Source organism: Myotis nattereri (genome assembly GCF_964212035.1).
Source record: "Myotis nattereri genome assembly, chromosome: 5".
NCBI classification, from domain to species: domain Eukaryota; kingdom Metazoa; phylum Chordata; class Mammalia; order Chiroptera; family Vespertilionidae; genus Myotis; species Myotis nattereri.
The window spans coordinates 33451907-33523995 of NC_138080.1; positions in this window are offsets into that span (position 1 = coordinate 33451907).

Sequence of the window (72089 nt, forward strand, 5' to 3'; positions counted from 1 at the left end):
GTAATATGTATTCCCCTTTATATTTTCCTTCAATACAATTAATTAAGGACATACCACCAGGCCATTTAAATACTTTAGTTGTATATGTGTAGAGAGCTTATTGGTCAAGTTATCATAGTTGCAGGAAGATCTATTTAAAGACTCAGAGACAAATGAAGAAAAGAAATTCTCATTCTTTATAATAATTTTTAGTTTTTTTAAAGGCCAAGTCTCACCCATGGAAAAGAGTGTGATGACTAGAACAATTTTAAAGAGATATTTAATAGCTATTTATGTTGCATTTAATAAACCAGAAAAGGTGAAAATAGTTAAATATGATACCATGAATTTTAATTTTTAAGAAAATATTTTTATGGACTTCAGAGAGACAGGGAGAGGGAGAGGGAGAGAAACATCGATGGAGAGAGAGAATCATTGATTGGCTGCTTCCTGCACACCCCTTACCGGGGCTCGAGCCCATAACCCAGGAATGTGCCCTGACAGGGAACTGAACTGAGACCTCCATAGGTCGACGCTTAACCACTGAGCCATGCCATCCGGGCTGAATTTTAATTTTTAGTATCCTTGTTTACCATATATTACAATGTGATCATGTTTCATTAGCTTGATGGTGCTCATTTTTTCTTTCACATTTTAGTATGTCTGAATCTGAATATGGTGATCGCATGTGAAAAAAATCTTATTTTTTCTAAATGGTACATAGAATAATAATGCATGTAACAATCAATGGAATCTTAGTTGCAATAAAATATGATGTTATCTCTAGTCCATTCAGAAATAATTGCTGAAATAAATAATATGCATAAAAACGTATAGCCATGATGGAGTCACTGTGTCCTGATGTTTTAACTAATTATAAGATAAGATAAAACATATGTGAATGGCCAATGAGGAAAAAGAAGGGACATCTGTAATACTTTCAAAAATAAAAATAAATTTTAAAACGATAAAAGGTATTAATCAATAGGTTTTTAGAAGTTGTAAAATAAACAGCACATAACAGTGAATCATTAAACAAGAGAAAGAAATGAAGTGATTCTTACAATTGTCCCATTTTACCACCTAGAGAGAGTTTATAGGACAGAACAGAAAGGATGAACCCCAACAAAACCCCAGAAAGCTCCTCAGTTAAGGAGAAAGAGCTGAGAATTCAGGGTAAACAAACCAGCTAGAATGCACAAGCCAGATATTTGAAGAAGAGGAAAGAGCAGAATGAACAGCAGAGAGAGGAACACAGAAAGAGCATCAGAACTTTTTCCACTATTCTTCAGCTGAACAGTAATCAGAATACAGGTGGGAGGAAAATATCCAAAGTCTGGACAGTACTACTGGCAACGAGAAAGCAGAACACCCTCTGGTCCCACACAGAATGGAAAACTAAAATAAGAAAACAAAGACCTTGGTTATAAATCAGATAAAAGGCAGAGAACTCAGAAGAATATAATTCAGTAATGGGTCATAATATTCCTAGACTACAGGCTGCTCTAGTTTCAGATCTACTGTGATATCCTTCATGAGATGAAGCCCAACAATAGGTATTGCTCCCAAAATGACAGATGATAGAATAAGTAGACAAGAATGTTAAAATTATTATGACTGTGATTAATATATTCAAGAAGGTAGAGGGAAGCATGAGCATATTAAAAAAAACTCAGAATATACTCAAAAGATCCAAAAAGCACTTGTATGGATAAAATATGCAATGTTGGAGATGATAAATTGGATACTGCAGAAGAATATTCATGAAGCAGAACACATAGTGATATAAACTATTCAAAATAGAGAACATAAAGGGAAAGGGAAGAAAAAAAAACTGACCAAAGTCTCAGCAAGCAACTGAGTATGCCATTGATAAGATATTCTGATTTTCCAGGTTTTCTTGTATTCATTTGTATGTGTGTGTGTGTGTGTGTGTGTGTGTGTGTGTGTGTGTGTGTGTTGTCTTGAATATGACTCTATACAATTTTATTGCATACATAATTCACGTACTGTGCCCACCATAGTGGCAGTGAGGAACTACTCAATGAGCACAAAAGCCTCAGGTTTATTACCACAGCCACTTCACAGTGCCTCTCTCTCATCTGTAACCCAAGTAATCATTAACCTGTTCCCCATTTCTAGAATTGTGTCATTTCAAGTTGAATAAATGGAATCTTCCATTATATCACCTCTTGGTATTGGCTTTCTTTTCACTCAGTATAATTCTCTAGAGATTCATTCTAGTTGTTGCATATATCTACTCATTTTATTTTTTATAGCTATAGTTTGATTTTTATAATTTCTGACTAATATTCTTATGTCTTCTCTTATTGACATGCATTGGGTTATTTATAATTTTGTTCAATATTAAAATTTTATTAACAATTTAATATCTTGTCTATTGCACATTTGTACCGGTTTCTTTGTTTTTTGTGTGTTTTGTTTTGTTTTGTTTTTTAAATATATTTTATTGATTTTTTACAGAGAGGAAGGGAGAGGGATAGAGAGTTAGAAACATCAATGAGAGAGAAACATCGATCAGCTGCCTCCTGCACGCCCCCAACTCGGTATGTGCCCACAACCAAGGTACATGCCCTTGACCGGAATCGAACCTGGGACCGTTGAGTCCTCATGCTGACGCTCTGTCCACTGAGCAAAACAGGCTGCAGCCTAATTCATTTACTTTTAATCTATATGTGTCTTTATATTTAAAGTGGGTTTTGTGCCCAAACCGGTTAGTCTCAGTGGATAGAGCATCGGCCTGCGGACTGAAAGGTCCCAGGTTCGATTCCGGTCAAGGGCATGTACCTTGGTTGCGGGCATATCCCCAGTAGGAGATGTGCAGCAGGCAGCTGATCAATGTTTCTCTCTCATCGATGTTTCTAACTCTCTCTCTCCCTTCCTCTCTGTAAAAAATCAATACAATATATTTAAAAAAATAATAATAATAAAATAAAGTAGGTTTTGTTTTTGATTCACCCGCATAATCTGTATTTTAATTGGTGCATTTATGCCACTGACTTTCAGAGTGCTTACTGATAGAGTTACTACCTGATATCAGGTGGCTTCTGGGGCTTCTGGGGTGGGGCTGCCTTGCTGCCCGGGACTCCCCAATCGGGTCCCGGGCAGCAAGGCAGGGGCGAGCCTGCCCTGGATGACAGCGCTCTGGTGGCTCGTGCTGACCCGCCCTGCCTGCAGTATGCAAATTAGCCTCCATCTTTGTTGGCAGTTAATTTGCATATCACACTGATTAGCCAGTGGAAGGCGTAGCGAAGGTACTGTCAGTTACCATGTTTGTCTATTATTAGAGAGCATTATGAAAGGAAAGGGTTCCTCCTTTCACAAATGATTTTAAGATGAGAGAAGGGAAGCCCAGAGTCAGGGGTACCCATCCTCTAGTATCACATGAAACAAGTTCAAGCAAAAAAAATAAAAGTAGAAACCAAAAGAATGTCAACATCAACTACAACAAATAATGTTTGTAATCATATAGTATGTGCAAATATAGTGCCTAGTACATTACGTAGAAGATCTCATTAAATCCTCAACTATAACTCTATGAAGTAGGTATAATTATTTATCCCCATTTTTCAGATGAGGAAACTGAGGCTCAGGTTAAGTAAAATGCCCAAAGTAATTAAACTAGAACCCATTTGATAAGCTGGGAAAATTTATGTCCAGGGCCTTCTCTTTAGTTAAGTGCTTATTGCTACTATCTGGAAATGCAGATAAGAAGGTGCATTTAAGACAAACACATAGGAACGCCTAGATGTGCTGGGCCCTTTTTAAGGTTCTGAGATACAGAATTAACAAAACAAACAAGGTAATGTATCTCATGGAGCTCACATTTTGGTGGAGGTAGAAGATAAAAAATGTGATGATGAAGATAAGAACTATGAAGAAACTGGAGCAAGGTTAGAGGATGGGAAGGGGTTGGGGAGGGTGTTAGGTTTAACATTTAATAGAGTCATCCAGAGAGGTATTTTTGAGGTGTCATTTGAGCAGAGTAAGAAAACAAGTACAAAACTATGAAGCTGGGGTCAGGGTGGTGCTGGGGTGCTGAGGAAGGATGCTCTGTGTGCTCAAAGAACAGCAAGAACACTGATGTGGCTACAGGGGGAGGCAGAGGAAGGGAGGGAACTAAGTGAGTTCAGAACAGGGACGAATTTCTAAAGGACCTCTCAGGCCATTGCAAGGGCTTTGGATTTTATGAAATGGCAAAAAACCTTAGGAGAATTTTGAGCGAGTAGTGATGTGATCTGATTAGGTTCTAAATGGACTGTCTAGCTGCTGTGGGGAGAACAGACTAGCAAGGCAGGCAAGTAGAAGTGGTAGGAAGTGGATTAGGATTCTGGATATGTGAGTTGGCACTATTTCCTCATGGTTTAGATGTTGGGTGGGGAACAAAAGACAAGCCATAGAGGATTCCGAAGGAAGATCTACTGATAAGGATAAAAAGGGAAGTTACAAAGAATATTTTAAGGTAAAGGAAATTTTCCCATAAAATATTTGAATATATAATAAATTATGTATCACTAAAATTGAAGTAATAAAAATAATTATACATAAATTCAGTGAAATTATACAGCTAGAAAACAGTGTGGCAGCTCCTAAAAATTAAAAACAAAATTATCATATAACCAAGCAATTCCACCTCTACGTACATGCTCAAAAATAATTGGAAGCAGGGATGCAAACAGATATTTGCACACCCATACTCGTGGTTGCAGTATTATTCACAATACCAAAAGGTGAAAGCAACCCACGTGTCCACAGACAGATGAATGGATAAGCATAATGTGATCTATACATACAATGGAATATGATTAAGCCTTAAACAGGAAGGATATTCTGACATAGTTACAGCATGGGTGAACCTTGAGGACATGTTAAATGAAATGAGCCAGTTACAAAAAAGGCAAATACTGTATGAATCCACTTATATGAGGTACATAGAATAGTCAAAATCATAGAGACGGAAAGTAGGATGGTGGATGTCAGGGGCTTTGGAGAAGGGGAACTAGGAATTATTATTTAATGGATATCGAGTTTCAGTTCTGCAAGATGAAAAGAGTTATGGAGATAGATCATGGCAGTGACTGGACAATATGAATGTACTTAATGCTGTTGAACTGTACACATAAAGGTGGTTGTGGTGAGTATCACATCATCTGGACTTTACTACAATAAAAAATGTTTTAAGTAATCACCAAGCACCCCCACCCCCAAATAAGAAAGGAGCTGAGGGGCTGTAAATCTCTCTGGTAGAGCCATTGTTCTGAGGCACAGGGGTAAGTCTTCCACACCTGCTGTAAACAGTCCCAGAAAACTCCAGGGTATTCGGGGGCAGGAGGCTGAAACCAAGCTTAGAAGCCTTGACTGCTTTCTGCTTAGGTGTCTCAAAGAAAAACTATGACAAAGAATGCTAATACGTGGTGTGTTGTTCAGATATCTACTAGAAGAGCAAATGGGGGGTTCTGTTCCAATTTCATGAAGCAGAGATCATCAAACACACCTTTCATGCTATAAAACATCCCTTCTCATTGCAGGCTCCCCATGGGAGGTTACAAACTAGATGAGAGTTAATAGCTGAAGATTAAATAACAGGATAGCAGATTCTGGCATGTTTGGCCTACTTCTTGAGAATTGAACAATGGTTTATTTTTTACTCACCACTTTTAATAAACAGCCTAGTAGGTCAGTGTTAAACCCACTATAATGAGGATGGAGGTGAGGAGAGAAATAAAGGTGTGGGTATCTATTTCAAGGACCAGATGGAATGTGGACTCACCAAAGAGGATGAACATTCCAAAGCAAGCTGGCCAGACGTCAGCAAAGACCCCTAAGCATTCTGTAGTTCTCCTTCAGGCCCACAGGAGAAGAAATGGCCTCCCATTTTTATCATCACTGACTGGAGAAGACAACTCAAAAAGTGAGCCGGAGGGCTCCACACAGACATCCTACTTCCTGTGGGCCTAAAAGGGAAGCCCCGTATAAGGATGAATTTCCAACTCAAAATATCTAAGGTCTTGAGGTCTCTTAAGGGCACCACATCCACCTACAGATGGACAAACAGGTCCCAAAGGTAGCTGACTCCAGGTCAAACAGCCAACGTGTGTGAAAGAGCCAGTTTCTTAGCCCACCTGTGTGACTTTGAGCAAAGAAAAAGGAATATCAGTGTTTGAAATCAATGGGAATAAGGGACTGCAGTTCTCCTCAGGCACAAGGTCCCTGGGGACTTCTGAATAGCACTGTGCTTATGTGTAAAATGGAAATGATAGTTACCTGCCAGAGTTTCTTTTAAGAAAATAAGACATGCACAGTTATCTAGTGTGGTAATAGGTTATTGACTATACTAGACCATGGTCACCCAATTGAGGAACCTTTGCTAGTTCCAAGATGTCTGTAGGATAGAGTCCAAATAGTTGTCATCCAGATCTTATTTTAAATATCACTACTTTTCTAACCCAACTGTTCCCTCTCAAGTTGTTATCAATCCCTTGGCCTCTCTATCACATGTCCCTGCTTTCTTTTCTTGATAAAACATATGCCTGATTTTCTTATTTATTCACCTGCCCTGCTCATTGCTGTATTGGAAGTCCTTGAAATCACAGCTGATACATAATGTTGTCTTCTATAGTTGTTGACTAAATCGGCTTGAAATTAAAGACCTTCTACACAAGAACCTCTTGAGAATGAAATGATTCCCGAAGGACATTTGTGACACCCCCTTTTCTATATGAAATTATTTGAATATAGTCCTGACAGTGGATGGAGAGCTAGAGCAGACCTCTTAAGGCCCTTTCTACTTTTTAGAATTGTTTAACCTCTCCCAATGTTTATTTGCCATGGGAAAATCTGTCATTTTAAAAAAATAGACAATGAGCCAGCAACACCTTTCACTTCCCTGGAAAACCTTAAACTCATGTGCAATTGTACAATCTGGTCATGCAGTTGAAACTCAGTTTGTGAAAGGAAAGAAAGGAAAGGGCTTTTTATTCTCAAGAGCTAAGACTAAAATATGTAAAGAAAAAAATAACAATGCCAGCAGTAAGTACTGGCAGCTTCTCTAAAAGAAAAGTTCAGTTTTAAATTAAATCAGGCAATTTTTCAAACTAGAGTTAGACTTCAGGAAATGAGGGTTTGTGTTCAAGTGGGCACATTACAATTTCATAAAAATTGTCTCAGCTGTTTCTCTGCTGTGGACTTAGGAAGATATTGATGTGCTTAATGTTTCTGATTATGTTACTGGGCAAATCAAGGATCATGGAATAACTGGAGAAGCAGAGACTAAAAGGTTTTTGGAAAGAAATGAACCAGTGACCAGTGTAAGACTTGTGTCCTATTCTCACAGTCCGCGCCAGAAGTTTACACCAACCTCACTCCTATTCTACTCTGGATCCTTTAAGTCAGTGGTTCTCAACCTGTGGGTCGCGGCCCCTTTGGCGGTTGAATGACCCTTTGACAGGGGTCGTCTAAGACCATCCTGCATATCAGATATTTACATTACGATTCATAACAGTAGCAACATTACAGTTATGAAGTAGCAACGAAAATAATTTTATGGCTGGGTCACAACATGAGGAACTGTATTTAAAGGTTGAGAACCACTGCTTTAAGTGAAAGTCAACCAAAAGGAACGGAATATCATATTTCTATCTTTAGCAAGGATCGTTCTGTTGTCCAACGGGTGGTGTACAGGGAAGAAAACTCCCTGCTGCATAACAAACATCACAATGGGTGAAAGCAGCAGGGGGCCCTTTCTCTGAGAGCACAGGTCACTGTGCCTTCCAAGCCCAGATTATCCCAAGTCAAAAGCAAACAAAATGATTAACAAGATAACTTATGTTTCATCTCCCAGAAAGGAGGCTTCCTTATTTTAAATCCAGATGCCATTCCTTAACACCACCCAGCATAAAGGAAATCAGATCCTGTGCAATGAAAAGGTAGCTGGAAAGAAGCCCATAGTCAACCCTCTCTCTTTTCATAAAAAAGGAAACTGAAGCTCTAAGACAAAGGGGTTCACCAGAGCCAAGACAAGATCCCAGATTTCTGTGCTCCCAAGTAGAGTCCCAAACCACCCTGGTTGCCCAGCACTGTACTCATTTTAATGCTACAAGGCCCTCATCTGACTTCCAGTTTCTTGCATATGAGGAGTTGGAAGGCGTCACTCGGTGCTAACAAGTAAAAAGCTGGACAACATGAAATATTAACAGCTCGTCTTAGAGCCATCAGAGAAGTAAGGTCATAGGACAAACCACTGCCCCAAACTGAAGACATGAACAAGCAGATACCGAACATCAAACTTCCTGGGATAGAAACCCACAAGGAGAGACCTCTGCAGAAACAGTGCTGATCATAACAGGTGAATCACTGAAGGTTCATTGTAGATGAATCTGAGAGTTAAAGACTCCAGAGGGGGCCAGTCAGTTTTACCTTCAGAACCCTGCCAGGTTCTCACAGTGAAGGTGGGAGCAAAATCCTGTCATGTTTCCAGCTGGAAAGGGGTGGGAGAGGGGGCAGTGTTTAGGAAAAAAATAACCAATTTAAAATATGCCAGAGCATTCTGTTCTATCTAACAAGGACTGCCCAAGAGAAAAACTAATTTCCTGGAGCCTAAACTATTGAGATTTTATCAGAGCCCGAGTGACCTAAGGGAAGGAAAATGCACAACACAGACCCTCTGATCATCCTCCCACATAAGGGGGAAAATAATCTAAGAAGCACTGTGAAGATCAAAGATCAAGGACAGGTTCACTAAGAGATTGTGACCTACTCATAAGACTGTAGGACTCCCCTTACACCTTCCCACCTATACACTAAAGGCCTATTTATCACAGTTTCTTTTATTCAGAACATCATGTCTGACTATCAAGGGAAAATTGTCAAGGGACATTAAAATACAAAAACATAGTTTGAAGAGACCAAACAACAATCAGGACCAGAGTCAGATAGAGCAGGAATTCTGGAATTATAAGATGAGAAATATTTTTAAAACTATGATTTCTATGCTAAGAGCTCTAACAGAAAAATACATGAAAGAAAAAATGGGTAATGTAAGCAGAGAGAAGGAAATTTTAAGAAAATCAAAAAGAAATACTGGAGATCAAATATATTGTAACAGAAAAGTGGAGTTCCTTTTATGGGCTTATTACAAAACTGGATATGGCTCATGAAAAATCTTGAGTTTGAAGATATGTCCATGGAAACTTCCAAAACTGAAAAAAGCAAAGATTTAAAAAAGATTGAAAAAGAAAGGACAGAATATCCAAGAATTGTAAAACAACAACAAAAAGTGTTACATACATGGAACAGGGAATACCAAAAGGAAAAGAGAGAAATGAACAGAAATGATATATGAAGCAATAATGACTGAGAACTTGCCTCAGATTAATGTCAGACGTCAAACCACAAGTCCAGGAAGCTCTGAGACCACCAAGCATGGTAAATGTCCCCAAAACTATACCTATGTATACTGTATCATATTCAAACTAAAGAAAATCAAAGATAAAGAAACATTTGTGAAAGAAGCTGGGGGAGGGAAGGGAGGAACACCTTGCTTATAAAGGAAGAAAAATAAGAATTAAATGTGACACCCTCAAAAACCATTCAAACAAGAAGAGAATGGGGTGGAATATTTACTGCTGAGAAAAGAAAAAAAAACCCACCAAACTAGAATTCTGTATCCTACAGAATTATCCTTCAAAAAGTAAAGGAGAAATACATTCTTGAGCAAACAAAAACTGAATTTACTAGCAGTAGACCTTCCTTTAACATAAGAAATGTTAAAAGAAATTTTTTAGAGAAAAGGAAAATTATAAGACAAAGACTCAGATCTCCAGAAAGAAAGGAAGAACATTAGAGAAGGAATAAGTGAAGGTAAAACATTTCCTATTTTTCCCTGGCCAGGTGGCTCAGTAGGTTGGAGTGTCACCCTATACACACACACACACACACACACACACACACACACACACACACACACACAAAAGGTTGTGGGTTTGATTTTTGGTCAGGGCACATACCTAGGTTGTGGGTTCCATTCCCAGTTAGGCAGGCACAGGAGGCAACCAATCAATGTTTCTCTCTCACATTGATGTTTCTCTCTCTCCTTTCCTCTCTCTATAAAATCAATTTTTAAAAAAAATCCTTGGGTGAAGATTAAACACACACACTTCCTATGCTATTATGTCTCCCTCACGTTGGCAACTATTTCTCTAAACCAGCTTGGGAAAATCAAGTAGTAATGCCTTCTAAGAGATCTCCAGAACTGCAGAGTTCATAATTTTGTTCATAATTATTTACAATTACCGAGGTGACTATACATCCCAGAAAGTCCCAGTCCAACTTTACACTGTTGTCCTAGCAAAATCATTAATCACACGCCAGTGTGTCCTCATTTGGGACAATTCACTATATAGTCACCAGGTTGATCATTCACCTGTCCATCATTTTCTGAGCACCGACTCTGGACCTGGCTCTGTGATAATGACTGGAAATACAAAGATGAGTAAGATAGTTCCCAGCCCCCAAGGCCTCAGGGATGGAAGACCAGGGCAAGGAGGGAAGAGGAACCACTTAATGACAACAAAAGTGATGAAAGTCACACAGAGGTTTACACCAGGGGTGGGCAAACTTTCTGACTCGAGGGCCACAGTGGGTTCTTAAACTGGACTCAGAAGGAGGAGCTGCGGCCGTGTTTCCGATGTTGCCATGTTAACACTGCTGCTGGTGAAGGAATGGAGGGGAGAGCAAGGGCCGGACAGAACAGCCGAACGGGCCGGGTCCGGCCCGTTTGAAATGAATAAAACTAAAAAAAAAAAAAAAAAAAAAAAAAAAGACCGTACCCTTTTATGTAATGATGTTTACTTTGAATTTATATTAGTTCACACAAACACTCCATCCATGCTTTTGTTCCGGCCCTCCGGTCCAGTTTAAGAACCCATTGTGGCCCTCGAGTCAAAAAGTTTGCCCACCCCTGGTCTACACCATCAGCTGCTGGGATCACAGGGAAGGAGGGCAGATGAATCAGAGGACCACCAGGTTCCTCAGGGAAAAGGGCAAGCAGATCAGCTCATCAGTGATACCAGACAATGAATCAGCTCCACAGAGGCAGGTAGCTCTTTCCCTTTTAATACAATGTATTCATTTGTGTCTCTCCATGTCCAGGGAACTGATGTGGAAAGGATAAAAGTGGGGAGAATACATACAGTTTCCAACTCACATTGTTTCAGTGATTCTAAGAAAACCTGCCCTGCCTCGTGAATCACGTAATACGAAGAGATAAAGATGATTGCAAAGGAAAGATATTCCACAATTTAGTAGTTTTAAAACATAATCGGATCATGTTACTTCCTAGCTTAAAACCCTCCATGGGTTGAACACTGTTTTCAGAATAAACTTCACGCTCCTTCCCATGGTCCACAAGCTCTGCCCTTCGTCTGCAGCTACAACTCCTGCTGTTCTCACACTGGCTCACTCCGCTTTGGCAGCCTTGAAAAAGGCCAAGTTCTTTCCCACTTGAGCTCTCTCTTAAGCTTTGCGGCTCCCTCTACCGGGAGCACTGTTCCTTCAGTGTTATAAAAGTCTGACTAAATGAAGGGGAAGCCCACCTAAGAATGACACCAGCACAGAGGGAAGTGAGCAAAGCCAAGAGGTCAGCAGAGATGATTCCTGCTGAGGTCATAGAGCACCCAGACCATCAGCTGCATGAGAATGGAAGCCTCTGCCTGCTTCACCCACTGCTGTGCCCTGGTGTCTGGAGCCCGTCCAGCATGCTGGATGCTGGCCTTTTCCCTGCGGAACCACGTTGGTTACTGTTGGAGTTCCCTCATAAAGTCCCAGTACCACATCACTACATGCTTCTCAAACCAGAGGATGCACATGCCCAGTTCTGTGCAGAGGATGAAAAACAGAGTATCCAATACATCTTTCTAGAAATCAAGTTTATTACAAAACTTGAAAGAATCAAATACTTAAATAAGAACCCCCAAAAACATGGGAGCAAAGGAGAGCAGGGGAGGGAGGAGGGCCCAGGAAAAGCAGTCCAGTCTCTGAAGTTTCATTCCAGTGGGGGCCTAGGGGCGGGACTCACAGGGCGGCAGCTTCTCCTCTTGACCCCCAGGGGGCTCCAGGCAGTCCTCCAAGCTCAGAAGGCATTTTGGGTAAGATGCTCCTGAAGGTCATGGATGGAGATGCCGGATACTGTCCTGAGGTGAATCCCATGCAGACAACGCCTCCCAGTTTGCACACCTCCATGGTCCACTGGAACAAGCCCTCTCACCTTGCACACACAGCGTGTATTTCTGGCACAGCTCTGACCACAGCTGTTTGTATCTAGCCTCTGGCTCATGTCCCACGCCACATGGCCCGCCTCCCTGGAGCTCAGCATCTTTAAAGTTCAACATTGCAAATGAAGTGAGTGCTGCCTGATTGCCCCAGCATCTTTGGCCGTGGTCCTGCTTTGGCTGCCACTATTGCAAAAACATTATTTTGACTTCACTCTTGTTCTTTTGATACATGGCTTATCGGTGGGTGGCGTACAGCATAGGAATTGTAAGAAAAATCTGAAGAACCTTCTAACCACCACTTTAGCCAGCCTTGCCTGCGGCCAGAGGCAGAGGCTGGGGTGCCCCTAAAAGGCTACACATCTTGAAGGCTGTTTACATTAGTGGCTCCTTCTGAGGCTCCACCACCGCTACCAAGAGAGCGGTGGTGAACTATCCTCCCCTCAGATTCTGGCCGGTGAGCGGTGGTGAACTGACCTCCCCTCAGGTTGTGGTCGGTGAGCGTTGGTGAACAGGCTTCCCCTCGCATTTGCCCTTTGGGGCGAGGCTCAGCTCTTTGGGGCTAGGCTCAGCTCTTTGGGGTTAGCTTGGCTTTGGGGGGCTACGCTCGATTCTTCTGGTTAGGCTCAGCTCTCTTCAGAGCTATGGTTCACAGATAGAAATTACTGACCCAAGTCACCCTCATTTTACAGATTAACAAAATAAGGCCAAGAGAGGGAAAGACATCTACTCACATTCATTCTGAAACTTTAATGACAACACTCAGATCAATGGGAGTATAAAATAGATAATACACCTTCTAGTTAACTAAAGTGTCCGTTATTCTGTATCATCCTATTTCTTTTATCATTTTTACACAAGAGCTGTAAAATGCTTAAGAGCTAGATTAGAAAACAAAAAATAAAAAAGGATCTCAGTACAGAAATACATTTAATAAATGAAAGCAAACACCAAAGATTTCGGAGAACCAAGAGGACAAGACAAGCCTTAACCGAAAATGTTTGGAAATACCCAAGGAGCTACTGTGCCATATTCTCTCAGCTTCCAATGACCATCTACACTAATCTACACTAATAAAAGAGAAAAATGGTAATTGGCGTACGGCGATACCGTTTTCATTGGCTAATCAGGGCTATATGCAAATTAACTGCCAACTAAGATTGGCAGTTAACTGCCAACTAAGATTGGCAGTTAACTGCCAACAAGATGGTGGCTAATTTGCATATGTAGGCACAATGCAGGGAGGCGAAAGGGAAAGCAGGAAGAAGCCCCCTGCCACTGACAGTGATCGGAAACCCAGGGGGGAGCTAAGAGCTTTTGCCCTGCCCCCCAGCCATGATCGGAGAATCAGGCGCCTTTTCGGCCCTGGCCAGTGATAGCAGGAAGTAGGGGTGGAGCCAGCGATGGGAGCTGGGCACGGTCGAAGCTGGCAGTCCCAGGAGCTAGGGGTCCCTTGCCTGGGCCTAAAGCGAAGCCCACGATCGCGGCGCCCCCCGCTGCCACTGCAGGTCCCTGCTGCCCGGACCGGACGCCTAGGCCAGAGGCGTTAGGCCTGGGCAGGGGCGGAGCCTGCAACCGCGCGGAGCTGGGGGTCACCTGCCCAGGCCTGACACCTCTGCCGGAGGCCTCAGGCCTGGTCAAGGGGCCGATCCGGTGATTGGTGATCGGAGGGTGATGAGGGTCAACTCCTCTGGCCGAGGCATCAGGCCTGGGTGGGGGGCGGAGCCGGGGATTGGCGGGATATGATGGTCCCCTTGCCCAGGCCTGAAGCCTGGGTCAGAGGCGTCAGGCTTGGGCGGGGGGTGGAGCAAGCGATCAGAGAGAGATGGGGGTCCCCTGCCCAGGCATGATTCCTGGGCCAGAGGCCTCAGGCCTGGGCGGGGGCCAGAGCCAGTGATTGGGGGGAGATGGGGGTCCCCTGTCCAAGCCTGACACCTCTGGCGGAGGCGTCAGGCCTGGGCAAAGGGCCGATCAGGCGATCGGAGGGTGATGGGGGTCAACGCCTGAGGGCTCCCAGTATGTGAGAGGGGGCAGGCTGGGCTGAGGGACACTCCCCTCCCCCCCCCTCCCCCCCCCCCACACACACACAAACCCAAGCACGAATTTCATGCACCGGGCCCCTAGTATTTAATAAGCATATCAGCCAAGAAAGACCAGCATAGTTTTATGTTTTAAAAGAAAATCAAACTTCTGTACTTCAAAGTGCTAATTTAAATTGATCCATTTAAGCAGAGAATATTCAAGGAAAATCACTAATAAAAGTACTGGTTCCCTTACCCAAATTAATGTTAGACATAGGAGTTTATGGTATTTTGCTAGTGTTTTAAATCTCTATGAACAAATTACAATACTTGTTCCTTAAGTCTAAAGGTTTTTTAAGTTTTAGAGAAAACCCACTACGATATTAAATACTAATGAAATACCTTTATAATACAAAGTTTTTCAAATGTTAACAAGGTGCTATGGTTCTAAAACAGGCCACTTTCAAACAGTCTAATAACTGGATTCTCACAGTAACTACATAAACGTATTACAGTAAAGAGAACAGTTATATATATGAGCCCTACTGGAAGCTCAGGTATTTGTGCATATGAGATCACTGGACATGTATTTCCAAAGCCTCAACAATGTGCGCAGCCGAAGGACGGTCTTTAGGGTCTTCATTAGTGCACACAGAGAAGAGCTCGATTACTTTCTGGTATGTCTCATCCAGTTCTTCCATATAAAGAGGTGGCCTCGTTCCCAAAGCTGCATAGTATGCTTCATCATCGAAGTCACTTTCATCAAAAGTTTTATCTGCTCATGAGAAAGTTTGAAACAAATAAAATCACTTTAAATCATGGAAAAACTTATCGACTGCTCACTCACCCTTCTGAAACATCATCCAGTTTGCTTTTCATTATACCAGTCTCTTCCATTGTCCTCCCATGGTGTAGAATAGCTATTGTCATGCATTTGTTACATGGATTTAATCTATGATCATCAACCCTTAATATAATAGCTTTCTAATCTTCTCAGGCAAAGAGAGTTTTTAAGGTAACTTTTTGTTCCTCTGAATTTTCTCAATTTACCTCCCTGTTCTGAATTAATCTACATCTCATTTGTATGCAATTAAACCAAGATGATACCAAATTAGTCAACAATAATATAATCTATAACTCATGCAACTAAATCGAACACCTTGTTCTTTTTAAAATTAACTTAATAGAAAAATAAAATGTAACTTTACAAACTAATCTTATTTCAAACCAAAGAGATTGAGTTTTACATTAAAAATATGTAGTTATACCTTCATCATAATCACCATCATCTGCAAGAGTAATGTGTGGAATACACAGAGTCATCATTTCCCACAGAGTAAGGCCAAAGGCAAATATGTCTGCTCTGTCAGTAATAATACCATTCTCCTCCAAAGCTTCCTTGGGTTTCCAAGGCTCAGTGCCAACGTAACAGGCCTCAGGGTCAGTTACTGAAACAAGCAAAACACAGGTAGAACTGTCATAAGGGCCAGCACAAGAACTCACTGAGAAAGGCAAACAACGACCACCAAAATGGGCAAATGATTTGACAGGTGGTTTAAAGGTTATCAAGTCTAGCCAGTAAACATGAAAAAATACACTCAACCTCAATAATTAATACAAATTACTTTTTCCTTATCAGATGGATAAATATTAAAAAAGCTGGATAGTTGCCAAGGGTGTAGAGAATCAGCAATTCTTTTAGAAAGTGGTAAGAATATAAATAGACTGTGGATGTTAGTACAGACTCTAGAGCAGGGGTCCTCAAACTACGGCCCGCCAGGTGTTTTTGCCGCCGCTGCCTGTCCTGCTTAGCAGCCGACTCGTCCCAGGCCCACAGTGCACATGTGTGGAATGTCTGAGGGACAGTGAACTGGCCCCGTTTAAAAAGTTTGAGGACCTCTGCTCTAGAGCAAGATTGTCTTGCCTGGGTTCAAAGACATTTACAAGCTCTGTAACCTTAAACATTTACTCTGTGCCTGTTTCTTCATTTTTCAAACTATGCTATTATTAGGCTGAGAGAAATACCATTTCTATGCTTCTATGATTGCTAAATCAGGGAAAAGGGAGAGTCGAATCACATATTGGCTTTTGCTCAGGAAATGACTCAACTTCATAAAGGTTAAATAATGAAAAAGTGTTCCTTTGTGTAGCTTTGACCCTAACAAATTGCTTCTAATTTGTTATTACAGTCTCACTGTTTTCTAAATATTTTACAACTAGAATTTGATTTCTTCATTCAGCCTAGAATCAATTATAAGTATTTTAAATTTAAAAATTTGTTTGTGTTTTTTTCTTTATTGTTTCCAACTATGTTACTAATATCTAGATGTATTTCACTAAGGACAATGAATATCAAACATTAGGCTACTTCTACTTTTTGTAAACCAAGGGTTTTTTTTATATCCTAACCCATATATATATAATCAATTTTCTAATGCATAGACTGACCTTATCTACTCAGTCTTTTAATTTTTTTTACATCTTAGTTTTATCTACTTCATGTATTAAGGATTGAGAAAATTACGTTAGAAAATCTTATTTTTATTCTTTTTAAAAAATTCTCCTTTTCTAAAGTTTCATATCTGTAGTAGTTAGACTGAGGGTTCATGACTTTATTTTGACTTTTTCCTTCAATTCAACTTATAGACCTTAACTTTAGCTGGAAATTAAGGTGTGTGTGTGTGTGTGTGTGTGTGTGTGTGTGTGTGTGTGTGTATTCTAAATAGCATTCATATAAAGAGAAAAATTTAAATGTTATTAAATATGTTAAAAGCAGAAGCTTTTTCTTTGAAGCTGTCTCTTGGTTCTCACTAAGAATAAAACTTAAATTCCCTAAGAGAATGAACAGTATCTATATATGTAAAAGGCTGTGTTCGTCCATCCGACTGGTAACTATGATGCACACTGACCAACACAGGGCAGACACAACACAGGAGCTATCATGATGTGCAAACAGAAAACCGACAAACCAACACTAGGCTTCCCCCAAGTGGAACACAGGCCCCACCATCTTGGAGCAATACCCCACCAAGTCGCAGCCAACACTGCCAAGACCCCATGGCGCAAAGTGCGGCCCACAGCTTAGCCCAGCCCAGCAATGGTTGCTGTGGGCGCCAGGTAATGATGTCACATAGCAACGCCCGGCTTCCTCTCCCTAGAGACTAGCAACCTTGGAGTTTCTTCAGCCCAGGAACCTGACTGGCTTTATAGCCAGGTGCAAACATTTTACAGTTTAACCAAATGTTTGTGAAGCATTTTCCCATGCCACATCTCATTTCATCCTTACAGAAGTCCTAGAGTTGGTAGATAGGAGACTCAGTAGAATCCTATTTTCTTTTCATTAGCAAGACGCGAATAGAGATATTAAAATATTTCTTCTAATTAACTTTCAATGTGCACGAATCTGTGCACGGGGACACTAGTTTACAATAAAGTGAGAAGAATGAGTGGGGTGGGATGGGGCAAAAAGTGGAATACTGGCGTTTGCTAGCACCTCTCTCCTACTTCCACTCTAGTTTCTTCTTCTATCAGTTTCCCAAACCTTGTCAATGTATTGACGCTAAATGAATTCCTTTATAAAATCTTATTAAAATTTTATTTTCACCCTGGTTGGTGTGGATCAGTGGTTAGAGCATCAGCCCAGGCACCAAAGGGTCACAGGTTCAACTCCTGGCCCAGGGCACATACCTGGGTTGCAGGTTCAGTCCTGGGCCCCAGTCAGGGCATGTGTGGGAGGCAACCAATCAATGTGTGTCTCTTGCATCATGTTTCTCTCTCTCTTCCCCCCAACCCTCTCTCCTTCCCATCCACTCTCTAAAAATCAACAGGAGGAATATCCTCGGGTGAGGATTAACAACAACAATTAAAATATTTTTAAAATTTTTCATTTTCTATTCCCAGATCTTCTACCATTTTTTTAAAATCCCAATCTAGGTTAGAAATAGTTCCTAAAGTTATCTTCAGTTATAATATATATTAATAAGAAAACAATAATTTATACTGTGTATGTGGCAAGAGACGGGACTGGTGGCTGAGTGAAAAATACAGGAAGGATAATTTTTATTGTACACTTTATGAATAGTTTTTTATTTTTGAAGAATGTAAAGTTATTTATTTAAACGTGTAAAAATTAGAAATTTTAAAACTATATTAAAGAAATTTTACAAATTAGAATACTACTCACCTGTCATATTTTCATCCAATGGTAGAGAGACTCCTACATCACAGATTTTAATTGTTTCAAAATCACCTTTAATTACAACATTTGAAGACTTTATGTCTCCATGAAGCAACTTCTTATCTTGGTGCAGATCCTAAAATAGTGGAAAATTTAACATATATGAACAAAAATACAAACTAAATACACATAAATAACCTTCAAACAAATATAATTTGAACTCCCTTCATAAACTATAGGATTATACCATCATTTCAAATTATTTGAAGCTAGAGAAGGAAATATCTCATGTTATCTTGGTCTGTCAAACATACCAGAAACCTAAGAGATATGTTGGAAATCTTGTCGATAAGCTTTTTATTTACAAACCCTTTTTAATACTTTTATATCAAAAGATGCTACAGCAGAAGCCCCAGCCAGGTGGCTAAGTTAGTTGGAGCGTTGTCCCGTACACAAAAAAGTTGTAGGTTTGATTCCTGTTGGGGCATGTACCTAGGTTTGGGTTCAATCCCCAGTCAGGGCATGTGTAGGAGGCAACTGATCGATGTTTCCCTCTCTCTCTCTCTCTCCCTCCCGTTTCCTCTCTCTTTAAACATCAGTAAGCCCCGCCAGTGTGGCTCAGTTGGTTGAGCATCTTCCCATGCATCCAGTGGTTCTGCTCCCGGTCTTGGTGTGCCGGAAGCAGCCAATCAATGATTCTCTTTCACTGATGTTTCTCTCTCTCTCTCTCCCTCTCTTCTCTCACCAACTGATGACTCTCTCACAGATGTTTCTCTCTCACTCGCTCCTACCCTCTCTTTCACTCTCCCATTGCCCCTCTCCTCTCACTCTTGCTCTCGCTCCCTCCATCCCTCCCCTACAAAGGGCTACAAGAAGAGGAAGCAGAAATATAATCTAAGAGTATTTTTTGTTTTACACATTAATCCTTTCTTAGAATTGACAACTAACAACATCCATCCATAATAAAAAATGTCTTACAAACCTGTTATTTGTTCATTCATCAGCATTTGAGCATCTACTCTATGACTGGGTTTGAAAGCGATGCAGACAAAAATCTTGGAATATAACTTGAAATACTCACTGTGCTTCATTTAAATGTTGCCCATCATAAAGACAATATGCTCAAATACGTAATTTATTAATTCCATTATATATATTTAAAGTCATTTATTAAATAATCAAATTGTTGATTTAGTTTATCCTATCCACTTAAAATTTTTTTTTCTATACGCTTATTAAAAATATATACTTAGCCTGACTGGCAGGGTTCGGTAGTTGAGTGTAGACCTATGAAACAGAAGGTCTCTGTTTGATTCCTGGTTGGGGCACATGTCCAGGTTGGGGGGGGCTTGATCCCCAGTGGGGCGCAGGCAGGAAGCAGCCAATCAATGATTCTCTCTATTCACTGATGTTTCTCTCCCTCTCCCTTCCTCTCTGAAATCAATAAAAATATATTTAAAAATAAAAAATAAGTATCTTTAGAAATATTGCCTTTCTCCAATTTCACACTTCATATATCAATTTTATTTAAACTCTAATGTACAATTTTGACATCAGTATCATTACCTAATCTGCATTTGAGTCATCCAACAGTTTTCTGGGGCCATCACTACTTCTGTTTAAGTTATTTAGGATATGGAATTATTTTTATTTCTAACACTGTGTCCATCCAAAGGCACAATCATTTATTTGCATAAAATTGAGAGCTATTTTCACTTGACTTATAGATCAGCAGTCGCGAACTGGTGGTCCACTGACCACCGGTGGTCCACTGACCACTGGTGGTCCGTGAGGTCTGAAAGGTTGGCGACTGCTGCTATAGATGACTATTCATGATGCCAAAACCTCTATCCCAAATCTTTTTTTTTAAATATATTTTTATTGATTTCAGAGAGGAAGGGAAAGGGAGAGAGAGATTGAAACATCCATGATGAGAGAACCACTGATCGGCTGCTTCCTGCATTCCTCCCACTGAGGACTGAGCCCACAACCCAGGCATGTGCCCTTGATCAGAATTGAACCCGAGACCCTTCAAGTCTGCAGGGTGACGCTCTATCCACTGAGCCAAACCAGCTAGGGCCACAAAACAATCGTTAAGAAGCTTGTTTACATCAACAGGGGGTTAGGCTACACCCCCAGTAATCATAAATTTGTGTTAAATTTAATCCTTTCATAACTAAATCTAACATGTGATCTCTGTAAGCAAAACTGCCTAACTTGGGTTATTTCGTTATTTCGGACTATGTGAAGGTCTTTCAAAATAAGGAAATAGTACACTCTGTAACATAAAATATTCCATAAGGCAGCGGGTCACCAACTGGTGGTCTGTGAGGTCCGAAAGGTTGGCAACCGCTGCCATAAGGAAACTTTCACTTAACACATTGTATGCGGGAAACGTATTTATACATTTTACGTTGACTGGTAGTAGAGCGCGGGACACGTATTAATACGTTTTTTATAGACTAGCGGTAGAATGCGGGTAACATATAAATACGTTTATTTTTATACTTTTTTATTGCTCTAAAGGGATGCTAACATGCAGATATACGAATTCCAAAGGACAAAATTTGGGTCTCTAACACATACAATGGTGAATTATGTATGTACTTCCAGGTATAATGGTAATCTATTCAACTGCAAAAATGGCCCATGCCACCTGTTAGCGCACAATAAAAACTACCCGCAAACAATGTGTTAAGGCAGTGGTTCTCAACCTTCCGGCCCTTTAAATACAGTTCTTCATGTTGTGACCCAACCATAAAATTATTTTCGTTGCTACTTCATAACTGTAATGTTGCTACTGTTATAAATCATAATGTAAATATCTGATATGCAGGATGGTCTTAGGCGACCCCTGTGAAAGGGTCGTTCGACTGCCAAAGTGGTCGCGACCCACAGGTTGAGAACCGCTGACTCAAGGCAACCCCTTCTTTTGCGGGGTTGGAGAAGAATCCTACCATGTGATTAGGTATGTAATGTACTTGGTTTTGCTTTGGTGTTTTTTTCTGTTTTTTTTTTTAAATATATTTTATTGTTTTTTTTTTTATTGTTTAAAGTATTACAAATAGTAGTACATATGTCTCCTTTTTTTCCCCATTGAGAATTAGAAACATCGATGAGAAAGAAACATCAATCAACTGCCTCCTGCACACTCCCTACTGGGTATGTGCCCGCAACCAAGGTACATGCCTTTGACTGGAATCGAACCTGGGACCCTTGAGTCCACAGGCCCATGCTCTATCCACTGAGCCAAACCAGTTAGGGTGGTTTTGCTTTGTTTTTAATATGTTTTTATTTCTTAGAGAGGGAGAAAGGGAAAAGAAGATAGAAATACCCATGAGTGAGAACATCGATTGGCTGCCTCCTGCACGGCCCTCACCGGGGATCAAGCCCAAAACTTGGGCACATCCCCTGAACAGGAATTGAATGGGCAACCTCTTGGTGCATGGGTCGACGCTCAATCACTGAGGCACACCGGCTACCAGGGGTGGGCAAACTTTTTGACTCGAGGGCCACAATGGGTTCTTAAACTGGACCGGAGGGCCAGAACAAAAGCATGGATGGAGTGTTTGTGTGAACTAATATAAATTCAAAGTAAACATCATTACATAAAAGGGTATGGTCTTTTTTTTTAGTTTTATTCATTTCAAACGGGCCGGATCCGGCCCGCGGGTCGTAGTTTGCCCACGGCTGGGCTAGACTGTACTTAGTTGTCTAATGTTCCACAAAAGTCACGTAAAATATAATGGTACAGTTACCTTTAACCCTCTTGCCATGTTCAAAGCAACTTTTAAAATTGTGGCTGCTGGAAAAGGATCGTGGCTGTCTTTATTTCGTTCTTCGATTAAGTCATTTAGAGACTTTTCACCCCCGTATTCCATAGCAAGACATAGACTACCATCATTGGCTTCAGTGAAAGCACGATAACCTTAAAGAAACATAACATTTTCTACTAGAATAGGGAAGACAACAGTACTTACGTTTTTCATAGTACTGTGACTGAAAATGGACCTTGATTAACACTGACAAATATATAATGAAACAGCTATCTATCTATGTATATATAAAAGCCTAAGCAATCGTTATGACGGAACAACCTGAATGACTGGTCAACCAGTCACTATGACGTGCACTGACCACCGGGGGCAGATGCTCAATTCAGGAGCTGCCCCCTGGTGGTCAGTGCACTCTCACAGCCAACCTCCTGCAGCCCCTACCCCCTGGCCAGCTGGCCCTGCCATCGGCCCCCCAATTATGCACAAATTCCTGCACTGGGCCTCTAGTTTATATATAAAAAAGCCTAAGCAACTGGCTGGTAGCTATAATGCACACTGACCACCAGGGGGCAGACGCTCAGCGCAGGAGCGGAAACCACAGGCATGGAAACATGGAACAAACTGATGAATCATGGGGGGTGGGGGGGGTGGCAGGAAGAGATTAACCAAAGATCTTATATGCATATTAGCAGCCCGGTGCACGGATTCGTGCACTGGTGGGGTCCCTCGGCCTGGCCTGTGGGGATCAGGCAGAAACCAGCTCTCCAAGATGCCCCGAGGGGTCCCAAATTGCAAGAGGGCACAGGCCAGGTTGAGGGACCACACCAGTGCACAAATCTGTGCACCGGGCCTCTAGTTATTTATAAAATTAATTCAGTCATCTAATTTAAAATGCCTTCAGTTTTTACAAATAGTATCACAAATTAAAATTTTAAAATATCTTATGCATTCCTTAATATAACGGTTCGAGCCCTACTTATATCTAAATGAAGATCACTCTATATTCCTGAATTCTCCATAGTACCAGCATCATGACTATTCTTTTAAAATATGTTTTTTAATATTTGTATTGACTTCAGAGAGGAAGGGAGACAGAGAGATAGAAACATCAATGATGAGAGAGAATCATTGATGGGCTTCCTCCTGCATGCCCCCTACTGGGGATCGAGCCTGAAACCCAGGCATGTGCCCCTGACCGGAATTGAACCCAGGGCCCTTTAGTCCACAGGCTGACGCTCTATCCACTGAGCCAAGGCAGCTAGGGCACGACTAATATTCCCATGATTTTTTAAATTATTATTTTTTAAAATTTATCTTTACTGTTGAAATTATTAGATGTCCCCACTGACTCTCTCCACCCTGATTCTGCCTCCTCCCCAGGCCTTGTCTATCCATGGGCTATGCATATACGCTTATAAGTTTATTGGTTAATCTCTTCCCCCCACCTCCTGCCTTCCCTCTGAAACAAGTCAGTCTGTTGCATGCTTTAATGTCTCTGGGTCTTTTTTGTTCATAGTTTATTTTGTTCATTAGATTCCATATATAAGTGATCCCACGATGTTTTAAATATATACTTAAGCATCTAAAAATGTACACTAACTTTTATTTTAGAATGTTTACCTTAATTTGATTCTTACCAAACTCTACCACCATCCTCTTCATTTTTATTACTGAAAATGGTTAAGAAATTATATAAACTGTTTCTGATAAACAGAATAATATACAAGATCCTGCTACCAAATAAAATTTAAACTTACCTATAATACTTGGATGATGAAGGTTTTTCAAAATCTTAGCTTCATCAGTTAATCTCTTTTGATACATACTTTGATAATCACCATTACATTTAGAATTAATCTTTTTCACAGCCCAAGGAGAATGAGACAAGCCTCTTGGAGATCTTTAAAAAATAATCATAAAATGTATAAATAATAATAAACATAATACATTTATTTCCAAATGACTAACAAGAACTTCCAATTTTTGAAAAGGACTTGATAATTTGTTGTTTTATTTTAAATTTACAAAATTTTATACTATCAACACCTCTTCTACATTTCCTTTTCAATCTGGAAGATAAATAGCTGATATATCTTGATTACAAGAGTAGTCTGATATCTATTGCTGGAAAGGAGGGATAAAAAGAGAAAACTAGAAGAAAAAAGATGGACTGTCATAAACTTTAAACTTCAAGATTACTATTTTTAAATTTTTCTAACCAAGCATGTTGCACTACCAACTACTTATCAAACATTTAACCATATGTACCACAGAGAAGTTCTAAAATGCTAAATAATAAACACTAATCTCTAAGAAACAATTTAAATAAGAGACATACAAGAAACATTTGGCCCATATGTAATCGTCCATATAGCAGCAGACTGTTCTTCTCCAACAAATATTATGCCTCTCCACTAACCAATCCATCTCTACCTTCACTGAATACTTAAAGGCATGAGCTTAAGGCAGTAATAATAAAGATATAAATGAGAGAGAAAATGTAAACTGTGTTGTTTATCTGGCTTAATATTTAAAGTGCAAATGTTTTGAGACCTAAATAAATAAACAGGTAAAACAAAATCAGAGAAATATTTACCTGACAAGGTAGCCATTTATTTATGAGTACAGCAAATTATGGAAGTAAAGTATATACAGCATATAGGCACAAAGGTTAGTAAAATAGCCTCAAAAGTTAAAGTTTATCTGTAAGAACACAACAACAGATTGAACTGAGAATCCATTTAGCTTTGTACTACCCTCATAAGCATACCTCTATGACTGCAGGACTTTTTCTTCTTTAAATCAAAAAACATGTACTCAAAGGATCACTAGATTTCTTATTTCATATACATCTATCATTCATATGTTTGTCTACACTATTCTTATACCTCCAGTTTTAGATAACAAGAGCATTTGGGGATAATCTCTTTCATATCATCATCTTATGAAAAATATATTTTTTAAGTTTCAAGTTTTAACTCTTGAATGTTTAGAATTCAGTGACCAAGTCCATCCTTTACCTTTCCCATAAAATATCCTGATCTATATAATGATAAAAACTATAAAATCTGAATAAAATACTTAATCAAGCTAAAAGTTAGTTTACTGAAAAGGCTAATAAAACAGATTGCACAAGGAAAAAAATAAAAGGAGGCACAAATAATATTGCAATAAAAAGTGAGGACATAACTACAGAAACAGCAGAGGTTAAAAAATAAAAGTGAATAAAACTTTTAGTGGGCTGAAGTGGATCAAGGGGGTAGAAGGGGGACATATGTAATACTTTCAACAAATAAAGATTAAAAAATAATAAAACTTTTAAACAATAAATTTAAAAGACAAAATGGTCAAATTCTAAGGAAAAAAAATCTAAGAAAATTGATGAAAGAAGAAATTTAATCAGGATTTTAAGATCTTCCCACAAGAAATACAAAGCCTAGATAACTTTCCAGGTGAGTTTACTAAACTTTCAAGAGACCTAGCATTCAATTTTTTCCAAGGAATAGAAAGAAAAAGAGTTAAGAGCCTAGTATAAACTTAATTACAAAAATTAAACAGAGCCTGGCTGACGTGGCTCAGTGGTTGAGTGTTGACCTATGAACCAGGAGGTCACAGTTTAATTCCTGGTCAGGGCACATGCCCAGGTTGCGGGCTCGAACCCCAGTGGATGCAGGAGCCAGCTAATGATTCTGTCTCATCATTGATGCTTCTATGTCTCTCTCCCTCTCCCTTCCTCTCTGAAATAAATAAAAAATATATAAGAAAAAAATTAAACAGAAACAGCAATAAAATGAAAACCACAGGTCAGTATCAATTATATCACAGATGCAAAAATTCTAAACAAATAGCAAACTAAATCTATCAGTATATATTTAAAAAATAATACATCAAAACTATGTTGGGTTTATTCTGGGGATGCAAACTTCATTTAACATTAAAAATATTCTTTAGCCGAAACCGGTTTGGCTCAGTGGATAGAGCGTCAGCCTGCGGACTGAGAGGTCCCAGGTTCGATTCCGGTCAGGGGCGTGTACCTTGGTTGTGGGCACATCCCCAATAGGAGATGTGCAGAAGGCGGCTGATTGATGTTTCTAACTCTCTATCTCTCTCCCTTCCTCTCTGTAAAAAATCAATAAAATATATTTAAAAAAATATATATATATATATACTTTAGACCAGCAGTTCTCAACCTGTGGGTCGCGACCCCTTTGGAGGTCGAACGACCCTTTCACAGGGGTCGCCTAAGACAATCCTGCATATCAGATATTTACATTATGATAACAGTAGCAACATTACATTTATGAAGTAGCAACGACAATAATTTATGGTTGGGTCACATCATGAGGAACTGTATTTAAAGAGCCAGAAGGTTGAGAACCACTGCTTTAGGCCACTGATACCTTGAACATACATATACAATTTTGATCCCGCTGAAGCCTCAGTCATGTAAAACAAATGGATAGTTTAAGACATATACCCACCAACAAGGATGGAGATAACAAAGCAGACACAACAAACTTTTGGAAGCTAGAGAGCAGATGGAAATAAATGACAACAGGCCCCATGAACTTCTTGAACTTATTCATAAGCAGGTAGATTCCTAGATACCCTTCCTGATACTGTATCTCTAGGCAGTTGCCCATTCCCTGTCTCCTCAGCTTCTCAAGACTGAAAACTAGTTCTGAAAGGGGCTAAAGCAGAGGGTCTTTAGTTTGAGGTTTATTGGTAAAGTTGAATGCCTGTGAACATACAGGAACACAGTAATTCATGACCATATGCATACTAAATGCTCAATGAGTTTTCATACATGCTATCACCATCAAGATCAATATATAGAACATTTCTAGCACTCCCAAAAGACTTAGGATGCCATTTTAAAAAGGAAAACTTTCAGATAATTAGTTAAAAACAAAATAGACAAAAATGAAAAACTCGATAGAAGTATCAGAAGATGAGGTTGGGAAAATCTCTCGGAAAATAGAACAAAGAGAAAATAGGAAAATCAGGGAAAAAACAGAGATCAGTCCAGTAAGTAGAACATCCACATAAAGCATAGGAAGACAGGGGTGAAAAATGTCAGTAAAGAATTTTAAACATAACTTCTTAAAAGTTTAAGAACAGGAATTTTCAGAATCCCACACCTATGCATGTCACTGTGAAATTTCAGAACACTGGTGACAAATAAATATACAAAGTTCAGAACACTGGAAGGAATCCTATCTAATAAAAGAGTAATATACAAATTAACCATCACACCCTCACTCCCTCAGTCCATCACAAAGATGGCAGTGACCACGGAATTGGAGTGAGCAGAAGGCTTAGGTTTCCCCCTGGCGATGGAGGAAGCCAAGCTTCCTGCCTGCCCTGGCCGGCCCTGAGCTCCGCTCAAGGCTACAAAGTTTCAATTATAGAAGATAAATAAATCCCAGATACCTGCTTCCAGCCTGGGGCCACTCAGGTTGTGGTTAGCTGTCCTCCCCTCAGGTTGTGGTCGGTGAGCGTCGGTGAACAGCCTTCCCCTTGCGTTTGCCCAAGTGGGCTGTGGTTAGCTGTCCTCCACTCAGGTTGTGGTCGGTGAGCGTTGGTGAACAGGCTTCCCCTCGCGTTTGCCCAAGTGAGCTGTGGTGTACTGTCCGGTCATGGTCTCACTCAGTTAACTTTCTTCTCTTCACTTGTGGCCCATTGAATCTCTTATTCTCTTCGCGTGTCTGGGTGAAGTGTGGCCACCGACACTCCGTGCATGAATGTTAAATTGGCACCACACGTGTAATTTTAACGCGTGGTTTTTTAGGGTCTCCCGTACAGCAGAAGCATCTTTTCAAAAATCTTAAAATCCTCCTTGCCATCCCCTTTCCGCGCTGGCTATGGTCAGGTGAAGAAGCTCGGGTCTCCTCACCAGATGACCTAGCGTGGCCTTTGTTGGTGGTGGTCTCCTCTGTGCCTCCACTACAGCCTCCAGGGCTGCCACTGCTCTGGGTGGCAGGGAGCATGTTACTCTCACCTTGGAGTTCTGGGTTCAGTTTCTGTTTCCTTAACTCCCCCCTGGTGTCTGGCTGGGAAGTGCTCTCCAGTTGTTCGCTGGCATGCTGGCTGGTGGTCCGCAAGTTTGTGCTGCCAGCCTGCCTGGTGATCTGCCAGTGAGCACTGCCAGCCTGGCTGATGTTCTCCATGTGCACACTGCCAGCCTGGCTGGTGTTCTGCAAGTGCCCACTGCCAGGCTGGCTGATGTTCTTCAGGTGTGCACTGCCAGGCTGGCTGATGTTTTGCAAGTGCTCACTGCGTGGCCGGATGATCGTCTTCACCTCCACTCTAATTGGAGGTGTGGCAGTACTCCAGTCCAGCCCCCCCGGTGGTGTGGTGGTGGGCACACTCAACTCTGGGCTCGGTGGTGGATTCCGAGGGTGTCCGCCCTTCGCCTCTGACCCGTACCCCGGTGGTGTGGTGGTGGGCACACTCAACTCTGGGCTCGGTGGTGGATTCCGAGGGTGTCCGCCCTTCGCCTCTGACCCGTAAGTCCCCTCGGTTGTACAAACTGTTCTGTTGGAGTATGAGGGGGACCTGGCACTTACTTTTATTGTCCGGATGCCGGTGGTAAGTTGCAGGTTTAGTATCCGGTAGGTCCCCATCACACTATCATATTTCCTCTCCAGCAGGGATGACTCTATCTCCTTTGGCTCATACCCCAGTGTTGTCATGATGTCAGTGACATGGGGGTCTATGTCAGTCCACGGTGGTTCTGTGTATGGGGTCAGTGTCTCTGCCTCCCCGATGTTTACCCAGACATCTTGCATAATTACTCCCAGGTTCGGTCTTCGGCCGGGGTCGATGTCGATCATCGTCTTTAATAGTGTGTGGCACGGTATAGATAGAAAAGACGGAATAGAAAAGGCCCCACTCAAGATGTGCTCCCTGAGTTCTTCTATGGTTTCTCCCACAAACGGACGTACTCCGGTCACCATCTTATAGAGCACGACCCCCATGCTCCAGACGTCCACCTTCGGGCCTTCATATGGTTCAAGACGGAACAATTCTGGGGCCTTATAGTTGGGAGTGCCACAGAAGGTGGTGAGTTTTTCGTCTGTGAACACAGCACTCAGTCCGAAGTCAGCCAGTTTTATATTCAACCCGATGTCCAGCAGGATGTTTTCCGGTTTTATGTCCCGGTGGGCGATATGTTTTTGGTGACAGTACTGGACGGCCGACAGCAGCTGCCGGAATGGGGCTCGTGCTGCCGTCTCCGATAAAGGACCCCACTTCTTCAGATAATTGTATAAGGTACCTCCCCAGGCATATTCCATAAACATGTATACCTGGTGGTTGGTGTTGACCACCTCAAATAATCTGATGATGTTTGGGTGGTTGAGTTCTTTCAAAAAATAAATTTCTTTGGCCACGTCTGCGGGATCTTTACAGCTGACTATTTTCACCGCCACCTTCATGCTGGTTAGGAGGTGCCGGGCCAGTCGCACCTCACCAAAGGAGCCCCTTCCAATGCTGCTGAGGATGGCATAGTTGCCACACTGGAAGTCCACTTGGGACGAGGCGTCCTCAAAAAAATCACACATAGTGATTAAAAAATTTCCACTGAAGGGGATCAGTGGTAGGAGGGGAGGAGGAGGAGGAGGAAGAGGACGAGGAGGAGGAGGAAGAGGAGAAGGAGAAGGAGAAGGAGAAGGAAGAGGTAAAAAGCAACAATCAATCCGCCAATCCACTACTACAAACCAATCTAACCAACCACTACTACACCCACAGCTTCCTGGGCTCAGCCAGCACCTTATATAGGATTGGTTTGCAAGGGATCACAATGGCGCCTTTTGAGGTCAGAGCAAGAAATGGACCAATCAGGGTTGGGGATGGACCACAGTGGTTTTCTCTCTTTTTGGTCCCATGATCCTTATACTCTGGGGAAAAATAAAATGACCACAAAAGAGCTTTTTTTTAATGTGGAATATTAAAGATTGATGTATACTTTTTTAGACATGAAAATATGAAGGGAAGGAAGGAAGGAAGGGAGGAAGGGAGGGAGGGAGGGAGGGAGGGAGGGGGGGAGGGAGGGAGGAAAGAAGGGAGGGAAAGTCTGACTTATTCTCATGCTCCAGGTCTCAGTTCAAATATCACCTGCTTAGTGAGCTTCCCTGGTCCATCCATTCCTATCTGCCTCACCCAGCCCATCACGTTTGTCATCTTCATAGCACTGACCACAGTGTGGCTGATTCTTGTTTACTGTCTGTCCTTCCCATGAAGGGAGGAGCATGACTGAAGTGTTCCCTGTGTCTAGCACATGAGTGGCAGGCAACACAGTAAGTTTCTAATCAATATTTGTTCACTGGATTAATAACGAGTTTGGGGAATAAAAAAATATATGGCCAAGTATTTATTTAATCAAAGTGATTCCTAAAACATCTTAAAAAACCATCATGTTCTGTCCTCACTGTGAGGTTAGGTGGCTCAGGAGGCGGCGAAAGAAATAGAGTCCAGTGAATCAGAAAAGAAAGGAAAGGAAAAGGTTTATTCTGCGTCCCCGGGAGACCCAAGTACCCCAAGGACAGGGCACGTGGATTCACGCCAACAGGGAGGGGGGCACTTTTTTTATACTGCGGTTGGGTGAGGGGCGGGGACATGAGCTGAGGAATTCTCTGCTGCAGGGAATGGGCGGAATATTCAGGACAAAGTTCTTATCTGTGTGGGGGTATGTGGATTAAGGGAAAGAAGCCTGTATCTGTGTCTGGCACCTTGATCTGTGAGAAATTCCAGGGGAAGTCCATTATCTTGTCACATGTCTGCATGCATCAGAACCTGGGCTCTCTCCAACCTAACATCCCGACCTAACATCCTGGCCTTCTGGTGATAAAGGATGGCGACTCGTTCTGGCTGCTTCCAGCTGGCCAAGGGCGAAGAAGGGGGCGTTTAAAGGCCAGGCTTAGGCAGAGGCAGGTCGGAGGGGAGCCGAGTGTAGGGATGGAGCAGGAGCTGATTCACAGTCACTCGTGACATCTCCGAGATCCGGGAGTGGATGAACTTGAGGAGGCAGGGGGCTAGGAGAAAAAAAGACAGAGATGAGAATCAGGGGCCCTATCATGGGTAGGACCCAGGTGGCTAAGGGGTTTGGAAGCAGCCGGAAGGAGAGTTGTCCTGGAAGTGTCCTGCATGTAGTTCTTCAGTCAGCTTAGTCAGGGTCTGTACGTTTTGTTTTGCTCCACTACTCGACTCGATGTAGTAACAGCATTCTTCCCGAAGGAATATACAGGTTCCTCCTTTTTCTGCAGTCAGAAGGTCTGAGGCGAGCTGCTTCTGCAGGGCTACTTGGGCTACTGATGTCACTTGTCACTGTAGGGAGGCTAAAAAGAGGCGGTAGTAGACTCCAGGGCTAACTGGAGCTTGTCATTAAAGTACTGAGCAGTGACCAGACTGTTCCCGAGGGCCCCCCAGTTAGGCCTACTGAGGCAGCAATACTCACCCCTAACATGGCAGGGAGGAAGGCAGCCCGGCGGGTCCAGGGATGGGATGGAGGGAGCAACCAGTGAGCTCCGGCTCTCCATACAAGGTTAGTTGGGGAACTACTGTGACCACAAAGCAAGGCCCGGGGTCAGAGGAGTTCATGCAGTTCCTTAAGGTGCCGTTGCACCAAAAGAAGGTACCTGGGCTGGCCTTGGTGAGACTGGCTGCGATGTGGTATGATAGTCTCTCCCGTGGCAACCCCATAGGTGTTGACATCTTGATTACATCTGGCTGGGTTCCGCTGCCGGGTGACTTGTTTGCCGTTCTGGTGGTGGGTTTCACGGACCTTGAACCTCCACACATAAGCCGGTGCGGGTGGGTGTAGGTTGCACACGGCAGGGAGGAGAAGGAAGGAGGAGGGGAGGGCGGTTAAGGCAGACCTTAGTGGGGCCCAACACCTCACATTTATAGATGTCATGCTGCTCCGGGGTCCTCTTGAGTCTGGAGAGGCGGTGCCAGGACAGGTCGTCAAGCTGGGGTTGCCAAGCAGCTTGGCCGCAGTGGGGGCTGTGAGGATTACAGTGTGAAGTCCCGTCCACCTAGACTCCAAGGCTTGTGGTTGTAGGTTCTTAAGGAGGACCGAGTCACCAGTGTGAAGGGCTGGACTTGGGAGTCCTGGTCGGTCGGCTCTGGCTTGGGCAGAAACCTGTTCTCGTGTTCTCGGAGCAATTGCCTGGTTAAAGACAGATATGGGAGATACGTACCCAGGGGAGGGGGATCAGTAAGAAGACGGTGGTTGAGCAAGAAGAGTCAAAAGGGCTCAAGAAAGTGGGGCTCCTTGGTGTAGCCGGAGTTTGGTCAGGGCCATGGGCAGGAGGTCCGGCCAGGAGCTGCGAATTTCTAGAGAGAGTTTAGTTAGATGGTTCAATAGGTTGGAATTGAGTGGCTATGATGAGGGTTCGAGCCAGTGACAGAAATCCAGCAGGATGTAGAGGAGGAGGGACTGATGCCAGAGAGTAGATGGAAAGTTGTGTTGATGAGGGTGGGCATAGGAGTAGGTCCAGGGTTCGTAAATAGAGAGTGACACTAGAGGATTTCCCATCCAGACAGTAGAATTGATGACTCCCTCATCATTCCGTGTCTGTTTCACCTGAAAATATGAAAAACCTGAGCAAAACTGGAGGGTCCCTTGCCAGGTAAGAGCCTGTGAGGAATGATGGGTCATCCGGTCCTGGGTGGTGTCGCCGAATCTTCTTCGGGGATGGTGGGAGGCACTCGGTGAGCCTGAGAGAGGTAGGGATTGCAGCCAAAGTGGGAGAAAACGTTAGAATGTGCTGTTATCCAAAGGAAAATGGAAGGAGCAGTGGAAGCCAGGGACCTGGAGGCTGGAGAAAAGGCGGGGAGGGAGGGAGCAGGTCGCGCAGCCTGTTCCCAGGCCTCTAGCCGCTTGGATTTTAAAACTGCCGCATTTTTCCTTTGGGGAGGGTGGAGGGGGATGGGGTGAGGTCAGAGCAGTTTTCAGTTCAGAGGAGGGGACAGTGTTGGCGGAGAGAAGGAGAAAAGGCGTTCACAGCGACGACTGAGCTAGGCTACGACTGAGCTAGGCTACTGTGGTCAGGGACAACTGGGCCCCATAACGGGACGCATGGCAGTGGGGAATCGGTGACCCTGTAAAGGGAGGGGGCCAGGAGTGGAAGGAGCAGGGAAGCTGAAGGGCTCAGAGTGACTGCAGAGTGGCCACTAGGATGGTGAGGATGTCTCGTCCTAACAGGGGCATGCTATCATCAAGGAGGCAGGGAAGGGGTCCGGTGGCCAGAGGGCAGGTGGTTTTGCCATCAATACCCATGTCCGAGATCTTGGAAGGATAAAGGGGCCCTAAAAAGGAGGGCAGGACAGAGAAGGCAGCCCGGGAAGGTGACCTACTACCTTCATTGTGACCCGAGGCTCAGCGATGGGATTGGAGTCATGGAGGCTGGGCTTCTTCAGTCTTCAGCCAGTTCCAACATGGCCAGAGGGTGGGTCCTGGACTGCAAGGGTGGTCCCCCCACACTGAGGCGTAAGGGGCCCGCCACTTTTCCAGGGACAGTCACTCTTCCAGTGACCATTTTGCCCGCATGCCAGGCAGGGCTTGGTCGGAGCTTGGGGCCAGGAGCACTGCATTGCCCAGTGGCCTTCATTTCCGCATTTGAAGCATCCTCCGGTGGCATTCCTTTCATTGCACCCCCACCGCTCACAGCCCCCTTAGGGCCATGGCGGCTGCCGTCAACCTCAGGGTCACAAACAACTAAGGCGTGTCTGCAGGTCTACCTCCTGTGGAAGGCAGGCCTCCCATTCTGACTGTGCCTGCTCCTCCAGGGCATTAAGAACCTGCAAGGCCATTTTTCACTCGATCTCGGACCTGGGTCTGAGGACCAATAAAGACCTTAAAGGTCGGGTTAGAGAGTGGGGGGCATAGATTCAGACTATGCCCTCAGTTCCTGGACGGGACTATGGCAGGGGTAGAATGGGCGCAGAAATGGAAGAGGCTGTTTTGGAGCTGACGTTCTTAGGATTTGGGCTCTAGGGGAGAAGGAAGCTTCTCGTTAAGAGGGTCTGAAGAGAGCACAGCTGCAACCTCTCGCAAAGGGAACTGGCCGGCCACCTGTGAATTAAAGTGCTGGCAGTAATGGGGGCAAAGTTTCAGTGGAGCGCACAGAGGAAGGCGGGCGGTTAGACCTTACAGAGGGCACTGCGTGGGGTGCTGGTTACTAAGGCAGGCTGCAAGGGAAGGGGAGAGCACGGGAGAGGTGGCCTGGGTGGGCCTGGGAGAGGTATTGGCAGTTCAGTTTAAAAGCTGCAACCTCCCAGGGGCAGAACGGAGGAGGAAGGACAGAAGGAAGGTAGAGCCTACGGACGCGTGTGTGCACCGACTGGGAAAGCAGGCAGGGGCGGCAGGGGACTTGGCGTTAGAGGGTGCGGGGTTGTGAGGACAGACCAACTGCACAGCAGCGGAGGCTTGCAGGGACGTGGGGTTGTGAGAGGCGGTTTGAGTTTTCCGCAGCGGTGGGGCGGGGGGAAGAGGGGAGGCGGGGCCAGTGGGTCGACGGAAGGCGTGGCTGGAGGAGAGTCCAGCAGGGAGGGAGGAGGGGAGAGTGTGGACGGACAGGGGCACGAGGCCAGTGGGAGAGCGGCGGCTTATGCCGGGGGAATTTGTGGTGGCCTCTGATGAAGGGCGGGTGGGAGAGCACGGAGACAATGATGATGATTACGGCCCTCCACCACCCACACACAGCACATGAACCCACCCCCACATGCACCACACACACCGCGGGCTCAGCGGTGCGGGGAGCGGCATGGCGCAGGGACAGCCCGGAGGGAGGAGGAAGGGCGGAGCGAGGAGAGATGGCAGAAGGAACTTTGGGGGAGGGACGGGGAACGCAGAGAGATGGAGAGAGGCTGAGAGAGACTGAGAGAGAGACAGAGAGACAGACTGAGAGAGAGAGACTTGGGCAAATTTCCCAGTTCGCTGGCAGAAATTACTGAGATCAGTGTGACCTTAAAGTCAGTGTCCCGTTTTCATACTGGGGCCATGCCGGGACAGGCCCCGTGTTTAGCCAGATCCGTGAGCCGGCACCCTAGAGGTGTGCTCAGGTCAGGATTGGAGTTTGGATTCCCCCTGTGCTTGATCCCCGTGGCCTGTAGCGGGGCTAAAGGCTGGCGTCCCAGCGGTTTAACCCACGCTACGGAGGGACGGAGGGACCGTGGGCGGGGTAGAGGCGTCCCTGCTACCCCCCCAGGTCCGGAGGAGCCTTCCTGGAAGGGTCCGGAGAGGCAATCTCTGACGTGGCCATGGTTTACGGACAGAGATGCCGGCGGGAGGGCGGCCACCTGGGACCGGCACGGGGCGGGGCGGGGCGGGACTCACCACTGATGCTGCCAAACTGGGAAAAGTTGCCGAGCTGAAGAGATGAGGTCCTGATGGGTCCAGAGCCACGAGGAGGGAGAGGCGGGCACCCAGAGCCATGGAGGGACGGCCAAAGGGAGTGCTCGCGCCACCTGGGTTTCAAGGCACCAAATGTGAGGTTAGGTGGCTCAGGAGGCGGCGAAAGAAATAGAGTCCAGTGAATCAGAAAAGAAAGGAAAGGAAAAGGTTTATTCTGCGTCCCCGGGAGACCCACGTACCCCAAGGACAGGGCACGTGGATTCACGCCAACAGGGAGGGGGGCACTTTTTTTATACTGCGGTTGGGTTAGGGGCGGGGACATGAGCTGAGGAGTTCTCTGCTGCAGGGAATGGGCGGAATATTCAGGACAAAGTTCTTATCTGTGTGGGGGTATGTGGATTAAGGGAAAGAAGCCTGTATCTGTGTCTGGCACCTTGATCTGTGAGAAATTCCAGGGGAAGTCCATTATCTTGTCACATGTCTGCATGCATCAGAACCTGGGCTCTCTCCAACCTAACATCCCGACCTAACATCCCGGCCTAACACTCACTTAGGTTTGGGGGCAGATAAGATAGGAAAGAGGAGGGCTGAAGTCTGGCTTCCCAGGAATGTGGTCGCTCCATGAGACTGAGGAAGGCCAAGTGGTAGGGGCCTTGATCAAGGTGAAAGATGATTTATCCTTCCAGTGGTACTTGCTAAGGAGGCAATAAATTTGGAACCGTAATGAGGCTGCAAGTATGTTTACACTTTGAATATCCAATACCAGATGACACAAAGGTCTTGTCAGGGGACCCTGAGAGGGCCATTCCGGTGAATTTCTGTGGTACTTAAATGAACCATCTCTGTGGACAGAAGTGATGCTGGGGCTTGTTAATTTACAGTTGTGGAAACACTGAAACCTCTGGATGGAAGACATTCTGCATGGGTACAAAGGGTGAGGTAGTATGTTGGGGCAAATTCTACCCGTTATGGAGGCAGAGAGGGAACAGACTGGCTTGGGGACACTTAGGGGGAGCCTCTGGCACATTATGTTTCAAACTAATCTTCAAAGAAAGCTCCCTACTTTCAGTACACTGAGTGTTTTAACCACATGTATAAGTTATTATTCTAGTAATTATTATTTTTTTTAAATATATTTTATTGATTCCTTACAGAGAGGAAGGGAGAGAGACAGAGAGCCAGAAACATTGATGAGAGAGAAACATCGATCAGCTGCCTCCTGCACATCTCCCACTGGAGATGTGCCCGCAACCCAGGCACATGCCCCTGACCGGAATCGAACCTGGGACCCTGCAGTCCGCAGGCCGACGCTCTATCCACTGAGCCAAATCGGCTTCGGCTATTCTAGTAATTATTTTAAAATTTCCCTCCTCAAGTCTCAGCTCTGTGTAAAGGGATCATTAGAGGGATTAGCCTGTGAGTTTTTCCCTCTACTGCACTTTTACTTTTTTAGTTTGTTACTTTTACCACATCAGTGACACTCAGCTCCTAAGCATGACAGTCTCTCCTGCTGAGCTGATTGGGACCCAAATGGGGTCATCTCATCCATTCTAGACAGCTGTTCACAAGTTCCAGTCAGAGATTAGAATAAGCTCAGAAAGGAGAAGAGAATTTCAGCAAAAGCTGCCACTCTATGATTTAATTGCATCCATTTATAAAAAGTGGTATTAGTAGTTACTTAATAAACAATACCAATAGAATAGATCATTTTCTTAGCATAATGATCCCTCTCAGCAAGGTAAATGCATACTCAAAGATAAGACATTTAACGTAAAACTGTCAAACCAAAAGCCAAGCTTTAAAAAAAAAAGAAACAGGCTATCATCTTTTTCAATATGCTACATCAGTTATGTGCTTGTGATTATGCCCAAATGAGCATTTAGCTTTCTTATGTTTTTTTCCCCTTGTAATTTGCTTAGTTTTGGAGGGAGGTGGGCAGTAAATAATTTTACTACTTGTTCTCAGGAGTAAGAAGGATTTTTTTGCTTTACTGTGCCTGGCTCTTCCTGAACAAGGACTGAGCTTCCGGACCTTTTCAATGGGTCCAGACAAGTCCTAGAAACTGCTCCTTCAGACCTTGATGCTCTTTTCTGTTCATCATATCCCCTGGGATTTTCTTTACCTGCTTTACTCCAAAATCTCTTCTTCCTCAGGAGGTAGCAGGGCCCCTTCTTGCTGCTCAGAGACCATGCGAGGTTGCGTTCTTTCCAGGGCCAGTCCTGCATGTGTCCATGAGCCCACACCAGCTCATTACGGGGCGCTTCCTCGACCTCAGCCAAGGTTCTGGTTAGATGGTACCACGCATGGAGCCAGAGGAGAGGTTGCCCACATCAGCCTGAGGACTTAGGATTTCTTCTTGTCTCCTCATACCTGAACTATGTGAATGCCGTGGGGCCATTCTACTCATTGGCCGCTGAGTGCCCTAGCTCATATTTCCTCTTTCTGTGCCAAAGTTTTCTTAGCTTCTGAACTATTTTTCTTAAGGGAGGCCTATCACTCCAGGTTGCCTGGAAAGATGAAATGCAAAGACCCTAGGGACTGATTTGTAAACTCCTACCCTCTGATTCATCACCTGACAATATAGTATTAAACATTATAATGTGACAGAAAACAGTGAGCCACTAAATTTCTCTGGTCTGAGCATCCTAAACAGAGACTAGGGTGCTATAAGAAAAATGTTTGGCATTTCAAATTAAGTGGATTTTTAAAAATGTTTAGTTTTTGTTAATCCTCACCGGAGGATATTTTTCCCATTGATTTTTAGAAAGAGTAGAAGGGAGGGAGGGAGAGACAGACAGGTAAGCAGCCATGTAAGAAGACACATCAATTGGCTGCCTCCCGCACGTGCCCCTGGAGCCAGGGATGACACCTGCAACCCAGATATGTGCCCTTGGCCAGGAATCACACCCAAGACCCTTTGGTGCATGGGCCCACGCTCTAACTACTTAGTACCACTGGCCAGTGAAAAATAAGTGGCTTTTTTTAATGACTACAGGGCTTTCTCTAGCGTTTGACAGAACACGTTTGTTTTCTTTTTGATTGTGTGGATGAAAGGGGGCCACATGCTAACTTGGCTAGTTCAGGGGAAGCCTGCGTGGTGGCCTTGCAAACTCAGAGACCTAAAGTAACCACAAAGTATGGTCTGAAATTAAAACTTTTTAAACCAACAGCAGCTTATTGTGAGTAGTCATGTCGTAGGCCAGGGGTCGGCAAACTCATTAGTCAACAGAGCCAAATATCAACAGTACTTCTTCAAAACAGACTCACTCAGGCCAAAAACCGACTTCTGTGCATGGGCCACGAAGTTTCAATCACACTGTACGTGCGCAGCCCACGTGGTATGTTGTGGAAGAGCCACACTCAAGGGGCCAAAGAGCCGCATGTGGCTCGCGAGCTGCAGTTTGCCGACCACTGTCCTAGGCCAGCATCTTCCCTGGAAAAGGTCAATCTTTACCTTAACTGAGCTGGTCCATTATCTTTCTGCATCTTTGATAACATATTCTTGCAATGTCAAAATAATTTTTCTTTTTCAGGACCCCTCAAAGCTCAGGTACCACTCTGTGGAGACCACAAATCCCCTCATTGTTATAGGTAATTGTTGACTGTTAACTCCCCTGCACCCACCTAAGTAAAAGAAGTCTGTGACTATCATTTTACTTTTTATTCAATCTGAGAAGTTTCCCCGCTTTGCTTTCTGCCACCTTCCTAATCTATCACCAATGGATTTCATGTAACCCACTTGCATCTCCTCTGTTGATTGTAATGTATAAAATAAGATGCAAAACTGCTGTTCTCTGGAGCATTATCGCAATCCATTGAGATTCTCTTTCCCAGCATTTGTTGACAGTTGGGCTCAAATAAACCCACAAAAATTCTTCACAGGATTGAAAGTTTCTTACATTGACAATTGGCCAAAAGCCCATGGTCTTGACTTGAAAGAAAACAACTCTGGGTACCATCACCACCACCTATTCAGCCAACATCAAATTTTACTGAGCAACCACTGAGTGCAAAGCATATTATACTACACATGCCAAGGAAATACATCTTTCTCTTCACACTTTAAAGGATGAATCCAAACAAATGGAAATACTCATTTTTAGTCACTCCTATGAGCACAATTCAAATAGGCAGGTGTGGGGTATATAGAGGGGCTCATTACAAAGGTCTTCAAATGGGAACATCTTTGCATCAGCTACTAGTTCTGTAAATTGTTTGAGTCCCTTACACTTAAAAATGGCATCAATACCCCACTGGTGTGGCTCCGTTCCATTCCAGGTCAGGGCACATGTCTGGGTTGTGGGCTTGAGCCCCAATATGGAGCATGGAGGAGGCAGACAATCGCTGATTCTCTCTCATCATTGTTTCTCTCTCTCCCTCTTTAAAATCCATAACAACATATTTTAAATAAATAAATAAATAAATAAATAAGGCATCGAAATCCTTCAGGCTCTGTGGAAAAGGAAATAGGATATACCATTTGTTTAGAAGAGCGCCTCAATTTGATACTAATCAGGCAGCATGTATATTCATGTCTAACCTGCCAACCCATGGACTATTCTCATAATTATATGCTTAGTACCTAGTTTTACGCTCACCAAAAGTTTTCAGGGAGGGGGGTGGTCTAGTATAAAAGCAGGGTTTGAGACAGATAGACTTGAGATTGAATCCAATCTCACCACTTATAGTCCTCTGTCTGCAGGTAAATTATTAACTCTTGCTTCCCTTTCTTTGTCTCTAAAATGGAAATAATAGCATTGAATTCATATAGTTGTGCATGGGAAATGAGATCAAGTGTGAACAAAAAATGTATAGAAAGCCTGAAAGAATTGATCCCTGAACAATCTCTAAACTATGTAAGTAATGAAAGTTTCTGAGGCCAGCTATATTGTACTTAAATGAAAACTACTATAATGGATAATATTTCTCAACTATTAGCTTGGTAAATATTTAAAACATTGATTCTAGCCAGTGTTGGTAGTAATCTGAGAACCTGGTCTTTATCATTGTTAATATGAATGTTCATGAGTACAAATTCTTTAATATCAGTTTGGCAATAATTTTATATGTATATATACTAGCATGTATTATATATGTATATATAAGCATATGTACATATATACACACACATATATATATACATATATATGCTTATGTATATAAATTCCTAACTTAGAAACATCATGCAATTTATTCTACAAGATATATTTATATTTTTTGTTTTTTTTAGTTTTATTTTTTATTTTATTTTATTGTTTAAAATATTAGATAGTAGTACATATGTCTCGATATATTTACATTTGTAATGCTATCATTACATATATGTTAGTATATACTAAGTATACACATACTAAGATATTGATTGAAGCATATCCGTTACATTAAAATTTGTAACACATCCAGTTATGAATTCAAGTATACTGCTTAATATGTAAAACAAAGTTTTAAACATCTGGAGAAACTGGTATGAGAAATGTGTATATAATTACCTGTTAAGTAAAAGTAGCAAGTTTTTAAAAAGTTAACCAATATAATCCTTTTTGGGAAAATATATGTGTGTATGCATACACTATATATGCATGAATATATTATATATCTATTTGTATATCTATATATATATGTAAATAGAAATGTTTACATTCATGTATACTTATGTTATAAATATACTTGTGTATATGAATATATATGTGAGGTACATATATATCTATATCTATATCTACACATATAGTAGGAATAGATATCTGTTTAATTATATAGGTACTCCTTAGAATGTGGTTATATCTGGAAAATTAAATTAGGTAAGATGCATAAGTTATTTATACAAAACAAATGCTAGTTATAAATTAAATACTTAAATTTTGTTAAGTGACTTGAGAGAGAGAGAGAGAGAGAGAGAGAGACATCAACCAGTTGTCTTTAGCATGGGATCCAACCCACAACCTGGTTCAGTGTCTTGACAGAGAATGGAACTTGCCCCTGCCACTTTTTGATGTATAGGACTATGTTCCAACCAGCTAGCCACACTAGCTGGCCAGGGATGAAATACTTTAAATTATTTTTAAATGACTTGAATATGAAGTGAGTTTAGCAAAATGAGAGCAAAGAAAAGTCAACATCAATTTATCAAATACTCCACCATTTTATGGAGGTTGGACCCACCTTCCCAGGATGGAAAAAGATTGAAAACATATGTCACATAAATGAGTTTGTACTTCTGTGTGTGTTTTTTTTTTTTTCATTTGAATTTCCACAAATTCAATTATAACAGTACTAGTTTTACTTAAGAATTGAAGGGGAAGTCTTTGCTGTCCATCTTATTTTAATATTTATCATTTAAACTTACAATCTTACAATCTCGAGATTACAGAATAACAGTCCATTCTGTGCCACTTGAGAGTAATTTGCTGACTGGATGTCTCATCTTTCCTCTTCAGTATATATTTCTTACAAACAGGGACATTTTCCTATGTGACTAAAAAACACTGTCCAAATCAGTTGTTATAAATACTCTCTGATCCTAGGCTGAATTCATGTCTTGGCGATGCCTTTTAGAGCAAAGGTTCCAGCTCAAGAGAGCTGTTGACTTATCTCTTTGGTTTTATTCAGTCTGGGTGAGTTCCTCAGGCACTTCCTGATTTTTATGATCTTGATATTTTGAAGGTTACAAGCTAGTTATTTTGTAAAATGTCTCTCAAGCCGCATTTGCCTGATGTTTCATCACGACTAGATTCAAACTGTGTATCTTAGGTAGGAATATCAGAGAAATGTCATTCTATCTGTTGTTGTATACTTCTTGCATCTTATCAGTTGGCTCGATATTTCAGTTTGCTTTGTTACTGATTAAGTTCACCTTGCTCACTTTATTAAGGTACTTGCTGTCTGCCAGACTTCACTATAAAGTTATGCTTCCCTATCACAATTAATAAGCATTTTTCTGGTAGATATATCATAATCATAGAACTCCCCATACTTCATTAAAATTTCAATTTATTCAACTCTTTATTTATATCTATATGTGGTTTTGATTTCCTATTTTATGTAATGGGTTATTTTTTATTGCCATCATTATTTATTTTAATGTTCAAATTGCATACTGACCTTATTAAGCAGGTATTTTTATTGTCACATTTATCAGATGGAAAAACTGAAGTGTTGAGGGTAAATTATTTTTCTAAGCTCACTAATCTTACAAGTGATTGGGGCATGGAATTAAACCTGAGTTATAGTTACTTACTTGAAATGATTAATCTTAATTTTTCATGTTCTCACTCCCAATCCAGTACTCACAGAAATCCTGTTCATCACTTTTCTTTATTCTAACCTCAAGCACACAAGACCGTACCCAAAAGAACAGCTCCATTGCCCTGATATACTCTTGGGCAACTGCTTTTACTCACACAGCTACTGTACAGTCCAAAGCCAGAGAGCACTATATGCAGCCTTTGGATCTTAGAAAACGCGTTCCAAATTCAATCGTGTGAAACAACAGTTTACTTCTTTCTATTCCTGTGTAATATTATTTGCCTGGACAGACAAAGGCTATATATTCCCCACTGAACGGCATACGGGGGTGTGGTTGGCCATGCCCCTGAGGTCTACCCGCTGCCCTTCCCTGTCCTTACTAACTCCTGTCCTAGGTCCAGGTGGCTGAGACAGACAGAAGGACCATGCGTCTCCTTCCTTCTTTGGGGCTCAGTCCTGTGGGCAGAGCTGGCTCAGTCAGGGCTGCGGACAGGCACAGTGCCAGCGCTCGGTGCTGGAGGAATGGAGCTGGGCTCGGGCTGCAGCTGCAAGGGGCAGCCGGTGTTGGCCTGGGCAGGCTGGGGAATTTTTACTTCTTTTTTAATTGATGAGAGAGGGAGGAGGAGAGAGAAAGAGACGTAGATTTGTTGCTCCATGTACTTATGCATTCATTGGTTGATTCTTGTGTGTGCCTTGACCTGGATGGGACCTGCAACCCTGGTGCCTGGAAAGGACACTCTATGCACCGAGCACCCGGCCTGAGGGTCTGAAATCCTCAGGGGCTGGGAGCGACAGACAGGACCAAGCGGAGACGGGGGTCCAGGGACTCCGCGCTTTTGGGGGTTCACCTACTTGCAGGCGTCCTGGTAGAGGAAGCTCCCTCTTTTCCTGAGCTGGTCGGCCTCCGCTGCCATAAAGTAGGCCCCGGGCGCGCCTCCCAGGCCCCGCCTCCTGCAGCAGTGGCGTGAAGACCTGCCAGGCGGTCGGAGCGCCTCACGGCACACGGGCACACAGGCACACCCCGTGGCTTCGGTTACATTAGCCCAGCGCGAGGCGCTCTATGGGACAGCGGAGCTTCATTTCTTGTTACTGCTGCGGTGTGTCAGGTCTGGCTCTGAATCCTCGGGTTGGAAGAACCCGCCAGGCCTCCTGGCCCTCCTGTGGCTGTGCAGGCCCTTGCACTGCCCACAGGCCTGCAGCTCACTGCGCTTGCGCGCTGCTGGGAGCTGTCAGCAGCGTCGTGGCACTGCAGCCACGGCTCAGTCTTGCACGTGTGCAGGGCTTTGCAGCGGAGGAGGAGGAAGGGCAGCTCTGCACGAAGGTCCAGGTACCCTTCGGTGGCTTTGTTGTGCCCAGATTTCAAAGTTCCCAAGACCTCCAGGGAGCCAGTCAGTCCGATGCAAAAGCAAAGAGTCATTTATTTTCAAACCTAGGTTTGGCTCCCCTGCCACACTCACCGATGCAACGGTAAGCTCCAGTGGCCGAGAGAGAGAGACCTGATGGGACAGGGGGCTTTAAAGGGGGGTGGAGTGAGGGCAGGAGAGGGGACTGTGGGTCCCGCCGATTGGCCAGGTGCGAGTCAGTCATAGTGATGGCGTGTACTTCCCTTGATCATTATTGGTCAGTCCAGAGAAATCCTCTGTGTGGCTAGCATCGGCGTCTTCCGGGAAGAAGCACATGGCACCGTCCCAAAATGGAGGACCCAAGGCAAGATGGAGGGCGCACGTGGCTCTGTCCCAAGATGGAAGACCCAAGGCAAGATGGAGGGCGCAGTCCTTGCCCGGCTCCTGCTGCTGCCGCTCGAACTCGCCACAAGGAAGGATGGCCCTCCCGCACAGCACCTGCAGCTGGCCTGCAGGCAGACTGGGACTCCAGCGCGTCTGGGCGGCACAGGCCCAGCAAACGGGGTGCGGCCGGTGGAGGGGCCCAGCCCAGGAGGAGCGGCATCTGCGCGGAGCAGGCCCGGCCATGGGGCCGGTGCACTGCAGCATGGCGGCCTCCCGGAGCTAGGGCACGCGCCCCACTCTGCTGCCACCACTGCCGCTGCACCGGGCCCAGTCCGGGGGGGGGGTGGGGGTGGGGGGGGGCAGCCTGCGCCGGGCTCCCGCTGTGGGCCGGGGAGCCAACGCCCCCCCCCCCCCATGGGGCCCGGTGGCCGGCCCACGCAGGCCCCGGTCCCCCTGACCGGGCCCCGAGGGCCGCATGGACCCTCAGCCCCAGCGCGGGCAAGCGGGGAGCCGACCACAGGGGGAGGGAGGAAAGAGCCAAGCGGTGAGGCCCTCCACTCCCATGACCTCCTCCGTGGTCGGTCGCCGCCCGGCCCCACCCCTCGGCCCGCCGCCGGCCACCACGCAGCCGGTCCGGACACCCGGATCCGCTCCGGGGAGGCCAGGCCCCATGGCGGGCGCGGAGGGATCCCAGAGCCAGCGGCCAGACTCCTCCTCCCGCACCGCCCGGAGAGGCGGGCGGCGCGCCTTTCAGCTTCGTCCTCTGTTAGATTCCCCCTGCACAGGCTTGGGCAGCGTTGTTCTCCTACCCCTCTGAGATACATTTCAACCCCTTGGCCTTCTTTTGAGTCAGTGGAGACGGGCTTTTCCATGGCCACCGGACACAGCATCTGCAGGAGGCGGTTCTGCATCACCTGTAGGATGAGCCCAAATTCATCCAAGTGGCTTCCGCAGCTCTCAGGACCGAAACGCTCCTTGCAGGTAAGGGTGCTGTTGACGATGTTGTCCTGGCTCCAGATAGGGCCAAGATCCTGTTGGCAAACCTCGGCACCATGAGATTCTGGACCATCTTCTTGTCCAGGTAGCGGTTGATGCGGTAGATCTAATCCTCGCAGAATAGGGGAGAGAGATGGGTGGGAAGCTGGTTGGAGTGCTTTCAGGTTCCTCCTGAAGGGCTACTCCATGATGATGCCGTTCTAGCCTGATTCATGGATGTCTGCTACATGTTCTTGGTGACGACCTCATAGATGGTGCAGGGCAAAGCTGGGTAGAACGTTGGCCTGTGGCTCTTGGTGGTAGGTCTCCATGTGGCTGTTGAGCTGCCCTTGGGAGGCCATAATCCTAATGGCCAGCCATGTAGGATTTAGGGGAAAGAATTCCTCCAGCTTGGGTTACCTCTTCTGGGATGGCTCTGGAGAAGGCACACTCTCAGGCTGATTCTTTATGCAAACTTAATATTTGAAAATCACACAGCCATGGCAATATATTTTGGGTTCCCTATTATTTTCTTTGTGACCTCAGTTCCCTAATAGATTTTGTAAAAAGTTGTTAATTTTCCTATCTCTAGCTTTTTCCTTCTTGTAATGCTAGAAGCAATGTGCATTCCTTCTTTGCACCAATGAGCTGAAACAAGAAGTACTACATTTTTATCTCTCATAAGTTTCAAAGGATTTTTTTAGGTACTATCTGTTGTGTAATCAAATTATTAATGAAATTCTCAAATATTTATGCAAATACTTATAATTATGGAAGTTGGCATTTGCAATAGTTATCTTTTTATAGTGTTCAGTTAATATTTGTAATGGAGAGCTTATGCCATTTTTCTTCTCTTAATGCCATGAAGGATTTGAGCTCAAAATTATTTCAGATATTACTGGTGTATCAAGTTTAATGGTAAATTATGTTTGACATATGAGAGGAAGCTTGCCTTTAAAAGTCTTGTGACATCAATTAAAAAAAAAGAGAAGAAATATGTGTGGTGATAAAGAGAGAAGTTGCAGAAGTGGAAAATATAATAGGCAAGCAGGGACTGAAATTGTGAAAGTGGAGGTGGGTGCAGTTGTCAAAAGGTAAGTTTCACATCTAGCTTGGATAGGCTAAAATGTTTGCGTTAGGAGGCCTGAACATTATTTCTTAATGAAAAGAAAAAATAATTGAAATTAATAATTCAGGAGCGTATTTAGTGTTAGATATAATTCAAATCTCATGAATTACCTCCTTATAGGGAGGAAAAATTATTGGTAGATGCTAAATATATATTAAATGACTTTATTTTTATAAGAACTTGTAGAAAACAGGTAATTTGGGGGAGGTTCCACAAAGATTGTTTTGGACATGTATAATCTGAATAAAATTAGGCAATTGTTAGGTGTACTATGAACTCTGAATAATATTGATTTCTTTTTATTCCAAGTTTTATTGTATCCTAGGTTAAGTGATGATCTGTCATATTATAAAATACAAAGCAAATAAAATAGTTTTCTAATTTTGGTAGCTCAACAATTTGTTTCATTTTACAGTCATGAGTTGGTATTTTACTCAAAGTTAGGAAGATTTTTTTTATTTGAAACCACATAAGCTATAATCTAAAATATAAAGTTCATGTCATCAGTATTTAATATTCATTCTCAAATTGTTAAATTGGTGTACTCAGAGTTAACATGTTAAACACTTGATGTGACTAGAAGTTATTTTGTATCATCTCCCTCCCATTTTATTTATTTTGAAAAATGCTAGATATGATAAATATGTTAAGTTTAACATACCGTCTTATCAATTCAGTTTTAGAAAATTCTATCTCACTTAACATTTAAAAAAAACAAAAACACTTTTGCAAACCACGAAGATACCCCTGTTCTCTAATCACCCAGAATATCCCTTTCATTTGTGACAGACCAAAAGCACATCCCACTCTTTTCATATGTCTTAAAAGACAAATATTCTGATAGGAGGGATATTTTTGGTAAGACAACAAATATCACCAATCATTTTCCACTAGAGGGTGGAGTACTAATTTGAGAGCATGTCTTGAGTTATATAGTCAGTGTTCTTTGAGTTTTTATAGTTTACTAATATTTTAGGAAAAATTATTCTCTTAAATGTCTACTTGTCTTTAACTGAGGATCAACTACCATCAAAACATGTTCGAAAATCTGTTCTATCAAGTCAAATGACAGCTACTGACTTTGCCATTTTCTGCTCACTTCTTACAGATATTTGATGGCAAGGGATCTCATGCTGGGGTTTAATGAAGGGGAAGTTATATGACAGTAAATGTAAGGAAGATAATGTGGGAGTATTTGGAAATATGCCAGTAGTATATACTGCATCTGAAGTATACATGGATCTGTAATGAGTTGGGAGAGAACTAGTTTGCTAGGGTTGCCATATGAAACATCACAGAATGGGTTGTTTAAGCAAAAGAAATTTATTTCTCACAGTTCTGGAGCTATATAGGCTAGATCAGGTATAAGCAGTGTTGGTTTCTTCAGAGGTCTCTCCATTTTTGTAGATGGCTGTCTTCTCCCTGTGTCTTCATATGCTCCCACTGTGTCTTTGTGTCCTAATCTCTTACAGTGACACTAGTTATATAGATTAGAGGCTACCCTAATGACCTCATTATGACTTAATTACCTGTTTAAAGACCTGTCTCTGAATACAATCACATCTGAGGTACTTGGGTTTAGGACTCCAACAGAGAAAATTTGGGGAGATGTAATTTAGCCCATAACATGGAAATATAGGGGGTACCTAGAAAATATGTATAGATCTATTACTACTTTAGAATGATTATTACAAAGTGACTATTATTTATTTGTAGGACATATAGGTATGGTATAAAATTTAATTTGCAAACATAAAGTTGTACTATAAATACATTCATTTACTTATACAGACATTTCTACAATGCATATGTTCATAAAACTAGGTCTGAAAATGAATATTCATCTATATCACTGGCAAGAAAGCATTCTTTATGGATGAGACTACATGTGTTTTTCAAATAGTACTGCACAACTTGTCTCATATCCTGTATACTTTAAATGCAATGTCAAGTCTGGCATTTCATATTTTTCTCACTTAGCATTTGGTTTAAACAGCCTTATTTAATAGTAGGTTTAGAAGTAATCCATGTAGTGAAAACAGCAAGAGTCTGATGATCTTACTTAGAAGTTGTGTAACTTTAGATCATAAATGAACTTCGCAGAGCCCTCGTTTAATTATCCCTAAATTAGGAATAGTTACATAACCCTTGTAAAAATCTAGTTATGATTTCTCAAGTGTGCCAAGGAAGCTTGCATAGGCGGAGTGCGCTCACGCCATTGATTCTGCCACTGCACTGAGATAAATCTCCCGAGCTCTTCCCACAAAATTACACTGTTTGGACTAGTTTTATTAATTAACAGGCTGAGCTTAGGTACTTTGGTTAATTTATACTTGGTATACCTTCTCTAAGTGTAAGGTTAAAATGGTTGTCTTGCCCAGCTGGGTGTGGCTCAGTGGTTGAGGGCTGACCTATGAACCAGGAGGTCACGGTCAGGCCCGGTCAGGGCACATGCCTGCGTTGCAGGCTTGATCCCCAGTGCAGGTGGCAGCCAATTGATGATTTCTTCTCATCATTGATGTTTCTATCTCTCTCTCCCCCTCCCTTCCTTTCTCTGGAGTTAATAAAAATGTATATTAAAAAATGGTTTTCTTTAGTTTAGGGAAAAATCCAAAAACAGTAATCCTTCAAGCAAACACCCTTTTAGTACCTATAATAGGACAGTCAATCCCTATGCTCTACTAGGCACAGATTGAAATTTTATCAAGAACCGATCCCTGAACATAAAGAATTCGTAATTCCTAATCTCATAGAGAGAAATAAAGACAATTGATCTTTATTGAGTATAGTAGGAGCATTTGCAAGCTACACTGGTGGCACATAGGAAGGAGCTCTAATACTGATCTCAGGATTCAAAGATGGTAAAAGAATCTTGAACTGAGGTGTGAAGGATGAATAAAGATTCACCAAGCACATATGCAGGAAGGTAATTTCAGCTAGTTTATAGTCTGATGTTCACAATATATACTGTGCAAGTATATATTTTGAGGTAGTAAGGGAATAGAGTTGATGGGACTCAGAATGATAAAGTGCATAATCTGGATATCTGAGGCAAACATTTAAACATTTTATGCAGGGAAAAAAAATCTTTTACTATTTACATTGACCATCCCGGCAGAAGACTGGGCTTGGATGGTAGTGGAGATGTATGGCAGTGAAACAGGAGGGATTAGTGAGAAGGCATTTCTAGCAGTGAGCTATAACTGGTTATATATTAGATTAGATTAGATTGGTCAAGATTGAATTAACAAATAATTTTAATGTTGGAGTCTCACTTTAAAAAAGCTGGAATTTGAAGATGTATGCTACATATATGAAATTAGGTAATTAAAAATGGCTAATAAAGGGAGGTTTAGTTTGTAACAGAATGCCATTTTTAGGACATTCTCATAAAAAAACACTTCTAGTGAAGTTACATGATAGCAAAAGTGAGTTCTTCCAAAAGATTCTGTTCATAGAAACAATTACATTCATATTTCTAGTTCTTCTCAAAGCCCTAAGAATGATCAAGATACCCCCCATTCAACATAGCCGGGAGAAACCTTTCCGTGCATTTTCTCTCAGTTCCATTTATCAGTGGAGAGGAGTCCCATCCTGGATAGAGTTAACCTAACTTAGTTCACTTTTGTATGCAGAGAGAATGAGAGCTAGAAATTGATTGTAAATTTACAGGACAATTTGCCTTACAGGCAACATCTAGAGTATTTGTTCTGGACTGAGCGTGAGTTATGAGATGTCAATAAATTCCCAGTTCTCAACTATCTTTTATAATATAAAGCTAAAGGTGATTCCTAATTTTATATCTATATCTATCTCTCATCTATCTATTTAAAATTAAATGCCTGTGTATTGGTATATGGTTTTAATTTCCTGTGTATTATGATGTTTGACACCTTAGAAAAACCTCTCTGGTAGAAGAGAGACTGACTACCCCTCTCAGGACTAGCTAATTCTTAGAGCTAGGAAAGGGTCCAGAGGGCAAGATTGCTCTTGTTATGCAAACTAAGCAATCCAGGGTCCTACTTACCAGGTCCATCTGGCCCCTGCACTCCAGGAGGCAATATTTATCTGCCTAATCACCCCAGGGCTAGTGCCAGACAACTAGGGACCACCCCTATATAGCTCCAAGCCTGCCAAAATGAAATTGTCAAAACTTTGCCATTTCCAAACTGTTCATCTGCCCTGCCTCTCCTTTCCTACAGAAACCTCAATAAAGGCTCTGGTCTAATGCTTTCTCCTGACGCCTGTCTTCTGCCTCCTGACCACCCTGGAGTATTTCTGGTGGCCCTGTAGGACCTGTGTGTGTAATAAATTTTGTTTTCCTGGGTCTCTTTGCTCTTGAAGAAGAAAAATTTAAGAGTAACTTTGACTCTATTGGTCCCTAAAACACCCTTTTATGCCTTTAACTCTGTTAGCATTCCTGCCAACAATCATGTCCTGATTGATACAAGAGGAACTCTTCTAATAGTTTTGCTTTCTCTTATTTATGTGAATTTGATTTCCCCTAACACAAAATTTTAATATACAACTGTTTATATCCTTTATGGTTTTTTCCACACTGGATTGTATTATAACAACTCTATATGGATGATGGGATGACCCCTAAAAAGAAGTCACAGGTCCTGGGTTCAGTTTAGACTCAGTAATGCATTCACTTTGAGATTTGGGGTAAACTTACTTATTTCTGGATCTTTGTTTTTTTCATACGTATTGGTTTTCTATTATTGCTTGAAGAAATTACCACAAACCTAGTGGTTTACAACAACTCACATTTATGATTTTATAGTTTTGGAGGTCATGAGTTATAAAATCTAGGTGTCAACCAGACTGCATTCCTCCTGGAAGTTCCAGGAGAAGATCTGTTTCCTCGCCTTTTGCACCAGAGGCTGCCTACATCCCCTCCATGTGTCCTTTTCTGCTCACTCCAGCCTCTGCTTCCATCATCCCTCTAGGGCTCTGACCCTCCTGCCTCCCTCCCATGAGGACACTGTGACTATATGGGGCCCGATCAGTATCTATAACTTAATCACATCTGCAACATCCCTTTTGCTATCTAAGGTCACAGTCTCTAGGAATTAGGACTTAGGTATCTTCGTTGGGGGCAGGGGCAGTTTCTGTCTACCTCATCACCTTCTAGAATTGGGAAGATAATACCTTCCCTATTTATTTATATGGTTTATCATTAGGCTAAAATGAGATACTTTTGGGGAAGGCTTTATGTAACCAGTAAAGTTATTTTTTTACTATAGGAGAACTCATTCTGTTGCTCACATTTCATGTATTTCTCTTTATTATGTAAAATATGTTTCTGTATTCTTGTGCTATTATGTGAATTGATTTCAGTGCTATCATTCATACAACTGTTTATGGTACAGTGCATTTTCTCATAGAACTGTTTTTGTTATTTGTCAAAAACTATGTTAAGAACATATTGATAAAAGATGCTTATAAATCACAAAATATAACATGTAGTATTGCTATAGACTTCTTTAAAACAAAGTGTTGATGCAGTGTCTGAATTCAGAGAAAAGATTGTCCTTTATTTTTTTTCCAGAGAAACTAGTCATTAGCTGGCTCTACAATATTATTCTGTTCATTTTTTCATAACTACATCAGCAACCCTTGCACTGAAAATATGTGGACAAGCCTAAAGTGGCATCAATTCTATTTTCGAGAGCAGGGGAGCTTGTCTGTCTGATGTACATATACACTTTCCTAACTGTCTGATAGCGACTCAAACCAATCTGTTTAGATGGCATTGTGCCTGTTTCCAGTTGTTTGTGTTTAAGTTCAAAGAAACACATATAAGGCGAGTGTGATATTTTCATTGATTTGAGTTCACATTCCTATTTGAGTCAGTCCTCTGAAACATTAGTATTAGCTATCTATACAATCATGAAATTAATGTCATTTTTGTTAGATTCCTACACAGTGCTTCTAAATACTAAATGGTGTCAAAGAGAGATTCAATTGGAGATTATATATATATATATGTATATATGTATGTATGTGTATATATATATATATATATATATATATATTTCCCAAACTGTATACATTTATGTTTGTTCTAAGTTTATTTTATAAATCAACATGCAGTAAAACTGAGAATTTTATTGGTGCACAGTTCAGTGAATTTTAACACATCTATAGATTTGTGTAACCCCCATTACAAAGAGACTATAGAACAGCTCATTACCCAATAACACTCTCACCTGCTACCCTTTTATGTCTACTCCAAGTTTGTATTTCCTGCTGATGGGAATTCAAAATGTATCGCCGTTTGGTGGCACTTTGTAATGATGCACATACACTTCACAGATGTCCAAGGTGCCGCTGCCCGGTATTTACTCTAGAGCAGTGGTTCTCAACCTTCTGGCCCTTTAAATACAGTTCCTCATGTTGTGACACAACCATAAAATTATTTTTGTTGCTACTTCATAACTGTAATGTTGCTACTGTTATGAATCGTAGTGTAAATATCTGATATGCAGGATGGTCATAAGCGACCCCTGTGAAAGGGTCTTTCGACCGCCAAAGGGGTCACGACCCACAGGTTGAGAACCGCTGCTCATGAGAAATAAAAACTTCTATTCCTATGAAATGATTATAGCAACATTATAAATTATTGTCCCAAACTTGAAAAAAGGTATTATTTGACAAGGGAAGAGATAAACAAATGTTGGTATATCCACAGATTGGAATGCAATTCAGAAATAAAAAGGATTTGAATTAAGTTTAAAACAGTGATGTGTTTCCTAACTTGATCTAGCACAGTGGTTGTCCATGTGTCTCGGGGGAATTTCAATACTTTTTTTCAGTGACTTTACAAAACTCTTTTTATAGTGATATTAAAATGTTATTTGTCATTTTCATTGTGTTAACATTTTCACTGATATTGCGAAAGCAATGGTGCCTTAGCACAAATCAAGGTGGTAGTAACAAAAATACTAATAGACACTGTATTTATGACCACTTCACACTCACATTCATTAAAAAGAAAAACTTTTTTGCCCTAGCCAGTTTGGCTCCGTGGATGGAGTGTTGGCTGGGGACTGAAGGGTCCCACGTTTGATTCCTGTCAAGGGCACATGCCTGGGTTGCAGGCTCGATCTCCAGTAGTGGGTATGCAGGAGGCAGCTGATCAAGGATTCTCTCTCATCATTGATTTTTCTGTCTCTCTCTCCTTTTCACTTCCTCTTTGGAATCAATAAAAATATATTTTTTAAAAAAACCTTTTTTTCCCTTATGAATGTCTTTGATTGTAGCAGCCATAAGAATATGCATCTCAGATCCTAACTACAAGGCCCCAGTGGTTGAGCTCTGAAATCCTTTGGCTGCTCCTAGCTAATGAATAATGGCTGAAGGCAGCATGGATACTAAAGCAAGCTTGCTCCTGAGAGAGTGGGTCTCCTCCATCAGGAAACTATGGTTGGAGGGTTTACCAGTGACCTTGACAAACATTCTGTAGAACTGAACTGGAGTGTAAATAGATTTTCTGCCAACTGTTTTTCCTTTTCGCTCTCCGTCACTCAAGGTCAGACCTGTACTGTGGCTCACTTCATATTTTCTTTTATAGCTATTCCTCCCAATAAACTTATTGCAAGTTCAGTTCATCTCGATGTCTTCTTCTCTGAACCAACATAGTGATGAAGGAATAAAAGGTTATTCCTTTTATTAAAGATTGACCATTGAGTACACATTGCTTTTCTGTTCTGTATGGAGAGAATGGAAGCATATATAAAGCAGTTCTACTATACACAACAGTATAATTGTATCTCAGTAATAAATGTATGATTTATAACTATAAGTTAAATCACATTTTAGAATGTTATTATTGCTTTCAAGAATTACTGACAAAATAAAGATGGTCATCCATGTTTTGTACTTTGCTAGACATTTTCTCAGAAATATATAAAGTTAGCCTATTACTTCAAGAACAACAGTTGGCAGTATTTGGTGGCAATTATAAGATTCAAATTTATAAATGAAAATTAGAATTTTTTAAAAGGCTTGTGTCTACCACCATGGGCTCCACAGTTTCTCAAGCCTTAAAGAATATTGTCTTCTTTTTTAAAGCCATTGTCAGTTATTGGAAAGCCTACAAATTGGGAGTAGTTGTCTATAAAGGACTTGTGAACATTTTTGGGGGTGTTAGAGCATTTTATATTTTCATTAGATGGGTGATAATACTACTGTGTGCATATGTGTATATTCACAGAACAACATGTTAAAAAGAGTGACTTTATATGTAAATTAAACTTTAATAAATCTGACTTTAAAAAGCTTCATATTTATATATAATCTTGCTCAGAATCATCCCAAACTTGGACTATAGTTCCTTCACTGTTCCTAAAGTCTACATCCCTTTTATCAAGTTGACTTACTGAGTGACATTTCTCAAACAGTGTCATCTACTCTATTACAGAGGGTGACCTGAGTTTATTGTAGTCCTTGTCAGTGACTTCTCACACACACCACATTCTTTAGTATTAAGCAAATGTTGAACAACTATTAAAAGCCATGTGATGAAATATAAAGACAAAAATCAAATAGTGACACCCTCTTCCCCCAAATAGTTTGGGTTTCCGTATGAGGCATACAGGTAAACAGTAAATTATAATACATGGTGAAACCATTGATGGTAAAGTTGTGGCAAAAGAGTTTAAGGTGCTATAGGAATCTAAAAAAAGAGGGTGGGGGTGAGGTGTGGCAAGAAAGGTGAGCCCTAAACTAAATCTTAAAGTATATATACTGTTGGTCATTATTTAGACACAACATTGTCTATAATCCCCATGCCTATGATCAATACAGTAATCTGTGGCTCTTGTAAACTGAAAGAACAAATTGCTTGTTTGCTTCCCAATCTGGAGACTATTTCTCAGATAGTTGCCTCTACAAACTATATTATTTGTCTTCTTTCTGCCTTTTCTATTAGCTTTTCATAACCTGTCAATATCTTCAATTAATATAACTATTTTAGAGACCTGCTCATCTCCTTAAATAAATGCATGGATCTCATTAGCATACAAAAACTTATATTCACTTACTTGAACTCATTTTTCTTTTTGTCTTGGTCACTTAGAGGTTCCTTCTCGTGTAATATGGGTCTGTAAGAATGAGTTGGTCTGGTTTGGGACATGAGTACTGCAAAAAATTTTGTTGTCACTATTTTGTCAAGTTCATTCAAACAATATTTTTTCATTTTCTTTAGAGAAAAAATCTCATTTTATTTCTTCAACCTTCATTTTTGATATTGTGTTGTATGTTAGACCATTGTAAAGTTCAAGTGCTACATAGTTCCTGTCTTCAAATAATGTACAGTTTAGTAGAGGAAACAGATGTGAAAACAATACATCTTAATACAATGACGTATTCTAGTAATTATAATGGACCACGCGCACACAGGTTGGGGTAGAACAAACAACTTTAAGGACTTCAGGGAGACCATAGAAACTTATATTTGACCCATACCCTAAGACAGCAGTTCTCAACCTGTGGGTTGCGACCCCTTTGGGGGTCAAACGACCCTTTCCTAGTGGTCGCCTAAGACCATCAGAAAACACATATTGAATATATAATTACATATTGTTTTTGTGATTAATCACTATGCTTTAATGATGTTCAATTTGTAACAATGAAAATATATCCTGCATGTCAGATACTTACATTACGATTCATAACAGTAGCAAAATTATAGTTATGACGTAGCAATGAAAATAATTTTATGGTTGGGTGTCACCACAACATGAGGAAATATATTAAAGGGTTGCGGCATTAGGAAGGTTGAGAACCACTGCCCTAAGAGATATAGAGATGATTTGAGTTGAACAAAGGAAGACCTAAATTTTGCAGAGAAGCCGTACAAAAGTACCTGTGCACACAAGAGAGAAAGACAGTGTGAAGAAGGGTTGGAGAAAGAGGGAGGAAGAAAGAGAGAGATGGCATGGGAGAAGGAGGCAGAAATAGACCAGGACGTAGGAAGTGGGGGTAGAAAGTGGGGAGAGAATGGGAAGGAGAGAGAGAGAGAGAGAGAGAGAGAGAGAGAGAGAGAGAAAGAGAGAGAATATGCCAGAAAGTGACAGAATATAATAGACCTTTAATTCCGTTTTAAGGTATTTGGTCTTTATATTTAAGCCGATAGTATAAAACCCAATTTTAAACATGGGAATAACAGAAGAAACTTTGTCCCTGACTGGTTTGGCTCTGGATAGAATGTCGTCCTGCGGACTGAAGGATCCCACGTTCGATTCCGGTCATGGGCAGGTACCTTGGTTGCGGGCACATACCCAGTAGGGAGTGTGCAGGAGGCAGCTGATCAATGTTTCTCTTTCATTGATGTTTCTAACTCTCTATCCCTGTCCTTTCCTCTCTGTAAAATATCAATAAAATATCTTAAAAAATGAATAAATAAAAGAATAAACTTTGTATTTTCAAATGTGTTTCCAACAGTAATGTGCTTTATGAATCGATGAAGTAACCTTTATGACTGAAAGCTAAAAATATTATTTTCCAATAGTATAATTATGTCATTTAATTCAGTCAATACTAATGAGAATTGAAAAGTGAGTTTTTAGAGTGAAATTGATTCGCAAATAGTCTAAGAATTGTAATTTTCCTATTTTGAAAGCTGGGGGGTGGTGCTTTTGCCTGGAGGTATCAATTTGTTAATTTACTTCACTGAATAAATGGTGATGTTGCTAACCGAAACTAAAAGTATTTTTTATTTCTTACATGAGGTACTTACTGACTTTTTAAGTTCCAAAATCTGTCTTCTCTTCACAATCTAGTTTTTTATGCAGTTGCCCTTGATGTCCTCATACTGTTTTCATTATAGGTAATGTCCTTCCATGAGTTTGAACTGTAAAAATATTGAACATACTTATTAACAGGCATTTGAAAGATGGTTTATTTAATTTCAAAGTGTCATTATTTTTGAAATGTATCTTTGTTGTTGAAAGTATTATAGATGTCCCCCTTTCCCCCTATGGACCCCCTCCATTCCTCCAGGCCTTCACTGCACTATTGTCTGTGTCCATGGGTTAGCATATATGCCTATACATTCTTTGGATAATCTCTGCCTGCTCCCCGTCCCTTTCCCTCTGTCTGTTGCATGCTTCAATATCTCTGGTTCTATTTTGTTCATCAGCTTATTTTCTTCATTAGAGTCCACATACAAGTGAGATCATGTGATACTTCTCTTTCTCTGTCTGGCTTATTTCACTTAGCATAATATTCTCCAGATCTCTCCATGCTGTTCAAAGGGGTAAAAGATCCTTATTTTTTCACAGCTACATAGCATTCCAGTGTGTGTGTGTGTGTGTGTGTGTGTGTGTATTCATAGTTTGTTTTTTTTAATCCATTCTTCTACGGATGGAAACTTTGGCTGTTTCCAGATCTTAGCTGTTATAAATAAAGCTGCTATGAACGTAGGGGTGCATGTGTTCTTTCTGATTGGTGTTTCAGGCTTTTTAAGATATAGTCCTAGAAGTGGGATCACGGTGTCAAATGGAAGTTCCGTTTTTTTATTTTTTGAGGAAACTCCACACTGTTTTCCACAGTGGTTGTAGCAGTCTGCTTCCCACCAATGGTGTACATTCTTGCCAGCATGTGTTGTTTGTTACAAAAGTGTCATTATTAATTTTCAAAAACATTAGTTCATTTGGGAAAATTAGAGCATATGGAATTCTTTATATTTTAAAATCCAAAGACACATTATTCAATAGACATTTATATACTTTCCCAGAAGCCTAGAAATAATGTGATACTTAATTGATTGTATCCAGAATTCAGTTAACTATTATTAAATGTATAGATACCGAGGATGAAAAAATTATACATACAGGATGCACTTGTATCCTTTCACTTCACTGAAGTGATTCATGGGCATTGACCATTTTCCTGAAAATCGATTTCAAAGAGGAAGAGAGAGGGAGAGATATGTAGAAACATTAATGATTAGAGAGCTGCCTCCTACACACTCCCTAACTGGGGATCAAGCCCTCAACCTGTGTATGTGCCCTCACCTGCAATTGAACTGGTTCATAGATCAATGATCAACCACTGAGAAACACTGGCTGGGCCATTTTTCTCAATTTTCAAAGACCACTCCTGCCAATGAATAATTTTTAAAATTACTTTTGGATAACTCTGGAGATAATTTACTAGGGACCACCCATTGTTTTTTATCTTGTGGAATAATTTCTTTCTTAATAAATATATGTTATGGTTGATAATATATATATATTCTGTGTGTATAATTAAATATTTATATGGCTGGGCAAAAGTATGCTTAATAGTTGTTCATATAGAAAATAATACAATAATTAGTAAATAATAATATATTCTGTGTTTTACTTACAACTGCAGCCTACTTTTGCCCCGTCCTGTATGTATGCATATACATACAAATATATATATTTGGATACTTGCTTCATTCTCATTGAAATCTATCAGAATATCAAATAGCATGGGACTTGATTTCTAGAGTAACATTTGAAAGTGATGACGTAGTCTGTTATACCTGAAAGCAAGGGGCTATGTTTTGTAACTTCTTGCATAACTAATGACAAAAATCATGGTAATTCTTAACAGAAACTTGTTGAATGTTGTTATTTGAATGGTAACTGATTTTCAAATATTTTACCTAATTATAGGAATAGAAAGAATATTCATCATCTCTGTTTAATAGATCAAATAATTTGGCTCATATGACACAAATTGGGTTCTGTATTGCTACTACCTGGGTTCCCATTATTGATATTAGATAATCAGTTTTCTGAATCTATTAAGTTTCTGCCCTTCATTAAAAAAGAGACCTTGAAGTACATAGTCAAGACAAGAAGCTGTATAGATTTGTCAGTGAGCATAAAGTGTAACCCCAAATCATCATCCAGTTATGCAGAAGAAATATGCACTAATGTAGCTAATTTAAATGATCACCAGGGATGCAGGCTTTGAAGTTTTAGATAATTTGATGACTTCACATTTTTAATTGCATAGTTATGGACCATGAAATTAATTACTTTGTAATCCTTACTTTATGATAATACAAATGTGTGCATACTGACCTTTATTCAAACTATAGTTACAACTTCTATAAGCTACCTCATTAACAAGAATGCTTAGTCATGAAGCCTCAGATGATATGAAATATCTCATTATTTCAAAAATTGTCTCTATAATTATGGCTCATTTGTTGACTTCAACATTATTATTAAGGTCTAGGAATCCAGATATATTGAGTTAGGATCATTCCTTCTCCACTGATTAGTAAACATTGAATTTGACTGTGGCTGGTTATGTACATTAGAGATTTACTTTTCCCATAGTTAATTTAAAATTCATTTCTAGAAATATTTACGTATCTATAATGTTTGAAATATTATAGAAGCTAAACCACAGGAAGAAGAACGTGTTTCCTTTCCTTTATAATTCACATACCTATTGGAAATGTGAGGCAGTAAATCAGAGCTTTCATTTGTACTGAACTTAAAGAGTTATTATTAATAATGACAGTGAACTAGGAAGATCATATTTTATGATATCTTGTCCCCTTTATAAAAGTTGTTTATATCTAGTATAGACATTCATTTTTGTTATACTTATGTACTATCAGGTAATTGTTTCTTCCAGACTTACTGTATGTTCTCAGCCTACAATCATTCAAAGAATTGTGAGGATTAATTTAGTTACTCTATTGAAAGTTCTGTGGACTTGCCACAGGGTTTCAAATTTGAATTGCATTTTGAAGTGGTATCTGTCACAGTTTCACTTATTATATGAAAATGTAGTGATGTGAATGATCAGCTTCAGAATAGTGATGTGATAAATATACACTTTTAAAAGTGATGTTTCACTGTAATATGTATTCCCCTTTATATTTTCCTTCAATACAATTAATTAAGGACATACCACCAGGCCATTTAAATACTTTATTTGTATATGTGTAGAGAGCTTATTGGTCAAGATATCATAGTTGCAGGAAGATATATTTAAAGACTAAGAGACAAATGAAGAAAAGAAATTCTCATTCTTTATAATAATCTTTAGTTTTTTTAAAGGCCAAGTCTCACCCATGGAAAAGAGTGCGATGACTAGAACAATTTTAAAGAGATATTTAATAGCTATTTATGTTGCATTTAGTAAACCAGAAAAGGTGAAAATAGTTAAATATGATACCATGAATTTTAATTTTTAAGAAAATATTTTTATGGACTTCAGAGAGACAGGGAGAGGGAGAGGGAGAGAAACATCGATGGAGAGAGAGAATCATTGATTGGCTGCTTCCTGCACACCCCTTACCGGGGCTCGAGCCCATAACCCAGGAATGTGCCCTGACAGGGAACTGAACTGTGACCTCCATAGGTCGACGCTTAACCACTGAGCCATGCCATCCGGGCTGAATTTTAATTTTTAGTATCCTTGTTTACCATATATTACAATGTGATCATGTTTCATTAGCTTGATGGTGCTCATTTTTTCTTTCACATTTTAGTATGTCTGAATCTGAATATGGTGATCGCATGTGAAAAAAATCTTATTTTTTCTAAATGGTACATAAAATAATAATGCATGTAACAATCAATGGAATCTTAGTTGCAATAAAATATGATGTTATCTCTAGTCCGTTCAGAAATAATTGCTGAAATAAATAATATGCATAAAAACGTATAGCCATGATGTAGTCACTGTGTCCTGATGTTTTAACTAATTATAAGATAAGATAAAACATATGTGAATGGCCAATGAGGAAAAAGAGGGGACATCTGTAATACTTTCAAAAATGAAAATAAATTTTAAAACGATAAAAGGTATTAATCAATAGGTTTTTAGAAGTTGTAAAATAAACAGCACATAACAGTGAATCATTAAACAAGAGAAAGAAATGAAGTGATTCTTACAATTGTCCCATTTTACCACCTAGAGAGAGTTTATAGGACAGAACAGAAAGGATGAACCCCAACAAAACCCCAAAAAGCTCCTCAGTTAAGGAGAAAGAGCTGAGAATTCAGGGTAAATAAACCAGCTAGAATGCACAAGCCAGATATTTGAAGAAGAGGAAAGAGCAGAATGAACAGCAGAGAGAGGAACACAGAAAGAGCATCAGAACTTTCCCACTATTCTTCAGCTGAACAGTAATCAGAATACAGGCGGGAGGAAAATATCCAAAGTCTGGACAGTACTACTGGCAACGAGAAAGCAGAACAACCTCTGGTCCCACACAGAACGGAAAAACTAAAATAAGAAAACAAAGACCTTGGTTATAAATCAGATAAAAGGCAGAGAACTCAGAAGAATATAATTCAGTAATGGGTCATAATATTCCTAGACTACAGGCTGCTCTAGTTTCAGATCGACTGTGATATCCTTCATGAGATGAAGCCCAACAATAGATATTGCTCCCAAAATGACAGATGATAGAATAAGTAGACAAGAATGTTAAAATTATTATGACTGTGATTAATATATTCAAGAAGGTAGAGGGAAGCATGAGCATATTAACAAAAACTCAGAATATACTCAAAAGATCCAAAAAACACTTGTATGGATAAAATATGCAATGTTGGAGATAATAAATTGGATACTGCAGAAGAATATTCATGAAGCAGAACACATAGTGATATAAACTATTCAAAATAGAGAACATAAAGGGAAAGGGAAGAAAAAAAAACTGACCAAAGTCTCAGCAAGCAACTGAGTATGCCATTGATAAGATATTCTGATTTTCCAGGTTTTCTTGTATTCATTTGTATGTGTGTGTGTGTGTGTGTGTGTGTGTGTGTGTGTGTGTGTTGTCTTGAATATGACTCTATACAATTTTATTGCATACATAATTCAGGTACTGTGTCCACCATAGTGGCAGTAAGGAACTACTCAATTAGCACAAAAGCCTCAGGTTTATTACCACAGCCACTTCACATTGCCTCTCTCTCATCTGTAACCCAAGTAATCATTAACCTGTTCCCCATTTCTAGAATTGTGTCATTTCAAGTTGAATAAATGGAATCTTCCATTATATCACCTCTTGGTATTGGCTTTCTTTTCACTCAGTATAATTCTCTGGAGATTCATTCTAGTTGTTGCATATATCTACTCATTTTATTTTTTATACCTATAGTTTGATTTTTATAATTTCTGACTAATATTCTTATGTCTTATTGACATGCATTGAGTTATTTATAATTTTGTTCAATATTAAAATTTTATTAACATAATTTAATATCTTGTCTATTGCACATTTGTACCGGTTTCTTTGTTTTTTGTGTGTTTTGTTTTGTTTTGTTTTTTAAATATATTTTATTGATTTTTTACAGAGAGGAAGGGAGAGGGATAGAGAGTTAGAAACATCAATGAGAGAGAAACATCGATCAGCTGCCTCCTGCACACCCCCAACTGGGTATGTGCCCACAACCAAGGTACATGCCGTTGACCGGAATCGAACCTGGGACCTTTGAGTCCTCATGCTGACGCTCTGTCCACTGAGCAAAACAGGCTGCAGCCTAATTCATTTACTTTTAATCTATATGTGTCTTTATATTTAAAGTGGGTTTTGTGCCCAAACCGGTTAGTCTCAGTGGATAGAGCATCGGCCTGCGGACTGAAAGGTCCCAGGTTCGATTCCGGTCAAGGGCATGTACCTTGGTTGCGGGCATATCCCCAGTAGGAGATGTGCAGCAGGCAGCTGATCAATGTTTCTCTCTCATCGATGTTTCTAACTCTCTCTCTCCCTTCCTCTCTGTAAAAAATCAATACAATATATTTAAAAAAATAATAATAATAAAATAAAGTGGGTTTTGTTTTTGATTCACCCGCATAATCTGTATTTTAATTGGTGCATTTATGCCACTGACTTTCAGAGTGCTTACTGATAGAGTTACTACCTGATATCAGGCGGCTTCTGGGGCTTCTGGGGTGGGGCTGCCTTGCTGCCCGGGACTCCCCAATCGGGTCCCGGGCAGCAAGGCAGGGGCGAGCCTGCCCAGGATGGCAGCGCTCTGGTGGCTCGTGCTGACCCGCCCTGCCTGCAGTATGCAAATTAGCCTCCATCTTTGTTGGCAGTTAATTTGCATATCACACTGATTAGCCAGTGGAAGGCGTAGCGAAGGTACTGTCAGTTACCATGTTTGTCTATTATTAGAGAGCATTATGAAAGGAAAGGGTTCCTCCTTTCACAAATGATTTTAAGATGAGAGAAGGGAAGCCCAGAGTCAGGGGTACCCATCCTCTAGTATCACATGAAACAAGTTCAAGCAAAAAAAATAAAAGTAGAAACCAAAAGAATGTCAACATCAACTACAACAAATAATGTTTGTAATCATATAGTATGTGCAAATATAGTGCCTAGTACATTACGTAGAAGATCTCATTAAATCCTCAACTATAACTCTATGAAGTAGGTATAATTATTTATCCCCATTTTTCAGATGAGGAAACTGAGGCTCAGGTTAAGTAAAATGCCCAAAGTAATTAAACTAGAACCCATTTGATAAGCTGGGAAAATTTATGTCCAGGGCCTTCTCTTTAGTTAAGTGCTTATTGCTACTATCTGGAAATGCAGATAAGAAGGTGCATTTAAGACAAACACATAGGAACGCCTAGATGTGCTGGGCCCTTTTTAAGGTTCTGAGATACAGAATTAACAAAACAAACAAGGTAATGTATCTCATGGAGCTCACATTTTGGTGGAGGTAGAAGATAAAAAATGTGATGATGAAGATAAGAACTATGAAGAAACTGGAGCAAGGTTAGAGGATGGGAAGGGGTTGGGGAGGGTGTTAGGTTTAACATTTAATAGAGTCATCCAGAGAGGTATTTTTGAGGTGTCATTTGAGCAGAGTAAGAAAACAAGTACAAAACTATGAAGCTGGGGTCAGGGCGGTGCTGGGGTGCTGAGGAAGGATGCTCTGTGTGCTCAAAGAACAGCAAGAACACTGATGTGGCTACAGGAGGAGGCAGAGGAAGGGAGGGAACTAAGTGAGTTCAGAACAGGGACGAATTTCTAAAGGACCTCTCAGGCCATTGCAAGGGCTTTGGATTTTATGAAATGGCAAAAAACCTTAGGAGAATTTTGAGCGAGTAGTGATGTGATCTGATTAGGTTCTAAATGGACTGTCTAGCTGCTGTGGGGAGAACAGACTAGCAAGGCAGGCAAGTAGAAGTGGTAGGAAGTGGATTAGGATTCTGGATATGTGAGTTGGCACTATTTCCTCATGGTTTAGGTGTTGGGTGGGGAACAAAAGACAAGCCATAGAGGATTCCGAAGGAAGATCTACTGATGAGGATAAAAAGGGAAGTTACAACGAATATTTTAAGGTAAAGGAAATTTTCCCATAAAATATTTGAATATATAATAAATTATGTATCACTAAAATTGAAATAATAAAAATAATTATACATAAATTCAGTGAAATTATACAGCTAGAAAACAGTGTGGCAGCTCCTAAAAATTAAAAACAAAATTATCATATAACCAAGCAATTTCACCTCTACATACATGCTCAAAAATAATTGGAAGCAGGGATGCAAACAGATATTTGCACACCCATACTCGTGGTTGCAGTATTATTCACAATACCAAAAGGTGAAAGCAACCCACGTGTCCACAGACAGATGAATGGATAAGCATAATGTGATCTATACATACAATGGAATATGATTAAGCCTTAAACAGGAAGGATATTCTGACATAGTTACAGCATGGGTGAACCTTGAGGACATGTTAAATGAAATGAGCCAGTTACAAAAAAGGCAAATACTGTATGAATCCACTTATATGAGGTACATAGAATAGTCAAAATCATAGAGACGGAAAGTAGGATGGTGGATGTCAGGGGCTTTGGAGAAGGGGAACTAGGAATTATTATTTAATGGATATCGAGTTTCAGTTCTGCAAGATGAAAAGAGTTATGGAGATAGATCATGGCAATGACTGGACAATATGAATGTACTTAATGCTGTTGAACTGTACACATAAAGGTGGTTGTGGTGAGTATCACATCATCTGGACTTTACTACAATAAAAAATGTTTTAAGTAATCACCAAGCACCCCCACCCCCAAATAAGAAAGGAGCTGAGGGGCTGTAAATCTCTCTGGTAGAGCCATTGTTCTGAGGCACAGGGGTAAGTCTTCCACACCTGCTGTAAACAGTCCCAGAAAACTCCAGGGTATTCGGGGGCAGGAGGCTGAAACCAAGCTTAGAAGCCTTGACTGCTTTCTGCTTAGGTGTCTCAAAGAAAAACTATAACAAAGAATGCTAATACGTGGTGTGTTGTTCAGATATCTACTAGAAGAGCAAATGGGGGGTTCTGTTCCAATTTCATGAAGCAGAGATCATCAAACACACCTTTCATGCTATAAAACATCCCTTCTCATTGCAGGCTCCCCATGGGAGGTTACAAACTAGATGAGAGTTAATAGCTGAAGATTAAATAACAGGATAGCAGATTCTGGCATGTTTGGCCTACTTCTTGAGAATTGAACAATGGTTTATTTTTTACTCACCACTTTTAATAAACAGCCTAGTAGGTCAGTGTTAAACCCACTATAATGAGGATGGAGGTGAGGAGAGAAATAAAGGTGTGGGTATCTATTTCAAGGACCAGATGGAATGTGGACTCACCAAAGAGGATGAACATTCCAAAGCAAGCTGGCCAGACGTCAGCAAAGACCCCTAAGCATTCTGTGGTTCTCCTTCAGGCCCACAGGAGAAGAAATGGCCTCCCATTTTTATCATCACTGACTGGAGAAGACAACTCAAAAAGTGAGCCAGAGGGCTCCACACAGACATCCTGCTTCCTGTGGGCCTAAAAGGGAAGCCCCGTATAAGGATGAATTTCCAACTCAAAATATCTAAGGTCTTGAGGTCTCTTAAGGGCACCACATCCACCTACAGATGGACAAACAGGTCCCAAAGGTAGCTGACTCCAGGTCAAACAGCCAACGTGTGTGAAAGAGCCAGTTTCTTAGACCACCTGTGTGACTTTGAGCAAAGAAAAAGGAATATCAGTGTTTGAAATCAATGGGAATAAGGGACTGCAGTTCTCCTCAGGCACAAGGTCCCTGGGGACTTCTGAATAGCAGTGTGCTTATGTGTAAAATGGAAATGATAGTTACCTGCCAGAGTTTCTTTTAAGAAAATAAGACATGCACAGTTATCTAGTGTGGTAATAGGTTATTGACTATACTAGACCATGGTCACCCAATTGAGGAACCTTTGCTAGTTCCAAGATGTCTGTAGGATAGAGTCCAAATAGTTGTCATCCAGATCTTATTTTAAATATCACTACTTTTCTAACCCAACTGTTCCCTCTCAAGTTGTTATCAATCCCTTGGCCTCTCTATCACAGGTCCCTGCTTTCTTTTCTTGATAAAACATATGCCTGATTTTCTTATTTATTCACCTGCCCTGCTCATTGCTGTATTGGAAGTCCTTGAAATCACAGCTGATACATAATGTTGTCTTCTATAGTTGTTGACTAAATCGGCTTGAAATTAAAGACCTTCTACACAAGAACCTCTTGAGAATGAAATGATTCCCAAAGGACATTTGTGACACCCCCTTTTCTATATGAAATGATTTGAATATAGTCCTGACAGTGGATGGAGAGCTAGAGCAGACCTCTTAAGGCCCTTTCTACTTTTTAGAATTGTTTAACCTCTCCCGGTGTTTATTTGCCATGGGAAAATCTGTCATTTTAAAAAAATAGACAATGAGCCAGCAACACCTTTCACTTCCCTGGAAAACCTTAAACTCATGTGCAATTGTACAATCTGGTCATGCAGTTGAAACTCAGTTTGTGAAAGGAAAGAAAGGAAAGGGCTTTTTATTCTCAAGAGCTAAGACTAAAATATGTAAAGAAAAAAATAACAATGCCAGCAGTAAGTACTGGCAGCTTCTCTAAAAGAAAAGTTCAATTTTAAATTAAATCAGGCAATTTTTCAAACTAGAGTTAGACTTCAGGAAATGAGGGTTTGTGTTCAAGTGGGCACATTACAATTTCATAAAAATTGTCTCAGCTGTTTCTCTGCTGTGGACTTAGGAAGATATTGATGTGCTTAATGTTTCTGATTATGTTACTGGGCAAATCAAGGATCATGGAATAACTGGAGAAGCAGAGACTAAAAGGTTTTTGGAAAGAAATGAACCAGTGACCAGTCTAAGACTTGTGTCCTATTCTCACAGTCCGCGCCAGAAGTTTACACCAACCTCACTCCTATTCTACTCTGGATCCTTTAAGTCAGTGGTTCTCAACCTGTGGGTCGCGACCCCTTTGGCGGTTGAATGACCCTTTGACAGGGGTCGTCTAAGACCATCCTGCATATCAGATATTTACATTACGATTCATAACAGTAGCAACATTACAGTTATGAAGTAGCACTGAAAATAATTTTATGGCTGGGTCACAACATGAGGAACTGTATTTAAAGGGCCAGAAGGTTGAGAACCACTGCTTTAAGTGAAAGTCAACCAAAAGGAACGGAATATCATATTTCTATCTTTAGCAAGGATCGTTCTGTTGTCCAACGGGTGGTGTACAGGGAAGAAAACTCCCTGCTGCATAACAAACATCACAATGGGTGAAAGCAGCAGGGGGCCCTTTCTCTGAGAGCACAGGTCACTGTGCCTTCCAAGCCAAGATTATCCCAAGTCAAAAGAAAACAAAATGATTAACAAGATAATTTATGTTTCATCTCCCAGAAAGGAGGCTTCATTATTTTAAATCCAGATGCCATTCCTTAACACCACCCAGCATAAAGGAAATCAGATCCTGTGCAATGAAAAGGTAGCTGGAAAGAAGCCCATAGTCAACCCTCTCTCTTTTCATAAAAAAGGAAACCGAAGCTCTAAGACAAAGGGGTTCACCAGAGCCAAGACAAGATCCCAGATTTCTGTACTCCCAAGTAGAGTCCCAAACCACCCTGGTTGCCCAGCACTGTACTCATTTTAATGCTACAAGGCCCTCATCTGACTTCCAGTTTCTTGCATATGAGGAGTTGGAAGGCATCACTCGGTGCTAACAAGTAAAAAGCTGGACAACATGAAATATTAACAACTCGTCTTAGAGCCATCAGAGAAGTAAGGTCATAGGACAAACCACTGCCCCAAACTGAAGACATGAACAAGCAGATACCGAACATCAAACTTCCTGGGATAGAAACCCACAAGGAGAGACCTCTGCAGAAACATTGCTGATCATAACAGGTGAATCACTGAAGGTTCATTGTAGATGAATCTGAGAGTTAAAGACTCCAGAGGGGGCCAGTCAGTTTTACCTTCAGAACCCTGCCAGGTCCTCACAGTGAAGGTGGGAGAAAAATCCTGTCATGTTTCCAGCTGGAAAGGGGTGGGAGAGGGGGCAGTGTTTAGGAAAAAAATAACCAATTTAAAATATGCCAGAGCATTCTGTTCTGTCTAACAAGGACTGCCCAAGAGAAAAACTAATTTCCTGGAGCCTAAACTATTGAGATTTATCAGAGCCCGAGTGACCTAAGGGAAGGAAAATGCACAACACAGACCCTCTGATCATCCTCCCACATAAGGGGGAAAATAATCTAAGAAGCATTGTGAAGATCAAAGTTCAAGGACAGGTTCACTAAGAGATTGTGACCTACTCATAAGACTGTAGGACTCCCCTTACACCTTCCCACCTATACACTAAAGGCCTATTTATCACAGTTTCTTTTATTCAGAACATCATGTCTGACTATCAAGGGAAAATTGTCAAGGGACATTAAAATACAAAAACATAGTTTGAAGAGACCAAACAACAATCAGAACCAGAGTCAGATAGAGCAGGAATTCTGGAATTATAAGATGAGAAATATTTTTAAAACTATGATTTCTATGCTAAGAGCTCTAACAGAAAGATACATGAAAGAAAAAATGGGTAATGTAAGCAGAGAGAAGGAAATTTTAAGAAAATCAAAAAGAAATACTGGAGACCAAATATATTGTAACAGAAAAGTGGAGTTCCTTTTATGGGCTTATTACAAAACTGGATATGGCTCATGAAAAATCTTGAGTTTGAAGATATGTCCATGGAAACTTCCAAAACTGAAAAAAGCAAAGATTTAAAAAAGATTGAAAAAGAAAGGACAGAATATCCAAGAATTGTAAAACAACAACAAAAAGTGTTACATACATGGAACAGGGTATACCAAAAGGAAAAGAGAGAAATGAACAGAAATGATATATGAAGCAATAATGACTGAGAACTTGCCTCAGATTAATGTCAGACATCAAACCACAAGTCCAGGAAGCTCTGAGACCACCAAGCATGGTAAATGTCCCCAAAACTATACCTGTGTATACTGTATCATATTCAAACTAAAGAAAATCAAAGATAAAGAAACATTTTTGAAAGAAGCTGGAGGAGGGAAGGGAGGAACACCTTGCTTATAAAGGAAGAAAAATAAGAATTAAATGTGACACCCTCAAAAACCATTCAAACAAGAAGAGAATCGGGTGGAATATTTACTGCTGAGAAAAGAAAAAAAACCCCACCAAACTAGAATTCTGTATCCTACAGAATTATCCTTCAAAAAGTAAAGGAGAAATACTTTCTTGAGCAAACAAAAACTGAATTTACTAGCAGTAGACCTTCCTTTAACATAAGAAATGTTAAAAGAAATTCTTTAGAGAAAAGGAAAATTATAAGACAAAGACTCAGATGTCCAGAATGAAAGGAAGAACATTAGAGAAGGAATAAGTGAAGGTAAAACATTTCCTATTTTTCCCTGGCCAGGTGGCTCAGTTGGTTGGAGTGTCACCCTATACACACACACACACACACAAAAGGTTGTGGGTTCGATTTTTGGTCAGGGCACATACCTAGGTTGTGGGTTCCATTCCCAGTTAGGCAGGCACAGGAGGCAACCAATCAATGTTTCTCTCTCACATTGATGTTTCTCTCTCTCCTTTCCTCTCTCTATAAAATCAATTTTTAAAAAAAATCCTTGGGTGAGGATTAAACACACACACTTCCTACACTATTATGTCTCCCTCACGTTGGCAACTATTTCTCTAAACCAGCTTGGGAAAATCAAGTAGTAATGCCTTCTAAGAGATCTCCAGAACTGCAGAGTTCATAATTTTGTTCATAATTATTTACAATTACCGAGGTGACTATACATCCCAGAAAGTCCCAGTCCAACTTTACACTGTTGTCCTAGCAAAATCATTAATCACACGCCAGTGTGTCCTCATTTGGGACAATTCACTATATAGTCACCAGGTTGATCATTCACCTGTCCATCATTTTCTGAGCACCGACTCTGGACCTGGCTCTGTGATAATGACTGGAAATACAAAGATGAGTAAGATAGTTCCCAGCCCCCAAGGCCTCAGGGATGGAAGACCAGGGCAAGGAGGGAAGAGGAACCACTTAATGACAACAAAAGTGATGAAAGTCACACAGAGGTCTACACCAGGGGTGGGCAAACTTTCTGACTCGAGGGCCACAGTGGGTTCTTAAACTGGACTCAGAAGGAGGAGCTGCGGCCGTGTTTCCCGATGTTGCCATGTTAACACTGCTGCTGGTGAAGGAGCGGAGGGGAGAGCAAGGGCCGGATAGAACAGCCGAAGGGGCCGGGTCCGGCCCGTTTGAAATGAATAAAACTAAAAAAAAAAAAAAAAAAGACCGTACCCTTTTATGTAATGATGTTTACTTTGAATTTCTATTAGTTCACACAAACACTCCATCCATGCTTTTGTTCCGGCCCTCCGGTCCAGTTTAAGAACCCATTGTGGCCCTCGAGTCAAAAAGTTTGCCCACCCCTGGTCTACACCATAAGCTGCTGGGATCACAGGGAAGGAGGGCAGATGAATCAGAGGACCACCAGGTTCCTCAGGGAAAAGGGCAAGCAGATCAGCTCATCAGTGATACCAGACAATGAATCAGCTCCACAGAGGCAGGTAGCTCTTTCCCTTTTAATACAATGTATTCATTTGTGTCTCTCCATGTCCAGGGAACTGATGTGGAAAGGATAAAAGTGGGGAGAATACATACAGTTTCCAACTCACATTGTTTCAGTGATTCTAAGAAAACCTGCCCTGCCTCGTGAATCACGTAATACGAAGAGATAAAGATGATTGCAAAGGAAAGATATTCCACAATTTAGTAGTTTTAAAACATAATCGGATCATGTTACTTCCTAGCTTAAAACCCTCCATGGGTTGAACACTGTTTTCAGAATAAACTTCACGCTCCTTCCCATGGTCCACAAGCTCTGCCCTTCGTCTGCAGCTACAACTCCTGCTGTTCTCACACTGGCTCACTCCGCTTTGGCGGCCTTGAAAAAAGCCAAATGCTTTCCCACTTGAGCTCTCTCTTAAGCTTTGCGGTTCCCTCTACCGGGAGCACTGTTCCTTCAGTGTTATAAAAGTCTGACTTAAATGAAGGGAAAGCCCACC